The following is a 66361-nucleotide window of genomic DNA, read 5'->3' as shown; positions in this document are numbered from 1 at the left end:
CCTGCGGTTGACGCTGCTGCTCATCTCGCTCCATCTGTACCCCGCTCTTGCTGGTGTAGCTGCGTCGATATAAACGCATCTGCTGATGTTTCTGCTTCTAGGGAAGCTCGTGCTGACGTCTGCATTTTCCGGTGCTTGTTTATTAATACACTCATCTTTATAAACATATTTTGTCGTTCCAACAACAGATTCATATATATATATATATATATATATATATATATATATATATATATATATATATGCCAGCATTCTCTTAGGTCTTAGCACGAGTAGACTATTTCAAACACATATATGTATAGCTCACATACGTGTGTGCATTCCTTGTGAAATACTGCTGTGCCCCTCCCCTCTTCGCTATTTGCTGCAGCTACAGACGCTAAAAGAACTATGCATGCACGCATGTACCTGTACGACGTATGCGGAGGTATGTGGACATGCGTAGGCCCTTCAGGGCGACGAACGCGCGTGCCTCTCCCTCTCTTTCTTTCTGTATCTGTCTTTTCATCTTTCTTTTCCTTTCGTTACTTTCTTTCCTTCTTTCTCTCTCTCTCCGAGTCTCTAGTCCTTCTATCTTTCGCCGCCTTTCTACAAACTCGGTTCCTAATCCTTGTGTATATTTTGTGTATGTCTCTCGGTCTCTGTCACTGACTGCCTGTGTATCTCTCTCTCTTCCTCTCTCTCTCTCTCTTCTGTGCTCTCCTCTCTTTCTTGTATACGTGTAGTCGTGTGTGCAGGCAGAACAGCTCTCCACCCCTTTCACTCTCTCTACCTCTCTCTCTCTCACTCAATATATTTACGTGCGTACATATGATGTTGGGGTCCTACTAGTACATTCGACAATCGCAGCAGCAGCGCACCAACACAGAGAGCATTAGCTCCTTGTATATTATTAGCATCACCAAAACATAACAAAGACATACGGCATACACACACAAAAAGGAACAGCAAAAGCAGCGATTGACATATATGTATATATATGTATATATGTACATATATATACATATACACATATATACATATATATATATATATGTAACCAATTAGATATACGACCGATAGAGAATTATATCTACTGTAGCAGCAATAGCAGTATGCGTGTTTGTGGCATGTAGTTGATTCATAGAGAAGTGGTGTACTGCAGCAGCAGAATGAGTGTATGTATGCGACTAATACAGTAAACGTTCATAGAGAGGTCTACTGCAGCAGCAAAAGCAGTGGATGTATGTGACTGATAATTCATTTCGTTAAAATTTATACTGCACCAGCAGTAGCAGTGTAGGTGTGTTGCAGTACTATTTGTATGACAGGTATATACAGCAGCAGCAGCAATACCAGTAATAATATCAGGAATAATGTCTGCGTGAAGTAATATACAGCAGCAGCAATACCAGTAATACTATCAGGAATAATGTCTGCGTGAAGTAATATTTAGCAGCAGCAATAACAGTAATAGTATTAGGAATAATGTGCGCGTGCAGAAATATACAACAGCAGCAAAAACAGTAATGATACTAGGAATGTCTGCGTAGTAGTATTCAAGGTTAGAGGGCGACGTGTACACTGCAGTAGCAATAGTAGTGCCCCCACGTTACTTATACAGGACGTATGTTAGCAGATAGACTGCGACAACAGTAGTCGTGGTTATACGTCAATATCACGAAGTCCTAAATATTGACCGTTGCAACAGTAGTAGTAGTAGGAGTGATTTGTCAATATTGACAAGCTTCGCAGAAGTACACTACTGCGCAACAATATTAGTGTCTATATATGTCGATTTCAATACGTTCTAGATATATGCTACTGCGCTACAGTATTAGTGTCTATATACGTCGATTTCAATACGTTCTAGATATATGCTACTGCGCTACAGTATTAGTGTTCTATTAGTATCAATACGTTTTAGATATATATTACTGCTTAGTGTCTATACGTTGGTTTCAATACGTTTTAGAAATATATTGCTGCGCTACAGTATTAGTGTGTATATTTCAATGTTAATAAGTCTGATAGATATATACTGTTACAACAGTAGTAGGCTCTATATGCCAGTATGGGTAAGTCTTACGCTTGAACTACATATATTGAATATATATACATATATGTGTATATATATATGTATATATATATATATATATATGAATATATATATCATATATATATCATATATATATGTATATGTATATATTTATATATATATATATATGCGCAACAGTATTACTGTGTATATGTCTATATGAATAGGTGCTACATATATACTATTGCAACAGTAGTCGTATCTCTGTGGGTTACTCATAATACGTTTAGAAGAGCTGTACTGCAAGTGTTTAACAGTAATGTCTGTAGACTACCCATAACCAATTCCATAGAAATATACTGTGCAGCAATAAAACTATCTGTGCACTACATATGAGAGTTTCTCTAAACATATAATAAACCAAAATCAGCAATACATATATATATATATATACATAGATATGTATATACATGTATATACATATATATACATACACAGAGAGTATTATATATATATATATTCATGTATGTGTGCTAAACATTATCGTGCAGGGGGGCAAGGCAAAGAGAACATGGGGAATAGGTACGTAGTAGTACTGTTGCATTAGAGACATATACATACCTGGAAGATTTTTTTGGAGAAAGAAGTGGCTCTACATCAGATGAGTTACCCCCACCATCTGTTCCTGTGTCGAGGTAAGACGCACTGTGATCCGTGAAATACGGGTGTGAGTGCTGTTGTTGCTGCTTTTCTCTCTTTTTCACTGCGCTTGTTAGTTCACAAAATACGCTGCATGCAATAATCACCAGCATTAGCATTAGCAGCAGCAGCACTAACAACGATAACAAGGAGCAGAGCACTGTCAGAAACAGCAGAATCATTAGGGGGGGCACAAAAATATCAGCAAAAGCAAAAATAGTGGCTGAGCTTATAGTAGTAGTTTCAATATGAGTATCAGCAGCACAGAAAAAAAACGACCAGCAGAGTCAATAGCAGCTGCACAAACATCAGGACAACAACACAAATATCAGCAGCGGCACCAGCAGCGGCAGAAAAATAAAAGCAGAAGCGCATACATCAGCAGCAGCAGCAGCAGAAACAGGACCAGCAAATGAAGCAGTAATAATAATAGCAGCAGCAGAGACATTAAAAGTAGATCTCATAGTATTAGCAGAAGGCGAAATAATAATAGTAGCAGCAGCAGAGATATAACTAGTAACTCTTGTGGTAGTATTAGCAGCAGGCGAGATAATAACAATAATATTAGGAGCAGCAAAGACATCACTAGTAGCTCTCATAATGGTAGTAGCAGCAGGCGAGATAATAACAATAATAATAGCAGCAGCAGGTATAGTAATAACGATACCCGCAGCGGCAGATATAATAGCAGCAGCAGATGTAAGAGCAGCACTAGGAACAAAAATAGCAGCAGCACAGATAATACCAATAATAGCAGCAGCAGCACAGATGGTAACGATGTTAATAATAATGGTAATAATTGCAGCTGAAATAATATTAGTAATAGCAGGAGCAAATATAGTAATAATAATACCACCAGCTGCAACAGAAATAACAGCAGCAGCAGAAATAACAGCAGCAGCAGAAATAGCAGCAGCGGCAGAAATAACAGCAGCAGCAGAAATAGCAGCAGCGGCAGAAATAACAGCAGCAGCAGAAATAGCAGCAGCAGCAGATATACTAGCAGCGCCAGAAACAGTAATAGCTGCAGCACAGATAATCATAACAATCGTAATAATAGAAATAGCGCCAGCGCAAATTGTATTACATAGAATAATAGCAGCAGAAGTAGTAATATCCATAATAACAGGAGCAGCTATAATAATGGTAACTCCAGCATAGCAGACACAATAGCAGCAGCAAATAAATTTGCAGACCAGAACGAGAATAGCAGCAGCACAGATACTAATAATAAAGACGATAAGAAACAGGAGCAGCACAAATAATACTAGTTATAACAGCAGTGGTATATATAAATGTAATAGCAGCAACAGAAATGATAGTGTTAATGACTAGCAGCCGGCGCAATATTGATAGCAGCGGGAGATATATCAATAGAGCAAAACAATTTAGCCGCAGCAAACTACATCAGCAGTAGCAGCTATAGTACTGTCACCAGCAGCAACAATATTACCAGCAGCATATACTTAACGGCTGCTAACGCAAATATACGTATATGTATAGGCATAGAAACAGGTATATATGTAGATAGATAATTAACATATATGTACATATACATATATATATACATATCTATCTATATATAGAGAGAGATTGGTAAGTTTATCTGTAAATATATAGATATATACATATATATTGACAGATAGATATATATAGAGAAAGAGAGAAATAGGGAGAGAGAGAGAGAGAGAGAAAAGATACGTATGCATCGAGTATGTTGATTGCTGTCTTCAGTAGAGCTTTTCTATACATTCGTTCTAAACAACAAAAGAAATATCAGCATCACACACGTACGTGCTGCTATATATATATATATATATATAGGCATAAACACGTATATATATATATATATATAGCTATGTACATAAATAGCTAGATGTTTATATCTATCCCTGTATGTATATAAAAATAAGTATATGTATATATAGAAAGAGAGAGAGGGGGAAGAAATAAGAGATACAAGTACAGATATATCTACACAGATATATCCATCTATATATACAGAGAGAGAGATCTATATATGTATATACAAAAAAAAAGAACTACTACTTATTGACTCTGCTGCTTGTTGTCTCGAATAGAGCTGGTTTCTGCAATCTCTTTCCACGTACGTTCGAATGATATGATGGAGTAGCTCCGGTGACGGGGAGAGAGGCAGTGCGGGGAGTTGTATGTACGCATGTTTAACGCGTGCTATTTGTGTGTCCTCGTTTTCGCATCGTGAAGACGACATGGCATAATTTGTCCCATCAGCATTCAAGGAATGAGGGAGAAAAAATAAAAGTTTCTTTGCACCGTAGGGTCTCTCTGAGACTTCATTGAGAGTACATGAGCTCGACTCGTACTGCTCCTGCTGCTCCTGCTGGTTCCCGCTCTCTGAGTCTCCTGCAGCTTTTCTTGCTGCTTGTCGTTTTCGCTGCTGTTGCAGTAACACCTGTAAGCGATCTATATAGGGGTTTAATTCTGATAATGCGGCAGCATTACACCGTCTTGCTTCCTCAGGAAAATTCTGAGTCAGGTCTATCAAAAAAAAACAGTCGCACATACAATAAAACCACCCCCACAGCATCATCATCACCACCACCACTTGCTGCAGCAGCATCAGCAGCACAAGCAATGTCAGCAGTATATATAGCAGCAACACAAGTGCTAGCCGTAGTAGTAGTAATACTTATTGTAGTGGTAGTTGCTGTAGTAGTAGTAGTAGTATTAGTAGTAGTAGGAAGCCTGAGAGAGGCTGCATCAACACATATAGCAGCAGCAGCTCTACCAGCAGCAGCAACTCTAGCATTTCTAGCAGGACTATCAGCAGCATCAAGAACAGCAGCGGTAGCAGAAGTAGTAGGAGTACCCGAGGCAAGGTGTGAGCTAAATCTGTTACACTATCAGCAACATCACCACAGATAGCAGCAACACTACACATATATATATATATATATATATATACATTGATTAGTATACATAGCAGTATATAAATATGTATATATACATACCTTTATCAATATACATATATATATACATATATTTATATATATTTACATAGATTTAGAGCATATATACGTATGTGTGTATACGTACATATATATATATATATATGTATATGTACGGATTGTAGACCTCGCTGCATGAACAGAGAATGTAGCTCAGTATTCATTAACGATAATGGACATATCTACGTGACAGCGACCACAGTGTGAAGGTGGTTTGAGAGGATATTCCGTAGTACGTCTACACTCGAAATAAGAGGCCAGACGTACAATACTCAACGCCCACGTAAAGCTCCCTCGTTGGGGGTCTGCGTATATGTAGTCATACGCGTACAGCACATATGACTTCCTCCAAAATCTGCATACGAAATCCCCTCTCGTATACTTCACATACCTGGATGTACACGAAGAAAAAACGAGCGCAGCGCTCTACGCAAGGACAATGAAGACACATTGCTGCTGTTGCTGCTGTTGTTGCTGCTGGTGCTCCAGCCACTAGTGCATCTCTGTCTGGTGTTGCTGTTGGTACTACTGTTCGTGCTGCTGTTGCTGCTATTGCTGTTACTGCTGTTGCTGCTGCTACGATTACTGCTACTACGGCTGCTGCTGCTGCTATCGCTGCTGTGGCTGCTGCTGCGGCTGCTGTGGCTGCTGCTGTTGCTGACGGAGTCACTGTTGCTACTGCTCTTGCGGTGCTCGCTACCACAAGCGGGCTGGCTTGCAGCGTCAAGAGCAACAGCACGAGAGCGAGTGGAGTACGCAGAAGAGAGTGAGAGTTTTAAAAACAGAAGAGAAGAAGTCGAAGGCCACGAGTACATATAAGGGAGATTCACAATAATAGTATTCAGTATACAGAGCTTCGTAGTGAGCTGCACGCGCCCTTGCTGTCCAGGGGTTACTGCTGCATCTCGTGCAGCCTCACGTATTGACACTCTGGAGCTGCATCTCTCTCTCAGTACAATGCCTCCCATGCATCTCTCTGCAGCTTTTCTTTGAGAACGGGCTGGTGTGCTACCACCTACAGTAACACGAGTGGCGACACATGTACCGTAAGCTTCCTCCTTTACAACAGCAGTGGTAATAGAAGCAACAGTATATGCGACTGTCGCAGTAGCTAGATGATTTGCAGCAACACTACGAAACGAAGGAGATGGACAAGAAGAAGAGCGAGAAGGAGAAGGACGAAGACGGAAAGGAGAGGTAGTGGCAGTTGCAGATGCAGTAGTAAATTCCTTTGGCATTCCCATGTGCATATCAAAACAACCAGAAGTATGTGAAGTATGTGCAGCAGCAAATGGAGCAACGGCAGCAGCAGCACACGCAGAAGCGGAAGCAACAGCCCCCCGTGCTACTGCTGCTGCTCCAGCATGTCTGATCATGAGAGCAGCAACTACTACTACAGCAGCAACAGTAGTCACAGCAGCAGCAATGGCAAGAGGAGCAGTTGCAAATAGTATTATCTGTAGCTAGTCAAGAATAAAGGCAAGAAATATAGGCTCTTCGTTTTTTGAAAAGTATCACCATACATCGGAGTACAGCAGCAACAATGAAAATAGCAATTCACGTTATGAAGTCTCACACAGGAGCAGAAGCAAATTAGTTATTAATATCCCACAGCTACTTCGCTTGCCGCGTGAGTCACTCAGCAAGTCATAACCATCAATTACACGACTGTATGCACTGTTGAGCAGCAGCACGAGCAGCAGCAGCACGAGCAGCAGCAGCACGAGCAGCAGCAGCAGAGTAAGAGGAACCAGTGATATATATTTTTCAGATGATGATTAAAACCAGCAGCATCTCACTACTAACACCGGCCCTGTGGTGAGCTTTTCCCTCCCTATGCACCTGAGAGCAGCACTCGTAAACGGCACGCACCGTGAAACGACATGAGCAGCGGCAGCAACAGCAGCGTAGGTGACTCTGCGGCTGCGTGTGCTGTGACATACATTTACCAGAGAGGCAGCAGATTTAGACTGCTGTAAGAAAGGCAGCAGCAGGTAATTAATACTTATACCGCCAGCAGCAGCATTTGCTTAACATTCTTGTACAAAGAGCAGCAGCATGTTAGTAGCAATTCTACTAAATGCAACACCATAAGGTTATATATAATATCATATATGTGGAGACTGATTACAGCACCACAATGTTGTCGGGTTCGTATGTGCCTTTTGGGTATACTTAAGATGATAGTCGTCCTTACAATTTATTGTCGTGTATCTGTTTTCCCTTATATGAACAAGCGTTTCCCACCAGCCTATACACATGCATATGTATAACGCTTAATGTCGCGTATTCACGCTTTTGTATGTAGAAGAGGGGTCTCCACTTAACGCTCCATAAACCATCATCAACTATGTGTGCGTGTACAACGTAGGCAACATATATATATTACATATGTATGACTGCAGCCATACATATATATGTATATATATGACAGCGGTATCGAATAATGAGCCCAATGCCTTCGTATACATACCTACATACATACATACAACCTACAAAACTGTCGGGCATGTGCTTTTGTATATAAGATAGAGGTTCATATAATGTTAAACAAGGTTGTTGGGTATGTACTATGGTATGCATAAGACAGCATCACACAGGTCAACACCCTAGTGTCGGTAACCCGTACGTCTGTAATTACTTTCTCATAAGGGTGTATACATATGTAGCCGAGAGAGAGAGTTAATATGCACTTAAAGAAGTTAGAGTGACCTGGAGTAGCGGAAAAAAGAGGGCGACGAGACGATGAAATGGGAGGTGGCGGAGTAAAGGGAATGAAGAAACCATCGAGGGAGAACAGAATGCGTATAGAGAGGTAGAAAAAGTGTGAGAAAACGATGTACTGCAGGAGTGCACCGGTAACACTTGGAAGACAATAAACACATACCACACACACAAACGCAGACACACATACACACAGAGCTACATCCAAGTATATACACAGACACAGTCATTAGCACCGACACGGACATACACACACACACACGCACATACAAACATACACATACATAGAGACAAACACATACATAAACACACGTACAAATAGATACATACACTTACATACAGACAGATACACACATACATGTATACATATATATATATGTATATATATATATATACGTACACAGTAAGTTGTACATACATGGATAGGCACACACATACACGCAATAAGAGAAAATATGTACAGTTTGACTGAGTAGAGGTGGGAGATATATGTTAGATAGTAGATATCGATGATCAGAAAAGTGGCAAAGGGATACGTAAATTATCCGTCCAAGCTACTATTCCAAGACATGCGGCAGGGTGTTTGTTTCCATACGAGGCTGCAGATGGAGGAATGGAATGAGTTACGGCAGAATCTCAGGAGGAGGCGTAGTAGAAATACCATTTATGTGGAAGAAGGAGAAAGAGAAGAGTAAAACCAAAATCGATTCGTGACAGCCCAAGTCAAAGTTGAATATGAAGCATATATCACAGTCGAAGATTCCCCCGGCCCCCCACGCATGTAGCGCAGCGTGTTCTACACGCGTTCGTTCTCAACTGCCTTTCAAAAGAGAAGATGTCGTCTCGGCACACACACCAACAAGACACACACAACTGACGATGAAACAAACACCAGTGAGTCGCCCCCGTATACGCCAAACATCCTAATTGTACTTTTGTTTTCTTCGTTGGAAACGATTAGGAGTCGCAAACATACACACTTACCGTTTTTATTTCTAGGTATGGTGGACGGTAGATACGCAATCGTATGCACACGCTACTACTACTACTAGTACCGCGAGACGCGTCAGTGGACATACTAGCAGACGAGACAGCCACAGTAGGACTCCCCATCGAACCTTGTAGGCGGCATGGTAGTATGTTAGATTTCGTGTTAAAATTTCGGGCAGCCGCAGCAGATGTGAAACTTGTAGCGTCTGTAAGCAGCAATAGCAGTACCTCCAGCTCTTGCAGTATACATGAGAATACGTTGCTTACGTGCCATCGAGCACCATAAGCAGTGTATCAACCAGGGTAGCATACCAGTACCGGCTATAACGACAGTCGCTCCAGCAGTAGCGGCACTTCTGTCAATTCTTCCTTTCTTTCGAGAATTATGAGCAATTACAGCAGCGGCAGTAGCGCTAGCACCGTGTATTGAGCAGTAGCGATGAATCTAGAGACAAGGAGGAGAAAGCGCTGGGTAGGGACTGAGGGCAGGCTACACATCCTCGGTCATACGAGAGGACCAGAACTCGAAGAAAAATATAGAGGATCAAAGGAGTGTCTAGTTTCAAAATATCTACATGCAACTTCTCGCTTTCAACTTTTCGCCATTCCGAAATTGACTACTCTTCTTCTCTGTTTCTCTCAATCTAGCCCGTGTGCGTGCATCGACCTGGAGCCACCGTGTCTGAGTGTAGGAGAGTAAGAGAGAAGTGATAGAGACTTCGAAGAAGTGTAGGATTCATTACATCTCCATGCAACTCTTCACTCTCTTCTTCTCTTTTTCCTCAGTAATTCACCTTCTGCCTCCTCTCTTCTCTAAATAACGCCGTGTGTGCACGGTTGTGGAGCCCCGCGAGTGTGCAAATAGAACAGGGAAGTGGTAAAGAACTCTAGACGTGTCTAGTGTCGAAATACGCCCACCCGACTCGCCGTTTTCTTCGTTCCTCTCTTCCGCGATCACTCACCTCTCCTTTTCCCCTTTCTGTGTTTTATCGCCGTCTGTGTGTCTGTGTGAGCATGGACGCGTAGCCCCCGTGTTCGAGTGTATGTACACTCTGGCGTCGCACGGCGAAAATTACGCGAGTGGTCTGCGCATTGCTATACACAAAAAGGCTGCCCTCCCGCCGAAAAGCCACTGAACTTCATTTCGGCTGCCCCTTTTTCATATTTCGAGCCCTTTTCTCCGTCTGTCTTATAGAAACAATACTCTCCAAGTCTTTTCTTCACTTTGGAGACAGTGTCGTACACTATGCCTGTCGGGTCGAAGAGACCAGACACGTACTGGACACCTTATCGACACAACAAAGGGAGCCAGACATCTGACCGTGAGTGTAGGTGTGCGAGCACGAACCCGCGCTGCGGTCATAGATAAACTCCTACAAACTACGTGTTCGTATCCGCATGTATATATCACACGTACATGTACACATGGATGAATGTCAGTTATTATGTATGTTTGCATGTTTGTGGGTCTGCCAGACACAGTAGTGCCGTTATAAATCTGCTTTGGCTTACGCGTATATGTGTGTCTGTACGTATATATACAAATTCATCAGAACGCCGGACGACACGGCCAGCCAAGTCTTTGTCTGTGCGGGTGTACGAGTGCATTCGCTGGTGTACGAGAGCGCTACACTGGCGCAAGCAGAAATGCAAGCATGTGTGTGTGATTGTGTGTATGTTCACTGTGTGTGCGTGTGTGTGTACCTTCTCTGTATGTGTGTGTGTGTGTGTATTTGTTCACGTGTGTATACTCTGTGTGTGTTTGTGTGTACGTATGTGTACTCTGTGTGTGTGCGTCTGTGATTGTGTGAGCTTGTCCAGTACAGAAAGAATATTGGGGCGTACTTCTGAGGAACAAGTGTCTCCCCTCTCTAAATACGGTCGCTATGATCAAAGCGATGCTTGTTCCTCTCCTCTTGCAATGAACGACACTACTACTACTACTACCAGTACTGCTGTCGCTGCTGCTTTTATTGCAATGTAGGGGTTTTTTCCCAGAAAGAGAGAAGTGATGGTTCGTAAAAAAGAAAAGCGGAAGAAAAAAACCTTTAATTCTATAGCACTATAGTCTCATCCTAAGCAATAAAAAACAAACTATGTGAGTTTCATGGAGCAGGAATGGAAGGAAAAAAGCGAGGGATTAGGCAAATTTCTGAATGCATGTGATGCAAATGGCTGACTCATACTTCTACTCCAAAAATCTCTATCCGTCTGACGCTCTTTGCCACGAATTTGATGCGTGATAGGAAAATGCAGAGGTTGTTAGTAACACCACATCTTCCCACCCGCAAAATTAGCTGTGTGCATTTGACGCGAAAGTGCCGCAGCAGGAAAAGTTTTCTTTTCACTATGTGGTTTTTTTGGGTGTATATACACACAATATAGCAGTACAGTAGCTAGCGCTTGTTTCTGGGTTTGTGTCCTTCTGCCTATACAATTACCACGATCGTACGTAGCTAGTTGAAACCTTTCTTCTCAGCTTGTGCTCACATTGCTCCAGCAGCTGAAGCACACTGACTTTGTGTTTCGTATGGCTGCTTCTATTGCTACAGTTGCTTGAGCTTTCCCTTCAGTATGTGCTTGTCTGCTTATATATAGCTGCAGTAGTTATAGCTTTTCTTTCAGTAGTGATAGCAACCTTAGCAGCACAGGAGTCGGTGTACGTGTTGTTCCCGTGCATCTGTAGTAATGGTAGGATGGCTAACAACAACAGTTTCGTAAATACATGACGATGTTGTTGTTTCTTCCGGTGTATGTACAGCAGGTGTGGGTGCCTGCGCTGGTAGATTGTGGAGCAGAAGCGACCGTTATGTCTTCTTGGCTAGTGGAATATTTGAATCTTCCAGTGAACACAAAGATAAAGGCCACAGCACGCACTATCAATAACCTTCTTTCACCACCGTGTAGCGATGTCGTATGCTTGAAGAGCTCACGGAATGGCCGTATTTCCAGTCATTCTGCTCCTCTTCCTCCGTCTTCACGCACGTCTCCAAGTCCAATTTCTGCTGCTAGCGGCACACTGCACAGTAGTCGCCTTGCTTCCACTACTAATACTACTACTACTCCTCCCTACAGAAATTCTGCTTCAAATAAGTGCTGCGCACATAGCAAGACAGCCTCAGTAGTGGTGAACTCTTCTCAAAACTACGGCACATTCCCACCAGCAACTGCAGCAGAAGTCTTGCCAGCTGCTGTTGCAGAACCGGAAGCTGCAATGACTTCAGTGACATCAGCAACACACACAATACGGCATGAAGCAACAGCAACAGAGGCGGTACAAAGGGCCGCAACAACAACTGCACCAGCAACAACTGCACCAGCAACGATAAGTGCGATGGCAACAGCGAGTGCGACAGAAACAAGTGCAACAACAGCAACAACAACAACAACAACAATAGCAGGAGGCCCAGCAGGGTCCCCTCTTCTGCCTGCTTCTTCTTCTTCTTCTGCAGCAGCAGCAATAGGTCGGGTACAGGTAGCGACAACAACAGAAACAAAGGAGGAACTGCCAACACCAGCGCCAACACAAGCAGCGGGAGCAGACACAATACTACAGACACCATCAATAGCTACAGCAATAGCAAGAAGTGGACAGGATGTGCTGTCTACGTCGACAGCTGTGACTGCTTCCCTAGATACAGTGTATACGGCAGAAGCAGCAGCTGTTGTAGCAGCTAGAGAATCACTCAGTGACAATGTTCTAGCAAAGAAAATAACACCATCTCTTACAGCGTGTTCGTCCTCCCCTACACTGTGGACAGGTGATAATATAGAAGGTACGTCGAATATAGCAAAGGACACTAATACTGTATTAACAACAACGAGACAAGAAGAAGCAACCGTAGAAAGTCAAGCGGGAGGAGCAAAACAAACAGCAGAAACAACAGAAGCAGCAGAAGAAACAACAACGACAGACGAGGAAACATACTGTAGAGCTCTAGAGAAGAGGGCAACTAGTGCACTTCAAATAATTGGATGTGTCGACAACTTGAAGCTGCAAATTCCTGTGCTGTCAACACAATCACGTAATACCCAATACCTGCCTAAATGCACGCACATACAGAAGAAGCTGCAAGAGCAACAGCAACATAAGCTGCAGCAACAGAAGCCGCAGCAACAGAAGCTGCTGCAGCAGCAACACCACCAGCCACCTCAGCAACAACAGATTAAAGGTGCCTCAACATGCCAGCAGGTGTGGCGGTCGCTGCAAAAACATTCAAAAACGGAAGTCCAGCAGGAAGGGCAGCTGTTGATATACGTAACAGAGCAACAACAGCGTTATCAACAGCAGCAGCCTCAACAGAAACAGCCTGAGCACCTGCAGCAGCAGCAGGAGGCAGAGGAGGAGAAGACGCTATGCCGAACATATACACCATATCATCATGAGCAGCAGGATACGTATGCTAAACAGCAGCACAACCACTTGCGAGCTTTACATCGACAATGTGGCTGCTTGATGCATCTAGCGCAAATTCGTGAAGGGCAGCACCAGAAGCGGGAGCACCAGCAGCAGCAGGAGGAGGAGGGGCAGATGTTGCACCAGCGGCGTCAGATAAATGTACCTGAGAGAGAGGAAGTGCCTGCAACACTGGGTGGGACAGACGAAGATGAAAAAAGCAGTCGCAGCTTCTGTAGCACAGCAGTAGCAGCAGCAATGGCAACACCTACTGCCCCTTCTGACTCACGCGCACAATCAGACGACAGCAGCTCTTACTCCTACTTCACGGTTGTTTGCGATGTCCTGGTGCTAAATGCTGCAGCTCCTTCCTCCACTACTACTAGTAGTAGTACTAGTACCACTAATACTACTACGACTCCAGGGGATGATTTTACAACTGCTGCTGGTGCTCCCCCTGCAGACGCTCATTCGCGTACTGCTCCTCCTTCTCCGTCTTGGAGTACATCTGGTGCTACTGCTCCTTTAGACTTCGCTGCTACTACAAACTCACCTGCTGACAATGCTGGGGCTCCCACCACAGCCAAGGCTTCTGTGAGTGCTAGCGCTCGTGCTGCTGCAACTTCCCTGAAGATACCAGCCTTGCACCATCAGCATGCATACATTGGCGCTGCTCACACCACCACTTTTGACTTCTTCAGTTCGCAACAAGAAGAGCAGCAGCAACATGGGATGACTCTCCCTAATGCAGGTCTTTCTTCCAAAGTAGAGGGTGCAAAGCAGCAGCAACAGCAACTGCCTCAGAACGAAAAGAGATACGAGTGCTGTTCGGCTGCTTATACTCGCACACACCCCACGACTGATCACTACTGTGTCGAATCGCACAAGGAGCAAAAGAGAAGCATTATCTCCCACGCTACTGCCAGTCGCATACACCCTGCTTTAGTATCTCTGTGTCCGAAAGAGAGAGAAAGCACTTCCCCTGTCGGTATTACTACTAGTCGCGTACACCCTTCTGTAGTACCGCTGTGTCCTCCTCCAATGCCACCGCAGCACCCTCTCTTTGTAATTGGGCTCGACTGGTTACGATGCATGCATGCAACGATCGATTTCTATAATAAAGTAATGTATCTCGCAGATGGTACTGTGGCTGCTCCTTTATTACTCTGGCAAATTGAAAGCTCGTTTTGCGGGAAGAGAACACCACCACTGGTTCTTCAGCAGCCTCAGCAATGGCAGCAGTCTAAAAGCTATTATAATGACAGCCTTGCCTGCGTTATTGAATCACACCATCACCATATGTACAAGCAGCAACAGCAGCAGCACAGCCACAGCCACAGCAGCACAGCCACAGCAGCACAGCAACAGCAAAAACAGCAACAGCAAGAACAGCAACAGCAACAGCAGGAACAGCAGCAGCGGCAACAGCAACACCAACAGCAACGAAAATACCTGTATCTCTAGGAGCGTAGCATCATCTTAAGAATGATAGCTCCACAGGCAGCACATACAATAGCAGTACAGCAGCTACATCACCGCCACAAGTGTGTCTGAAGAACATAGCGTATGATGGTGTTGGAAAGCTATACATACATGTCTTTTCCGGTATATGTCTGTAGGGCGGGCATATTTATCCAAGTGAAATACTTATTTACATCCCAAATAACGTGATCTGCACTTCTTTTCTTTGAGTGCTTGTGTGTGTGTATGCGGTGAAGTTGTATACGGTACATAGTTAATTAGCGTTTGGTGCAACACCACTATCAGAACAGTCGATATATATATTAAAGTGCAGTAACACACAGACACACACACTCTGTATGTTCTAGGCATTCCAACAGGGAGGAAGGCGAGTAAGAGATCGCTACTGCGGCCCCAGCAGCACATGCGCCAGTTATACTAATACTGACACAAGCTTCTCTTACCATCAAAATTATCAGAATTAACAGCACCACAAGCAACAACTCCGCTTAAAAGGACGTTTAGTGCTTCGGCGAGTCTCTATTCATCTATTTCTGCCCTCCAAGTTCCATAGAAATAAACATACATACCCATTCCTACACACACAAACAAATCCACATGCATACCCACATACACACATACGTACATATATACATACATACATACACGTAAGTACATACATATATATACACACATGTTCATAAGTAGATGTAGGTTCATACATTCTCTGATCAGTATGTCCATCTCTCTCAATATGCCTATCTGTCTGTGCATGCAGATATATGGTCGTGCACAGTGGCAGATTAGTGTCATGCAGACACAATCGTGTATACGACGACTCGCTTTGAAGTGGGAGGAGGAGAAGGAAGGGTGGAAAGACGAGAGGGAAGCGCTGTGAAGAGGGCAACAGTAGCATCACAGCGCCAAAGTAGGGCGTGGTGCTTTTGCTACGTGTAGGTGCTGCTATATATATATATATATATATATATATATATACATATATATGCACATATGTCTGGACAGCTTAGAAAAGAGACTATGGCTCGTCACGTAGAAGTAGTAGTGCGTGTTGTGGTTACTTTGTAGCGCAGCAGCTGGTTAATGGCACACAGGTAGTAGGATAGAACGAGAGGATCAGCTAGCTCTTGGAAAAAGAGAAGTAGTAGCAAGGGAGTGCAACAGCAGGGGTGCAGTAGCTGCTGGCGGTGCTACTTCAGTTTGTGTGCTGTACTACGGAAGGCACAAGATGATGCGTTGACGATACTACGGTAATAGCAGTAGCAGTAACGATGAAGATGATATCGATGATGACGTAGCGCAGGAGAATGTAGAGAAGAAAGGCATGAAGCTGCCGCAGACAGGGATGCTTTACACGAAGCACAAGCACGAAGGGGAATGAAATTTACATACACACAGATCAGACAGAGGTCGCTGCGTCCACAGAAGCGACGATAGCGCAGGCAAATGCATTGGTAACAGCTCGTGAAAGACACATTCCATAGAATAAAATAGTAGGCACCATGAGTGCTGATGCGCTGCATGACACGCCTGCTCTGCATAGACTGAGGCCTAAGTAGCTCGAATGGTACGCTACATTGGACATCAGGAACAAAAAATTAACCGACCCCTTTCCCTGCGCTGCTGCTAGAGGCGTCTTCAAAACAAAAGTGCGTGTCACGCTTTCTTCAGAAAGATCTCCATCTTTTTCAGGTGGAAGTAGACGTCCCTTCAACTCGACGCTCGACACCTCTTCGGCGCTTCATGTGTTGCTACCGGCATACTAGAGAAAACACATACAACATACTTCTGTGGAGATTCGATTGCTTTACCGTTTGCTTTGTCACTCAATCGCATACGTATACAGCTTCGCAGAAAATTTCTTGTCGCGTAGCAGTTGTGTATATACCCAGGCAGCCTCCTCTCGCGCACGCCTACCTAGCGCTCTACTGTCATTCACTCGTTGCATAATAGTTGTCTATGTACTCAGGGAGCCTCCTGTCGCGCAGGCGTACGTAGCGCTCTGCAGTTCTCCAATCGTTGCATAGTAATTGTGTGTACAATCAGGAAACCTCCAGTCGCGAACACTTACATGGAGTCCTGCAGTGATTGCTTCGTTATATAGCCGTCTTATCTATTCTCAAGCAACCCCGAGCGGCGCGTGCATTTACAAACAGATTTGAATGTCATAATCAAAGAAAATGACCCTTTCTACACCTAGCTACTTCGCTAAATGCGCACTTTAGGGACAGATTCTGCGGCTACCCCCGACTGCGAATTGAGACGGAGTTTGTGTGATGCGGGAAAATAGTGCTAAGGGCACATAAGCACTCTACTTCTGTGGCACGGACGCACGCCTCCCTTTAATTTTCAGTATGCTGTGACTCCCATTCTCTGGCGAAGTCACGTGCATACTCAACCTTGTGTGGCGGGGCAGCTACACGTCGTGTATTGTGTACATGAATGTGCCGAGAAGGAAAGTTAACAAAACAGCACACGAACGCCTCGCCTTTATTTCTCATAGGATGCATCATATAGCTCTTCCTCTCTTATAAAGGTCGTCGCATCGGTGGGATCTAAAGGCTGTTCAGTCACAGACAGTTGATAGTCGTGCGAGGTGGCATTCACATAAGAAACCCGTTATCACAGCAGCAACTGTCTGTAATTCTTTACGAGACGTAATGTATTATCAAATGTTCGCTAGAAATATTACTACTTGACATATGGCTAATCACACACTCTCCACTATGACATATGTCCGTGACAATGAGTAGTACTGCACGCCTGGACGACAAGGTACACTTATATCCAAATCTCCAGCTCGGCGGTTACCCGCTAGCCGGTTTAAATGTGCATAGTAGCCTGGTTCTTCATATTATAGCATGGTCGACGGTCTTGTACACGCGTTTCAGTATGCAGGTGGCAGAGAGAGAGTGGGTAAATCGTTCGCACGCACAGAGCTGGTCGTTGCGCAGACACAACGCAACATCGAGGAGATACTGACTTAAAATAGTGATAAATGAGGCTGACCGGTGAACGCAACTCTGATTACGTCTCCCGAGGTGTATCGATAATACGTACAACAATCTACGAACACGCAGTATTTCACTGACTACATACGCACGTGTGATAGTCTCTTCGTGTGTATAAAGGACGTCCGTTGATCTTTCCTATATATATTTCCTCGCTAACTCCGTGAGGAGTTTGCACGTCGAGGCGAATTGCTTTCTTATTTATGCAGTAATTTATGCACTCACCACATCTGTATACTTCTGGCGGTCTGTTCTCAGATATAAGGACGTGTAGGTGCCTGGAATTGTATGCTTCTGGGTACATCGTGTACAAGAGCGATTGAATGCACCATCTAAAACAGTATGAGAATTTTGTTTCCTCAAAAAAAAGGCTCGTGTCCATGACGATGGCTGAGTCATCGTCTCATATTGAAAGATGATGAAGGGCCTGCATGTGTGCACACCGTGTTTGCCAGAGGTCCTTGAAAACATCCTGGAAAGAACATACACTCACGCCCCACGTGCTGATGGTCCACCGCGCAATCATGTCTCCACCTCTCTCCGCAGCTTTTTAGCAGTTCGCACAAATCATTCGAGACGCCACATGCGACAATCAAATACACGTATCGATTACAAACATCCTTCAGAAGATGAATTTGTTTATGTATGTACGTATATGTGCACAGGCTCGGAACGTGCTGCACCGCAGCGTGCCTACACATAGACGCATGTATACATGTATACATATATTTACGACGTTGCATATTTTTTGTTTTGGAAGTTGGTATGCCTACGAGCGTTTGTCAGCTTTCTGTAGATACATGACATCAAGGTTTTTGCGGACACTTCAATACATTCTCTCGAAGCAGACGTTGCAGCAGTAGGCAGCTGCGGTAGTTTACGGTGTCTGCTAGTGGAGAACCGAGTACTATCACCGATACGCTTTCCCCTCACACCCCCTCCACCCACCTCTCCCGCGCTCTTGCATGCATGCATGTAGACGCAACGACAGCACATTGAAGGATGTTGTCACTTGTACAGGGTGCTACTGCTGTTCCTCGGGTAATACATTTATGTTTATGCATGTATATACATATGTACATGATACATACGTATACATTTACGTATAGATATGTATATATATGTGTATATACAGCACACTGCACGTCTTGACAGATGTAGAAACATAAGAATTATGCATTATTCCAAGCCTGATTTGTCACGGTTGCTTTCATGCCTCATTATTGTAGAGTACGTCAGATGGATCGCTTCTTTGCTTGTCGCCGTGAACCGCTTCTCTCCGACTACAACCGCTGACAACTTCCTGCTTTTCACCCCAAGCACGCCAAATTGGAATATATCAAGATGTGACTTTTATCGTCAGTATCTTGATATCCTGCTTCGGCTTGTCTTCTACGGTTGTAGGCACCTATAGCATCAATAATAGAGAAGCATGTTCACGTATACTGCCGCGCACTTTTCAAAGCCTTTCCCCAGCAAATATACGGGCTACGGTATTAGATATGTCAGCAGTAACGGTGCGCTTCCAATGGAAGCTGCCAGCAGCGCACATGTATCGGTGCTCTCGGACTTACATATGAACGAGCATCACCACACATCATCAGCAGGCGCACGCGCACTTACTCAAATAGCAACAATGGCACGACACATACACACATACATACACACAGCAATGGCTGTGCTGATATCACATACTTGCCTTCCCACATGTGAATAGTAGCCGCAAGAGTGTATCATAATGCACAGGATCTGAGAAAAACATCGTTCTAAGAGCAAAAACAATGAGTAGAGCCTGCAACTGACACTCGGATATTAAGCAGCACTAGCCAGTATAATGTTCTTCACACCTATTAACAGTACACGTTGTACCACTAGGTGCTGGAGCGCCTACCGGCCCACAGCGGAAAGCCACAGGAGCCTTAATAGAAAGGAATTGATTTTCAAACCGCAGCATCCGCATGCAATTGCATTCAGCACTGGAGTCTAGGCGTGTAACAACCCGCAGCACTCACACGTATATCAGCATAAGTGGATACAAATTGTACCCATGTACTTGTATACGCTTTTGAGCTTGTACGCATATAGATACATAGTTCGTAATAAGGTAGCAATGAACGGTTACTAGGAACGAACACACACGCATGCGTGTGCGCGCATATATTTGAAGACTCCCTCCCCTTCAGTCTTCGGGAGCGGACTCGCACAGAGTGATGTTGTTTTACTTTTTGGTTGTGTATCTGCGCATGGTTACATGTATATCCGTCTTCTACGGTACCAGGCCTACATGCATATGTGTGTACACGTATGAGTGCATGCATGTTCGTTTGATGACCTCTCTCGAATACTGAAAGGAAAGGAAGATTTTTCCTGCATGCACTCTTCATAGCGAATGACGCGTACGAACACGTGCTGATATGCAGGCTTGCGATTACGTAAAACACACATATTCACGCCTTAATAGAGATACTCTTAGAGATGTATGTGCAAGCATGCTCTTCGTGTATTTATTTCAAAGAAATATAATTGTATGTACGTTCGTACGTCTCTAAATCTTCTGGCTGTCAAAACCACCTTCATTAGTTCTTGCGATTGCATACTTCGACGAAATACTTACAAAAAGAGTTCTGAAGATAATAGGCTGTTTGTACCACTACTCAACAAACAAAACAGCGGGCACGCATTTCAAACCCCAGCCAGGAAAAAGTGAACCGATACGCAAACATGGTGTTCATACATTTTTCACACAGAAAGTTATGGGTAAATGCTTTCTACAAAACACTCTCAAAGAAAGTTGTGACGACAATAGGCTATTCGCACCAAAAAAGTTTACTGACTAAGATAATGATACATTCTATCCATACACTATCCACGAACAAGTAGAGACAGAAGCGTCTTTTCAGTAGTACCAGCAAAGAGTGTAGATATGCTGCTCACACCCATACACTGGCTCACACTATAGTACCAGTAGAGAAGTATATGTAAGCACAGTGTCATTGTAATATAATTTCATAGAGCTACAGCAGCCATTATTTTCTTCGTACAGCAGCATACGAATATGAAAAGAAGCTCCTCATACACAGTTAATCTCTTAGAAATCTGAAGCCACGCTGCTATATCCATATGTGTCCATACGGCAGCAATCCACTTGTGTATGCACCTACGGCAGCAGTCCACTTGCGTTCTCACACACAACAGCACTTCACTTGTGTATACACGTATGGCAGCAATTTACTGGTGTATACACGTATGGCAGCAATTTATTGGTGTGTACACATACGGCAGCAGTTCACTTGTAGACCTCTACGATAGCGGTTCAGCATGTGTGTGTGTGTGTGTGTCGGGCGGTAGGTAGGTAGGTGTTTGTGTGTGTGTGTATATATATATATATATATAAATATATACGGCAGCAATAAAGATGTGCGTATACGGGTCAATGATTGTTTCTGACAGCTTTAAGTGTATGCATCTGAAGCATATGATATTTTCTATAAACTTACACATTCAATTTTCGTGACGACGTCCATACCCTGCACCACTCTGCCAAACACTGTATGCTTATTATCGAGCCAGCTACACGGAACAGTAGTAATGAAAAATTGAGAGCCATTTGTATTGGGGCCAGCGTTTGCCATGGAAACAGTAAAAGGACGGTCGTGCTTCAAAGCGCGATGAAACTCGTCTTCGAAGTCGCCCCCCCAAATAGACTCGCCTGCAACAGCAGCAGCATCCGCGCAGCAGCACAGCAACAGAAGCAACAGCAGCAGCAGTAGTACATGCACGTAGAAACTGCAGCAGCAGAAGCAGCAGCAGTAGCACTTGCACGTAGAAGCGCGCCAGCAGCTGTCAGCTCACAATGCTGCACACACACACGTAGACACACTCCTGCACACGTCCACAACCAGACAAAATCACCCACACACTCGTACAACCCTCACAACCCCACAAGCATGTACACACCCCGCACCACACATACACATACACGTCCATAATACGCGCACCCGCACTCACACACACACAAACTCACACATAAAGAGATGCATACACAAACGCAAATACACCCACACATATATATATACTTATAGTACACTAGCTCGTAACGTATGTGTGATAGAGAAGGCACCCATGAGTATGCGCTTGAGCTATACGTACGACTACTTTGAATCTTTTCTGTGTCGAAAGCAAGAGATACAGCGGCGCATACACAACGAGAACGGCGGCGAGTGCGCCCGCATACCGCAGTATGGAGGAGGAAAAAGACGTATGTGTAAGCGGATGCAGAACGCTTGTACACAGGGAAATAATGAAGGTGTGTGCAGTCTATTAGACGCTCTACACACGCAGAAGAAACGCACAGAAGCATACACACACTAATATATATATATATATATATATAAAGCATGTTCACCCTGCCACGTGAGACGGACATATAAAAAGGCTGTATACGTTGTTATTGACAGCAGGACAGATATGCCGATGAAGTCAAAGTGACACAGAGCAGGGGCATATATCACATATATATATATATATATAGAGAGAGAGAGAGAGAGAGAGATATATATATATAGTATATAAGTAGGGACACCTGTGTATGGTTTAGCATATACAGAGGGGATGTATAAGTAGGAGTCATGAACGTATGTACATACGTAGGTCTATGTACATACGTATATCTATATATATGTGTTGGCAGATATAATCCAGGCCTCTCACTCATACAGAGATATATATATATATATACTATGTAGGGCTACGTCTAAATGGTTCAGCATACACACAGGGATGCACAATATATGGGCTTTTTATAGATATGTGTGTGTATATATATATATAGGGGCGTATATGCGCTTTTATGGTTATGTGTATACGTAGGGGTATATGTACGGTTTTTTACGTGTATATATAGCGGTAAATATACAGGTTTGTGGTTGTGTGTAGATATATGGGTGTGTTGTCTGGGAGCGTATGATTGTGTGTGTACGTACGAGCGTATATGCGGTTTTATGGTTTTGTCTGTGTACGGATGTATATGTGGTTGTGCGTGTATATATAGGGGCAAATAGACGGTTTTACGGTTGTGTCTATATAGAAGCTTATATATACGGTTGTACGATTGTGTATATCTAGGAGCGTATATTATGATTGTGTGTGTGTGTGTATGTACGGGAGTCTAGACTGTATGCATGTACGGGTGTATATACGGTTTCATGCTTGTGTGTATATATAGGGGCGCATATACGGTTTCACGATTAAGTATACGTAACAGCATATATATGCTTTTGTGGTTGTGAGTATACATAGGGGTGTATATACGGTTTATAGTTGTGTATGTGTAGGAGTGTATATACAGGTTGGTAACTGTTTGTACACAAGAGTGCGTGTATACGGTTTTAAGGTTGTATACATATATATATAGGGGTGTGTGTAAAGGGTTATAGCTGTGTATACAGAGCACATGTATATACGGTCTCGGCAACACTACTGTGCCCAGTAGATACGCAACTCGAGCTAGTGAAACATCGGCCATAATGCAGGTAAATGATAGACAGGCACGATGGGCGAGAGGAGTTAAAAGTAGTAGAGAACATTAGGAGAGGGGGGGGGGGACTGAGAGAGCTCGGAAGAACGCCGCACATCTCTCTGGCAAACATGCCATCGCCGTACACATACGCGGCTACGTGGCTGACAAAGAGAGAGAGATACACGCTTGAACCTAGAGCAGGTTACACAACTGTAACAGCGACGTTCGTGAACCAAGCCGCACGCGAGAATGAGTACTAAACGCACAGTTGACAACCACATTCACAAATATGCATACGCACACACACACACACACACACACACACACACATATGACTGATATACGTACGTATACATATACGTATATATATGTATATATAAATATACATATATATATATATGTATACATATACGTATGTATATGAGCATATACTGTTGATGGGTAGTGATACGCGTGCGTAAGTTGCAATAGACAGAGATTTTCTTCGAGAGAAAGAGGAAGAGAGAGAGAAGGGAAGAGGCGGCAGACTACCACTGCTGCTACATTATTACCTCCGGTGCCGTCTCCATTGGGATCTCCTGTCTGGATCATGAAACCTTTGATAACACGGTGAAAAATGCAGCGATCATAATAGGCCATTTCGTGCATGAGTACAGAAATTCTCGACAGTCTTTGGACATTCTCGCGGAAAACAAACGGAGAAAAAATATCTCCTGCAGTTGTAAAAATAGTCGCCGTCTTCCCCAGACGCGCTGCTGGGGGACAGCGCAGATGCTGCAGCCGCCGATGCTGCAACATAACACCGCCATATTATAGACACCCAAAACACATACAGATCAAATACAGATACATATATACGTATATATATATATATATGTGTACATATACATGTATACAAATACACATATACATATATATATATATATACATGCACACACATGTGTATACATACGTACAAACATACATGCGTACACGCACTTAGACAACCATTACGCACACCACGCACATACACACATGTATACATACACGCACACACAGGCATACGGACACAACCTCACAAGCACACACTTACACACCCATACACACACACACCCATATACCTACATACATGCGTACATATACATACATATAGTAGCATAACGACAGACCCGCACACAGCACACACACACACTTACACTTACACTTACCCACACTTACACACACTTACACACACTTACACACTTGCACACCCACGTGGAGAAACATGCGCATAAGTGCGAACACACTCGCATGCACACATATACATTCACACCTCCCCCAAAACACACACAAACATACATATTCAGAAAGAAACATGCACTCACTCATTGATACACAAACGCACACACTTCTACATGCGCACGCAAATACGCACATACAGACACTCAACCACAGACATACAGACATCCACAAATATACATACATGCACATGCATATGCCTGTATGACAGTAGTAGCTACACGCCGCCACCAGACACAGAGCGAGGTGTCGTGGTTGCCCACCAAACCAAAGACAGGCTGCGAGTACCTACGATAAGTGTGTCCCACGTATATATAGATATTCATGATATAAGCAAACATACACATACACACACACATACACGAAGGCCTCTCAATATCTGTGAAGAGGGAGGGGAAGATGAAGGGGTTGGTGCGTCCGTGGGTGGGTGGGTGTCTGTGTGTGGCGCGTGTGTGGGTGTCTGTGTGTGGCGCGTGTGTGGGTGTGGGGGGTGGGTGTGTGTGACTTACGGGCAAGTGCCTCCTGTTCTTCTTTTGAAGGCTTCTCATTGAAAATATCTCGCACATCGAGTATAGCTTCTGCTGGGGCTTCTGGTGTGAAGAAGTAGACTCTGTTATATAAAGGAGAAGCAGCACGAGAAGACATACATGACAGCCGGAGAATTAAGGAGTACGTCGGATTCATCGCATGCACCGCAGCAGCAGCAGCACAGGCACTGCAGCAAACCACAAGTCTTGCGAAACTGCTGCAATTGGCATTTGTACAGACAGACGTCAAGAGGAACCCGCAAGAATAACGTAGATTCACTTTAAATCGTGCTCCCTGTCACATATGTCTACAAGGAGCGTTTGCCATGCTTATGACGTATATATACATATTTATACATATATGCTATAAGATTTTCTAGACGCACATAGATAGAGATATACATATATATATATAGAGAGAGAGAGAGAGCGACAATGACAGAGATATATACAAATATATGCTCACAGAGGTGATGTATAAGCATATGCAGAGATATACCGAGAGAGATATATACATGTATATATGCTATATGTGATGATATACACATATAGAGAGAGAGAGAGACACATACACACACACACAGTGAGAGAGAGACAGCCTCATCACGCCTATTGTTTATGAACTACTTTCGGTTGTGAAGCCGACGCGACGAAGACCATTATATATATATATATATATATATACTTATACACATATGCTTTATAAAGTGATGTATACACATACATATATGTATATATAAATAAACATATATATATAGCAAGAGAGAGAGAAGGAAGAGCGTATTTACGCCTCGTGTTTAAAGGGGTCAATGCTGTTGTGAAGGAAACACGAAAGAGGACCGTCATAGATACTTACACACACATGCTGTGATGTATACACATACGTATATACATATATATATATCACATATGCTGTGATGTATACACATACGTATATATAATATATATATATATATTTATATATATATATATTGAGAGAGAGAGAGACAGACAGACAGAAAGACAGCGTATTCACGCCTCTGGTTTGAGGAAGTAGATTCTGTTGGTAGACTAATACAAGAGAAAACATCAACTGCAATAGAAACATCACCAAGGGATATCGTTTCGGAGCAGCAGTCTCACAAAAACACGCATAAATGGCGGTAACACAGGGATGAAGAAGTAGCAGCAGCGGCAAACCATACAAAGTGTCTCGACCGCTGCAACAGTAATTTTTGAGACGTCCACCAGAAAACTCCAGGGTTCAAAATCTCTGCCGCATACGTTTGCATGTTTTTATATATAGACCGGTAGTCACAATGATACAGTATATATATATATATATTATATAAGAGACTATACAGAGAGAGGAGATACGTAAATGTATGTATATGTGATCGGTGTATATATGATATAAGAGTCTACACGTATATATATGATATAGAAGACTATATATAGAAAGAGAGATATATAAGATATAAGATATTACTTCATTAAATAGAGATATATATATAAAAATATATATACAGACCAATATATAGAGAGGGATAGATACGTACAGATGATTTACTAGACTGAAAACACATGTGTATATATATATATACACATACCGAATGCAAGAGTTAAAGGAAGGAAGAAAGAGATAAGAAAATATATGTACATATGCATATATTTAATATATATATATATATATATGTTGGTGTGAGTTGCCACTAGCCCGCGAAATATAGAGATATTCTGGATACTCTACCACCGCTACATAATCAGCAACAGTGGTGTATGTACACCATCACATATATTTGCAACCAGACAGCATCAACCCAAATCAAGCGTTATCATATGAACAAATAGAAAACTTCTAGGTTCTTGTATATGTGGCGTACGTGCATAACGCACATATACGTGTTCATTATCTGTATACGTACACACCCGCATATATATATATATGTGGGAATGGTATTCTTGAACACGGGTGACACTTGCCTTACAAATTGTGAGCAAACTCACATGTGATGCCCTCTTAATTTGAGTTCAATTTTTCCACATTGAATTATAGCCTGTGAAAAGTGCACTATATACATATATATATATATATACATACTATTATACATATAATTAGACTGTATACATATATATACTATATGCATATATATATATATACTATATACTGTATACTTCTATATACTATATGCATATATGTATACTGTATAAACAGAGATATATATATACATATAGATGTATACATATGTATGTACATGTGTATGTATAGACATAATGAAAACGTACACACTTACAGATGTCTTGATCATATACATACGTATATCTGCGCAGACATATATATATATATATACCTACGGATATATATGAAGTGAAATATATATATATATATATCTATGTGTACGTATATGTGTGTGTGTGTGTAATATTGTAGCTTTGTAACACGTGCACTGTTCGCCTTCGACGTTGTGGGGATGCTCATATGTGATGCACTCGTCTTTCGAGTCAACTTTTCTTCTTTTCCGGAGCTGCTCACATCATTCCTCAAGATGTAAACAATAATAATGATGATAATAATGATAATAATTAAAAGTACTAATACTAACACTACTAGTCCTACCACTACTACTACTACTACTACTACTACCACTGGTACTACACTGATACTACTGTTCCTACTACTACTGCTACCAGTAGTACTATAGTATTAGCAGTACCTACCTCAGTTTGTGTGTGTGTGTGTGTGTGTGCCGTCCTAGAAGATATATACACGTATGTATATATATTTCATATATACTTATACGGATTAGTAGCGCGTGCTTTCATTATTATTATTACTGTGAAGAAGGGAGTATGAGTGTTATGTGTTATATGTCACGTACCTATTTTTTTTGAAGGCAGAGGCAACAACGACGGCGTCAACGCGGGTGTTCTTGTTCTCACTTTCCTTCTTTACTTCCCCGAAAAAGAAAGGCTTGTTCTGCACCGGACGTTTTTTTCAACAGCATGCAATCCATACACAAAAACAAAGAAGCCACGGCCACTACTACTAGTAGTAGAAGTAGCGATAGTAGTCGCAGTAGTAATTAGTAGTACCCGTAGTAATAGGAGTAGCACTAGCAGTGGTAATAGTTGTAGTAGTAGTAGTAGTAGTAACACTAGTCCAGTAGTAGTTGTGGTAGTAGCAGTAGTAGGAGCAGTAGTAGTGGTGGCAGTTGCCCTGGTAGTAGTAGTAGTAGTAGGAGTATTAGGAGGAGGAGTACCAGTAGCACCAGTCGTAGCAGTAGTACTAGTAGTAGCAGTAGTTGTAGTAGTTGTTGTTGCTGTAGCAGTCGTAGTAGTAGTAGCAGTAGCAGTGGTAGTAGTAGTAGTAGTAGCTGTGGTTGTAGTAGTAGTTTCACTAGTAGTGGTAATAATAGCAGTAGTTGTAGCAGGAGCAGTGGAGGTTACAGGTGTAGTACTAGAAGTAGGAGTAGCACTAGTAGCACTAGTAGTAGTAGTAGTAATAATAGTTGCAGTAGCAGTGATGGTAGTAGTCGCAGCACTAGCACTGGAGCTGATAGCTGTGGTATCAGTAGTAGTAGTAGTGGCAGTAGTAGTAGTAGTATAATGAAAAGAAAGGGAAAGTACTGCAAACACAAAATATAAATGTAGTCGTGACTATCACATTGAGAGACGAGTAGTGTACGTCACTATTACTGCACATTCTCGCAGAGCGGATGCAGCAAAGTAGAGTAGTAATCAGAGAGCCATTGATGAAGAAGGTCAGGAACAAGAAAGCGAGAGCATTAGCATCAACAAAAAAGCAGTCAACTACGTCTGCATATTGTGAAAACTAGAAGTAAACACATTCTTATACATGTTACATATAGAGAGAGAAAGCGAAAGAAAGTGAAAAAGAGTGAGAGGAGGAGAGAAATAAAGAGAGAAAGAAGGAAAGAATGACAAACGATAAGAGTAAAGAGAGAGAAATACAGTGACGAACAGCGAGAGAGAGAAGGAGAAAGTGATGTAGTTAGTAAATGATGAAAATAGAAAGGGAATAAGAGAAGAGAGGAAAGAAGAATGTGCGCAGCGTATAGTAAACAGCGTCAGTATAAGAAAGAGAGAAAGGAAGAAAGAGAGAAAGGAAGAAAGAGAGCTGCTGTAATTGCTGTGGGTGTTGCTACTGCTAGTGATACTGCCGCCCACATCGCGCACTAAAAATAAACGGAATTTCTGTACTATAGCAGCAGGTTACGGCTGTACAAGTACACATGCAGAGATACTAACGACTAGTAGCTTAGTTGAGTATTGACTACTAGTCCGTCAAGATACTAAAGTTTTCTTTTCTTCAGTGATTAGGTAGTAGACTAGTGGCCCATGGAGTAAGTAAAGCTTTCTCTTTTCTATTATTCAGTCGAACCACTGAAGTTTTCTCTTTCTTCAGTGATTAGGTAGTAGACTAATGGCCCATGGAGTAAGTAAAGCTTTCTCTTTTCTATTACTCAGACGGACTCTTCTGTAAAAAAAAAAAGTCATTTCAGAACCTGTGCTCACCCTCTGCATTTGAGCTTGATATAGAGCAACAGCAAGAAAACGGAGGCTATGCTCAGGGCGCCCTATGATGCGGCAGAGCTGCCATCAGCACCCACAGACAGACACATGCATACACACACACACATATATTTACACACACATACACACACCCACACACACCCCACACACACACACACATACTCACATACACAGACATACACACACACCCACACACACATACACACACACATACACAAGCACACACACATACACACACACACACACACACACATACACACACCCACACACACACCCACACACACACACATACTCACATACACAGACATACACACACACCCACACACACCCACACACATACTCACATACACAGACATACACACACACAGACATACACACACACACCCACACACACACACACATACTCACATACCCACCCCTGTGCGCCGATACATACACATACACATAGACACATATACATATAACGACACATATATTATTGGAATGTGATGGTTTCTTCCGTTCTGCTCGAGGCGTTCGTCTATGTGGTTGCAACGCATACATGCATGCACACATACACATACACACACATATATTTTTCAGTGCAGAACACTGTTCTTTCTCTGTGTCCTTGCTATTTCGGCTACCAAAATTCCTGATGTATCTCTCGGTTTGTAGCACATGCACACACATACCGTACACATACGGGTGCGCTATAACTAGGCAAGAGTATATGAGCAATAGTGTGTACTATCACTAGTGTATTAGTATACTAGTGCGCATACTATTGCTGTAGTGTACTAACATTATTAGTGTACTCCCACCACTAAAGTAGCAGTAGTGTTTGGCGTTAGTATAGTAGCAATCGTATGATAGCATTAGTGAAGTAGCAATAGTATAGTAGCATTAGTGTAGTAGCAATACTATCGTAGCATTAGTGTAGTAGCAATAGTATAGTAGCATAAGTGAGGTAGCAATAGTATAGAAGTATAAGTGAAGTAGCAGTAGCATACTGGCACTACTGTATTTTTAAAACTGAACTAGCAATAGTGTACGAGCATTCGAATGATAGCATTAGTATACTACCAGCATTACTGCGGTAGCAATAGTGCATTAGAATTAGTGTAGTAGTGTAGTACACTAGCATTACTGTAGTAGCAATCCTATAGTAGCACTAGTGTACTACCAATACTGTACTAGCATTAGTATACTAGCGTAAGTATAATGGCATTAGTATACTACTAGCATTAGTGTAGTAGCAATACCACCGCAGCGTTAGTGTGGTAGTGTAGTATACTAGCGTTACTGTAGTAGCTGTGGTGCAGTAGATTTGGTGTAGTCGCAATAGTATACCAGCATCAGTGTACTGACTGCAGTATACTAGCATTGGTGTACCAGCAAGAGTATACTATAGCGCATATACTATACAATAGTATAGGAGCATTACTGTAGCAGCAACAGTACACTAGCATTAGTGTAGTTGTGGGGTATACCAGCATTACTACACTAGCATCACTGTACTAGCAATGGGGTATACTAGTAGCAATACTATAGTAGCAGTATTATATCAGCATTAGTATAGTAGTGACTGTGTACCAAGAGTAGTGTCTCCTGGCGGTACAGAGGGCGCACTACTTCATTTGCGTTCTTCCTGCTGAAGATGCCACAGGCTACGTTTCTCTCAGTCTGTCTCTGCAGCGCGCATGCTGCACACGCATACATATTTATGACAACGCAGAGAAAACCTTTTCTCGCTGCTTTGTTTCCAGTGGGGATCAGACGCATTCCCGCCCTCACGTCGGTGCGATGTCTCTCCTGGTGTATATAAGGTCAATCTCTCTACTGCTATCAATTGATTATACTATTTGAATGCGGCGGCTACAGCAGGCTGTTGTTACGACATTGTGTGCAGAGGAGCTACATTATTATCGCTTTGCATGCGATTCGAAGCAAGCTGCAACCAAAACGAGCTTCTCTTGTAGATATATGAAGTCTGTATTCTCCTCTCTTCCACGCATGCAGAGAACCAAAAACAACAAAAACGCTTCAATCTGTATACATATACATGTAGTGCATCACGTGTATTGCCATTTCTCTCACGTACACACAACGAAAAAGCAGAAACGTTCAACGTGCATATATATGAATATATATAGTATCAATTATGTTGCCTCCTCTCTTTTACAAAGACACAACAAAGAAATAAAACCCTTCCTGTATGTGTACAAACACATATACATATATATATGATATATTACTTGTATTGCCTTCTCCTCCTATCAATTTAGCTTGTATTGCCTTCTCTCTTTCAATATAGCGTGTATTGCCTTCTCTCTTCTGATACTGCCTCTATTGCCTTACCTCTTACACAGGCACCCAAAAAAAAACGTGAAACCTTTCTATGTGTGCAAAATCATACATATACATATATATATATATTATAAACTACATGTAATGCCTCCTCTCTCCCAGTAGTGCTTATATTGCCTTCTCTCTTTCAAGATGGCTTGTATTGCCTTCACCTCCCTCATACTAGCTTGTATTACTTTCTCTCTTTCACATACACCCAATGAAGAAGTTAAACCTTCTATTGTATATGTATCAATATGCACATATATATATATATATATATATATATATATATGTGGATACACCTACCGCAATAGGCGTCTCAGTAATGCGTTGCAAGGTGTTGCTGACTCGAGCTTGCTTTTCTTCTTTTTCATGCATGCGCAGCAAGAGTAATAACATTCATAGACGACGAGACGCCTATTTTATGTGTGGGTATGCAAGACAGCAGCTCCAAGCGTAGTGGGAAAAGTTAACAGAATATCAACCACAGGCTTTTTTTTCTCTCCATAAGTGGAGACCGGTGGAAGTCTCTCGCCAGTGGCGTTCTCTTCCTGCCGCTGCTGCTGCTGCCTCCATTGCTACAGAACTCCCCGCTAACGGGCGCTCTCACGACGGGCGTGCTCCTCCTCCTGTTGCCTCTGCTGCCGCCGCTTCTGCTGCCAATGCTACTGCTTGTGCTGCTGCTAATGCTGTTACCAATGCTACTGCCAGTGCTACTACCAGTGCCACTCCCAGTGCTATTACTGCTGCTGCCAACGCTCCTGCAACTGCTGCCAACGCTGCTAGGGCTGCTGCTGCCTCTACCAGTGCCACAGTGAATGCCACTGCCAATGCTACTGTCAATGTTACTGTCAATGCTACTACTGCTGCTGTCAATAGTGCTGCTGTTGCAGCTGCCCAGGCTGCTGGGGCTGCGACCAACGCTGCTGGGGCTGCTGCTGTCAATAGCGCTGCTGCTAGTGCTTACGCTCGTGCTGCTTCTCGTCCCCGTCAGAGGCCTTCGCACTAACAACACTCGGGTGTCTCTGCTGTTGCAGTGGCGCCTTACATTTGTACGCTTCTCCTCTCACGTCATCACTTCGCTCCATTTGACTATGGCATACCAGGTATATATGTATAGGGTTCTAGCATATAAATTCTTTCTAATACTGTACACGTCTACTCAAAAGGCAGCTATATCTAGAGCTGTAGGAAATATATATATATATATGTATATATACATATGTACTTGTTACATCTGCTGGTATCTGACTATGGCATACCAGGTATATATGTATAGGGTTCTAGCATCTAATTTCTTTCTAATACTGTACACGTCTACGCAAAAGGCAGCTACATCTAGAGCTGTAGGAAATATATATATACATGTATATATACATATGTACGTGTTACATCCGCTGATATATTGATATATATATATGTATATGTATCTACGCGTATATAATGTAGGCCTGTGGATATATTGCTGTGATAAGCAGCTATATCTGCATATACAAATGTATTTGCCTGCCTTCATATATAATATGGACGTATATGTATGTAGGCCTGTGGATATATTGCTGTGATAAGCAGCTATATCTGCATACATAAATGTATTTGCCTGCCTTCATATATAATATGGACGTATATGTGTGTAGGCCTGTGGATATATTGCTGTGATAAGCAGCTATATCTGCATATATAAATGTATTTGCCTGCCTTCATATATAATATGGACGTATATGTATGTATATATATAGGCCCATCTGTGTATATATTGTTGCAGCATGTAGCGGTGACCGTATGTAAATATGTGTCTCTACGCCTCTCTAAGCAGGTATATATGGAGAGGGGCCTTTGGAGATATTGTTTTGATAAGCAGCTATATCTTTATCTACCTATACCTATATATATAGATATATATATATATATGTGAGATATCTAGTGTTATACATATATATATATATATATATATATATATATATATGTGTCCTTCCTAATATACTGCTGCATATGGTGTAGTCGGGCTCTCGTGCAAGTGTAGCGTTACTTACATGTATATGTGAATTCATGTGAATATACTGTGGCTTCTATTTTACTCGAGCTCCCACATAACTCTCTGTGTTTCTCCCTCTCTCTTTTTTATAGATATATATATATATATGTATAGTGAGAGCGATTGCAGCAGTGGCATATCTCGTAGAAGAGAACAGGTGCGGCGGAAGGTCCTGGACGAATATCCACAGAGGAGAGAGTATAGGACACATACTGAAGAGCAGGAAAAGAAATAGCTGTTTTCTCTTTCAGTAATAGTAGATATATGTGATGCTGGAGATATGTGGGCAAGAGTACATGAAGAGAATGTGAGTGTATAGGATACGAGAGAAACGTCTCTCTTACCTTGTTTGTACGAACACTGACAACTTTGATACCAAGTAGAGAAGGATAGATCAAAAATGAGGAGGATTCATCAAAACACAGCGTTTGCCAGTTTTTCGACCGAGACTTATTCAACTCCTTTTCTGCTGCAACGCGAAATTCGAAGTCAAGAGCATCCGCATGCAACACCGCCTGCCGTGGGTCATGTTGGGCCATCTGATGCATCTGCAACAGCAACAAAAACAACGACGACGTTACACGAAGAGAAAACGAAAAAGAGAGAATGATAAACAAGAAACAAATTGTTGTCGCAAACATATTCCACATATGCATATATATATATATATATATGCGTGCAGTCACCTACACACCCTTCTATTTATATACATAGGTATATGTGCAGTCACTTACCCCACCATTTATATACATATGTATATGAGCAGTCAACTACACACGATACTTTATATATATATATATATATATATGTGTGCAGTCACCTACACACCCCCACTTTATATATACATATATATATATATGTATATATATGGGGAGTCCACTACAACTCCCACTGTATACATATTTTGATGTGCACGCACCTACACAACCCCGCTACATGTATACCTATGTACATGGGCATCACCTACACATCTTGCTATGTATATATATATATATGTGCAGTCACCTACACAGCCCCCCATATGTGTATGTGTGCAACGACTTACACACCCCGGCCTACCACGTAGGTACATAGTCACGACCCATACACACACACAGAGAGAGAGAGACAATCTCACGGCAAAGACAAGCTTGTAATAAACACAAGCAAAAACCAGACACGCACGCACAAACATATATACATGTATATATAGATGATACTGACACGTGGAAGACACCACATATATATATATATATATATGTAAATGCAACCACATACACACCACCGACTATCACAGACGCACAACACAGAGATACCTACACGCATCCCCACGAAGAGAGAGACAGAGAGATTGAAACAGAAGACACGAATAAGACACGGAAAGATCCGCGGCGTTGGTGACGTGGAGAGAAGGGGCGGAAAGCCACGACAAGAAAAGGAGAAAAAACGCGAAAGGAGATAAAAAAAGGGCAGACATGCAGAAACAGAGGGCCAGAAAGAGTATGGAAAGCGAGAGAGAGTGTGAGAGAGAGAGACAGACACAGAGAGGGAGCCACGGAGAAAGAGACAGAAAAAAGAGAAACAGAGCCACACATCAGAACGAAACCGAAGAAGAACACTACACCCTCAAAGAAACTGCAGGCATAAAAGAAATCTACGTGTTTACGAGAATATATAGACGGTTTTCACTGTGCGTGTAGTGGCATACTGATACTACTTCGTCGTACTATCTCTAACAGACGCTAATAGTAACTGTAGTGGCTGTACTATACTCCCTTGTATTACTAGAAAACGCTCATAAGAAGAGTAGAGACTCCTTTATACCGCTGTGTCTTGTAGCGAGCATAGTATGAAGGAGTGGCACATACTGCGGCTTCTCACTAGAGACGGTGTGTACATTTATATATATATACGTATATATATATATACAATGGTGTGACTTACTTATTCTGTGCGCTATTGGTAGAGCAGCCATTAGTATGTGCAATGAGCTACTAGTATGTGCAGTGAGCTAGTCATATGTGGAAAGAGCTACTTGTATGTGCATTGAGCTAGCTGTATGTAAAGAGAGCTACTAGTATGTGCAGCGAGCTACTAGTATGTGCAGTGACTTACTTGTATGAAAATTGGCTCATCTTACTGGAGAAGCTGATAGTAAGAGGAGTGATTTACGGAAACTGTGCGTTAATATTAGAGAAGGTCCGAATAGCAAGTGTAGTAGTGACTTAGTGATTTGTGCGTTTGTATTAGAGAAATTCATAATAGCAAGTGTAGTAGTGACTTACTGATATTGTGCGATACTATTAGGAAAGCTAGTAACAAGTGTAGCGATTTACTGCGTTCCATTATTGGAGAGGTTTACAGTATAAGAGTTGACTGTACTGTTACTGTGCGGGGTTCATATTAATACAGGAAGCCAGTAGTGGTGTAGTGTGACTTACTCTTACTGCTTCGTCTTATTAGCGAATTCAGCAGCGAAAGCAAATAACAGCTTACCTCGACGGTGTCCATGTAAACTTTCGCGAGTTTACCGGTGGAAATACGAAACAGACGAATGTGCGCGTCGTCACAGAGGATCGCCAGTAACTGTCCGTCGGGGCTTACGGCCAACCCAATTGCATGTGTTTTGTTCTGCAGCATGTGAGAGAAATACACGTAGCCCATGAGATCATCACTGCATGCATATACATTACAACTGCATGAGCTACATTCCAAACGGACGACATCGTACACTTAAGTCGGCTTGCCACCACACAGTATAACTACACATATACAAACATATATATTTATATATTTACTATACATATATATACATATATATACATATATATGTACATATATATGTATATGTACTGCAACTGGATGGTGTCGTTCTGTAGGGGCAGTTCGCAGTGGAGGTTGCTAGCCCACAGCAGAACTACACACGGCTCTATCGCATCTGCATGCGTTCTATTTGGTAGGGGACACACACAGCGCTAGCGAGACACAATATGAGTTCCCATACATATCTCACCTTTTGCATGATTGTTATATGTAGGGGCAGGACGCAACGGAGGTAGCTAGCCACAACAGAAAATGCACACGTACATGGAGAAACTTTGAATGCGCTTGAGTTCTCTGTAGCAGCACACACTACAGAGATAGCTAGCCACAATAGGACTACACGTAAATGTCTTCCCAGTTTGCATGCACTTGAAATAGGAGGAGCAACAATGCAGAAAAAACGGTTGTCCCTACTCCTCATTACAATTCCCTAGAAACATGTATATACACATGTACATCTGTCTATTATATACTTCGAAGTATACATGTATACATATATAACTGCGACGGCATTAGGTATTGTAGGGACAGGCCTTCCTAAAGAGTCAGCCAGAATATGACTACAAACATGTGTGTGTCATCGCAGTTGTCTGCGTGATATTCTAGAGCGGCAACACAGACGATACATATAGCTACTTTCAATATTACTATACAAATATATATATACATATCTCGGAATGGCATGCGTTTTATTATCTAGGAGCAACAGCACTAGATCTAGAAAAAGTCAGTCACAATGGGGCTACCCGCCTATACATATTACGATACCATAAAGTTTATATCGTCGAGTCAAATGGAGAGAGAGAGAGCCAGCCCTCCTGTGGCTACAGAGACGTATGCGCTCATTACGCGTTTGCTTCTACACGAGTCACCTCTACATGGAAAGCTTCGACTGATTTGATGAAGATCAGCCTCTCTGCGCGGCACAGGCTGGTAGAAGTATTATTTACACAGTAATGTATCTTATTAGACACTCTTTCCAGCAAGAGGCTTCCTGATAGAAGTATGCATTCCCTTTACTACTGCTTATATAGGGAGAGCCCTTATATACTACTATCCACTACATTACCATATACATTCCTTTGCACTCTTAGCCTACTTCACTAGTACGGTCTCTCATCGTCCAAAAAATACATTACCATATATACTTTCACATCAATAGCATTTCTCTAGTCTAGTCGATAACCCCACAGAACACTAACTACTAATACAGCAAGAGCCTTCATACGTATACTTGTACATATACACATATCGGATGTTTATACTTCTCGTATAGTACGGTCTATTATTATCTCACAATACATATTAGTATTAAAAACACTAACTGTTTACGTAAGTAGTTAGTACACTCAATAATGCAACAAGAACCTTCAAACATACACTTACACACATATACATATATATATATGTAAATACCTATACAATACATATGCAATCTATACCTACCTTACGTATATAAGACTCGTATAGTACGGTCTAATATCTTACAGAAAGCTCATATGAGTACAGGAAGAGCTTCTCAGCATATACTTACATATATATATATATTATACATGTATATATACTTATCTTAGGTATGTACTTTTCGTATAGTACTGTTTTTATATCTTACAGAAGGCGTGTGAATTTAGAAGAAAAGAAGAGCTTTTCCATAGTAAAATTTACGTAGCAAAACACTCAGCATGAGCTCCTTTATATGAGAGTCTCTCTCATTATATGTAATATATGTAAGCAAATATATATAATACATATATATATATATATACGTAAATATAACATCTCAACAAAAGGTTCTTTGTGGTAATATCTATCTTTCTAAGTATGCATATATGGTTAGTATGGAGAAGCTCGTGTTCTTATATATTAACATATTCATATACGTGAGAGCACAAACTCCTCCATACTTTTCCCTATCTAACTATATATATATATATATCAAAGCAAATTCCTTCATCATATTGTCTATCTTACTGCACGTACATATATATATAATATATATATATATATATATATATACTAGAGCAAGAGCTTCTTCATAGTACTGTCTATCTTGCTAGATATATATATATAATATACGTAAACACATATGTATAATACACGCTAAAGCAAGAGCTTCTTTACAGTATTGTCTATCTTACTGAATATACACACATATAACCTATCTTACCACATATATACATATATACCATATGTATAGACATATGTAAAATATAATTTATCATAGTGAATATTTATATAATAATATATGTATACACATGTAAACATATATGATACAGCACCAGCTCCTTTACAGTATTTGTCTATGTTACTATACATATATATATATTATTCGTATAGAGAAATATATATATGTTGTAGCAAGAGCTTCGTTATAATAGTGTCTATCTAACTATGCACTTAAGAAGATCTTCTCCAGTATTAGCTGGTCCCTTATATATGGGATGCCTCATTGCGGTATTCTCTACCGCATATTTCATATGCAATATGTATATATATGTAGGTATTATATATATATATATAATTACAAGTAGCGCTTCCTTGTAGTATTGTATCTATCTAGGTAAACACTCAGCAAGAGCCTTCGTGTTGAAGCATTAGATATATCGACTCGTCCCTACAGTGCCAGCTTCCGTGTGCAACCATCACTATTGTCGACTCGTCTCTACAGTGAAAGTCTTCGGGTAGTAGTAGTAGTAGTATTAGTAGTAGTAGTAGTTTGTTGTTGTTGTTGTACTAGTATCCAGCAGCCCCACACCATCTTCTTACAGTTGACGCTTCTCTATGTAGACCTCACGGTCTTTCTTCAAAGGCCATTCTAACAGAAGTACGAGCTTTCGTGTAATACGGTCTATAGTACTGAGTAGTTTTGATTAGTCCTCTCCAGCCAAAGAGCCTTATATGATGGTATGATTTACTACCATATTAATATACAGAATCTTACAGCAAGGGCTTCTTCTATATAATACTGGCTACCTATCTACGAAGACAATGCTAACAGCAGCACGAGTTTCCGTACATATTACGGTCTGTAATATTGACTAGTTATAAAGCTCCTACAATGTAAGCAATTTTATACTATATAACGTAGGCCAATTATAAACAGTATGTACAAGAAGAGCTTCTATGTAACCATATCTTAAACAGTATGTACAAGAAGAGCTTCTATGTAACCATATCTTACATAATTAAGAGGCTTCATTTACAACGAGCCTCTATATGATACTTGTCCATAGTACTGGTGTCTCCTATTATACATACAAACTCTTACAATTATGAGACCTTCCAGAGCAATTCGTATCTATATACCAAGAGCCTCCAGAGCACTATATACATATATATATAGAGAGAGAGAGATATAGAGAGAGAGAGAGAGAGAGAGATTTACATATATATATATACTTACGTTTATGAAAACAGTCCACTTACTACACCTCAAGAAGGTCTGTAAGATATAATGTATCTGCCAATAGGCGGCAGAAAGTTTTCTCTCTTCATATGGGAGTAGCTCCTATATTCTCGTTCTAAGAAAAATTTACGACGAATTTACTTTCAGCATTCTCGCTCTCATTCTCTCTCCCCTTCTCCCTGCCTCTCTCTCTCTGTCCCACACATGTCTACTGTACAATCATTACCAGAGCAAAAGCCTTCTAATTGTCTAGTCCTCTCTCTCTTCCTCATACACAGTTACTGAACCACCATTACTGTAGCACTCTCTTCGTATCTCCCTTATTCTCTTTCTCTCTTCCTCTCTCTATTTCTCATATTCACTAACTGCACAGCATTACTATAGCGAGAGCCTCTTAATTGTCTTGTATTCTCTCTCTTTCTCTCTCCCTGTCTCTCTTTCTCATGCAGACTTACTGAACATTCATTACTATAGCAACATCGTCTAAATTGTCTTGTTCCCTTTTTCTCTCTCTCTCTGTCTCTGTCTCTCTCTCTTCTTACATACACGCTCTTAGTAGTTCTTGCCATAGAGAGAGCCTCCTCCCTCTGTTTTCGTACGCCTCGTTAGTGAGCCCTTGAGGAGCTCCAGTAGTGACGGACGAGGACACCTGTATTGTAATGATTGTGTCCTGAGCCGGAGACACTTTTGCGTGTGGTAATGATAATTCTTACTTTGGCTAGTTCATAGAAATCCGTTTCGCTCTTCAGAGTGAAAGAAACTCGCGGATCTGTGTCCCGTGTGAGGCGCTCGCAGGTGTCTGTACACCACAATTCTAAACCTCCCTCTGCATCTGCCGAGACGCATACATGCAGCACGTCGCTATATTTCATTGCATGCACCGCCGCCAAGTGCAGAGAGTACTTTTGAAAAGCTCTGTCTGAAGGGTTGGCTTGAACAGAAAAATCTCCGCCGAGTCCTTAGACGAACTGCAGAAAATACGGCGCATGGCAGCAAAAATGTGTCTGTACATACGACCATACTCTACTCGTATTAGCAGCAGCAACAGCTACAACAACAAGTGCATGCGTAGCTTATATATATACACACATATAGAGAGAGAGAGAAACATTTTGAAATGCATATAGTTATATATGTAAATCTATATATGAATATATGTATATATGGACAGGAACATCATTATTCGCCGCAGCAGGACAAGGAAGAAGCCAGATGGCAGCTGCTGCCGTTGCTGTAGTAGTAGTAGCAGTAGGAGGGGTCGCAGGACTACCACCATTAGGATATGTATTACTCAACATATATATATATATATATATATATATATATATGGCACTGAATTGATATATACATCATTTGCAAAGCAGGGCAAGCGGGGAGGGGGGTGGTGTGAAGCGGCAGACATGCATGTTAACATACTTATCGATACTAGTAGTAGTAGAGAGAAAAGTCCACACCCGTATACGTCTGTGAACATCCATACTACTGTAGAGGAGGAAACACCCCCATGCAGCAGTATATGCATACACTGTAACGCACAGGGAAGCATATCTTCACGTACGTGTAGTGTGTCTCGTTGTGTAGTCGTCGCACCTCCTTCTAGCGCTACTACTCATAGGCAGTACTGTAGACTATATTGCAGTATATACATATATATTCCAATGTGCAGCAGCACGATGGGTATTCTCCTACCAGGTGCTATTATTAGCTAACAGCAGAACCATGGTGATTCTGAACAACGCCATGGCAAGAGAAAAGCGGGAGACAACCGCAACAGCACCAGCAAGAATAGGAAGAGCAGCCGGAGGAGAAGCAGCAGCGGCAGCAGGAGCAGCAGCAGCGGCAGCAGCAGTAGCAGCAGGAGCAGCAGCAGCGGCAGCAGGAGTAGCAGCAGGAGCGGCAGCGGCAGCAGGAGTAGCCAGCAGCAGCGCAGGAGGAGTAGCAGCAGCAGCAGCAGGAGTGGCAGCAGCAGCAGCAGGAGCGGCAACAGCATTAGGGGAGCAAAAACAAGAAGACAAGGAAATACTGATAAGGATATATTAACTACTAACATATATGATAATATAGAGCGAACAGAGATGTGGCGGGAGACAAACAATTAGACTTACATGGCGACGACGGGGGAAGGGCAGTCTCGCGGATGTACAAATTCACCAGCAGGCCGGGGAGAATGAGAGTTTCAAAAGAGAGAGCATATCGAAGCTGACCACTTCAAAGAGACGAAAGGTTTTATCCTCTCCTACCGACCCCACCAAGCTCCCTCCATCCGAAGCCGATATACACAAACAATGCAGAGCACCTGCAGCAGTGCAATACATTCCAGTAACAGGAGAAGGAACAGCAGCAGCAAGGAGTCTAGCCCACAAAAACTACAACGACAACGACAGCATCAGGCACAGCAGTAGTACAGTGGAAGAAGAAGAAGAAGAAGCAGCAAGGAAGTCACTTCCAGCAACAGCAGCAGTACACGAATAGAAGAGCAAAGACTACAACAGCAGCAGCAGCAGCGAAGAGAAGATATGAACAGTAAAGCAGCAGCAGCCACAACAGCGAGGAGGAAACAGTGGCGCCACACACGGCAACCACACAGTAGACACAAGGTCTCCCTCCACACTTACACCAGCAGTCACACTGCAGCACTTACACCACAGCAGCAGCAACAACCGCAGCAGCCACAGTAGTAGTAGTCACAATACCAGCCACAGCAACACTCGCAACAGAAGCCACAGCACCAGTCACACAACAGTAGCCAGCCACACTAGCAGTCAGACCAGCAGCAGTTAGCCACAGCAACACTCCCGACAAGACCCACAGCACCACTCTTACAGCAGTAGCCACCCACACTAGCAGTCAGACCTGCAGCAGCCACTGTAGCAGCAGCAGCAGCCACAGCAACCCTCAGAACCAGACCCACAGCACCAGTTATACAGCAGCAGCCGGAGCAGCAGTCAGAGTAGCACACGCAACAGCACCAGTCATAACAGCAGCAACCACAGCAGCAGCTATGATCGTTGTCTGCAGCCTCAGCAACGCGTAGAGGCGATAATTTGCTGCGACTGCCCAGTGGCAAGGCAGCAGCAGTACAAGCGGGCATGTGATGTACGTAGCTTCACGGTCGCACAGAAAGGATTGGCACTGATACTGTTGATGTGGCTGGACGGTGCAACCGCGGCCGCAGCAGCATCGGCAGTAGGAAGCCCACGTAAGTGCTACACACAGCGATGCGGGTGAGGGCGCGGGTGCCGGGGAGGGGATTTCACCTCAATAAGTAAGGTAGAAGTAACAGTAGCAGCTTCATTACTGTTCAACAGTAGCAAAAGCGCCAACAACTAATCTCAGTGTAGTGCATGCTAACGCTTATAATGATAATAATAATAATATATGTACACATATGTATACAGGCATATATATACACATGTATAAGTATATATAATTGTATGCATGTAGACATATGTATGTATATACATATATATGCGTAACGCCAATGCGCATATGCATAAATGATTTTCATTATGAGTTCAGCTAAACCCGATCATATGTATACATCCTTACAACATAATCGAATGTGAACTATATTTATTTCCGATCTTCATAGAGAGAGATATATAGATATGTATATGTGCATCTATCGGCATGATATCAGCTGAAAACTCTCCTACTCCTAACGGAAAGAGTTCTCCCTTTGTATGACTCTATCTGCGCGCGCTGGCAATTCTCTTGGTGAAGATTTGCTTCGTGTGTGTGTGTGTATGTGTGTCTGCGTAGTTTCAAAGCAAAAGCATTGTTTGTTCTCTTCATTTATTCACCGCCACTGTCACTTGCAGGAGATTGTGCAGGAAGAAGAAGAGTAGGAGGAGTATGTCATGCATGCGCATGATGTGGAGATCGTGAAGACGGGGCTCAACCATAAAAGGCAGATGCACACCGGGCATAGGCATACAACCTGCAGGGACGCACGTGTTGAAATAAGCCGCAAAAACCTAATACATGTCTCTTAGATATATATTTATCGAATCGCGATATATTTTCTGGTGCTCCGATACCTATTATATAAAGGTGCTGACCACCTCTGTGTTTTTACTGTGGCTAGGCGACCATACATTACCATTCCGTGCTGCTGAATGCCTGCTAACACTGCTCTGGGGTAGATCTTTGCATGCAACTGCTCGATGTGCTGCTGTTAGCTTCTTGCTGCTTCTGCTGCGGCGCTACTCATGCTTGTAATGTTGCTGTTAGTCTCTTGCTCTGAAGCTTTTACTATTTCTCCTCATTGTGCAAGTGTAGTATTTGCAGAGTCCCTTAAGCAGCTGACATCTGGCTCCTGCTACTGTTACTGCCGGTGAATGTCTTTTGATGTCAATGCTGCTGATGCTGCCGTGCGTGTGTGTCACCTATTTTCTGCTGCTAGTACTTCTTTCCGCATTCTGCAACGCTCCTGCTACTGCAGCCGCTGCTTCTAAGAGCAAACAACTGCTACTGTTTGCCACATGAATCAACAGCCAGCGCTTCGGCCACTCCTTCATAGACCATGCAAGAGAACTCCTGCTAAAGCTTCTCATATTACGTTCGCTGCTTCTGCTGCCACCGCTGCTACAGCTGCTCCTGCTAGCTTCTTGCTTTTGCTTCTGCTTCTGCAGCTATTGTTACTGCTCAAGGAAGTCTGATACTCATGCTACTGGCGCTTCTGCTGTATTGGCCTGTTAGTAGATCTACCGCTCTCTTCTGCCTGTGGTGCTAGTGGTGTGAGTGTTACTACTGCTCCTGTTGATGGTGTTGCAGTTCGTTGTTGCTGCTGTTGCTGCAGCTCCTGTTGCTGCTGTTGCTGCAGCTCCTGTTGCTGCTGTTGCTGCAGCTCCTGTTGCCGCTGTTGCTGCAGCTCCTGTTGCTGCTGTTGCTGCAGCTCCTGTTGCTGCTGTTGCAGCAGCTCCTGTTGCTGTTGCTGTTGCTGCTGCAGCTGTTGCTGTTCTTTGCTGCAGGCTGTTGCTGTTGTTGCTGCAGGTGTTGCTGTTGCTGCTGCAGCTGTTGCTGTTGTTGCTGCAGTTGATGATGCCTTATTTGTGTGGTCTGGGGTCTCTGTCGTACCAATGTGAGCTCGAAAGTGCTGACAAATTCGATGTCTCCGGCAGTGCGTATCCAAAATTTGACGTGGCCGTCTACACTCCCAGTTATAATGAAGCCACGAAGGGAACTTACTACAACTGCAATACAAGCATCAATAGCAGCACTCGATTAATGAGAAAGCGCATGACGAGTTATTTCTGCACTCCTCACTGACGACAAGGCATTCATAAGGCGATAACAGCGGCCATACACAGTGGATCACTCAGTGGAAGTTTCCATATGACCCACGTCTGCAGCACTACATGGCAATGATTACAAAGCAGTCAATGCAGCATGCTATACACCATACAGACATACGTATGTTTAGCCCTAAATACATATATATATATATAAGTACGGGTGTTGTACGTGCTGTGGAAAGGATGGAGAAAACATGCGTATGTGTGTGCATACAGAGATATATATATACACATGTATAACGTGAAGGAGGATGAGTTCTCTTTGTGAAAAAATCATTTACACAAGAAGGGAGCATTAGTAGCAAAAAAAACAAAAGCAACAACAGAGGCAGGAGCAGCAACAGTAGTACAGCAGTAGGACTACTACCACTGAACACTATGACTAGCAGCACTAACAACCGCCCAACTGTGGCGCTAGACCAAGCGCGTAGTGTCGAGGACGATCACAATCGACATGCACTGGTAGTCCATGTCGCTGGAAAAATACTGCAACAATGCCAAATGCGGCTGCAGTGAACGCGCTGATGTTCTATTCATATAACCATAGCAATACGAACGTCAGCTTTTGAAATTAAGGCAAAAGCGCCTCTCTCCCGCGTATTCCGCTGAATCGCTCATATCCCTCAAGCCGTCTCCTGCCCCTTCTCTGGTCTCCTTCTCTAACTACCTCTCGGTCCTCTTCAGCGGCGTCGGCTGCATGCAGAGCCACTGGGGAGCAGCTGCTGCTGCAATCAAAGAAGTTACCCGTGCTAGAACGTAGTAACACACTGTGACAAAACAGCTTTTTTAATCTTGCTATGAGCCTCCAATGGCAGAAGCCACCTGCGCCGAATGCTGTGGCTCCCTCTCCACCTGCTCCTTCTTCTCCCTCCCGTGTGTTCACGGTCTACCTGTAGTTGCTGCTGCAACTACTGCTTTCTGTGTGCGGCTGCTGTTGCGGTTGCAGTAGGTTAAACGAAACAAGAGAATTCAAAAAGCTGAGCCACAAACAACCCTCGCACTAGCAACAGCAGCAGCATCAAGAAAAGCAGCAGCGTCCGAATTGTGTTTACTACTGCTATCAGCCAAATATCAACACAGCACCTCTGGGAACTGGAGCAACCGTTGCTGACACACACGCCGCAGCAGCTGCAGCAGCAGCCGCCGAGGGCAAGTCAAGACAACCTTTGAAGCCCCGCAGCATAGGGGACACCTATCTCAAGCAGACTCCACAATATCAGAAGAGTAGTAACCACAGACTCCTTCGACAGATTACGGTGCTGCCGGCAGCTGACAGCAGCACACAGACGACAATGGAGGAGCAGCACCACCACCAGCCCCAACATATCACACTGCCTCAGTACCTGACTGCAACACAGCCACAACAGGAGTCGCAACGCCCGCGCATTACGGCCAGCACATCACGGATGTTGGTTTCCACGCTCCACAACACCGCTAACATACTACCCCACTACACCACTAATACCACAGCGGCTGTTACTGCGCTGCTGCTACGGCGCAGTAGCAGCAGGTACCACACCAACATGCCAGCCCCACGAGTGCTGCTGCTGCTGTTGCTGGTGCTAAAGTAGCGGCAGGAGTACCCGCTCCACCGTTAACACTGTGTGTGTGTTTGTATATATGTATGTACGTATGCATGTATGTTATGCATGTATGTATGCATGTATGCACGTATGTATGTATGTATGCATGTATGTATGTATGTATATATATATATATGTACGAAGTAATGACTCAACAAAGACACTCATCATAGACCGACCGCCTCAGAGTAACACAGGTTCCTTCACGCATAGACGAGGAGAGAGACGAAAAGGCAAGCCAATCGTGTTCAGCTGACGGGAAGTTTCATACCAGGCAATTAGGACATTTCTAGAAGATTTCACCGGGCACCATTGATCAAAGTCACGCTCTGTTCAAAAGCAAACGCTGGCGATTGTTACTTGGAGGGCACTCGCTGTTCAACCAAGTGCACCAACAGGAGGAACAGAAGAGCGACTCTGTCTCTCCACCCACATACAGCCAGCTAACGAAACCAGACAACTATGTACTCAATCAGAGGATTCCTCTTTGCTGCGTTATCTATATATATATATATATATATACGTATGTGTGTAGATATCTATGCATGGATATATACCTATGTGAATACGTATGTGTGTATGTATCTATGTATGGATATATACTGTGGACACATATGGATGGCGAGTGGAGTCTGTAGGCTACACTCGTCGCCACATAGTGAACACATACAATATGAAGCCGCTGCAACAAATGTCGATACTTCTCTACGTATGAGGGCACACAGACCGTCTAGAGCTGCTGCAGCAAACGCGGAGTCTCCCTCAGCTAAAGACTCGTGACACGGAGGAGAAGCGCGCTCTAAAACAGCTCTCGTTTTCGATTCAGTTAGAAGAGGTGTCAGCAGTGCGTGGGGACGTACGAGAAAAAGTGCAGCAGGCATCTCTCACTGACATTACGTACTCCTAGCCGCAGCGACTGAGAAAAGAAGAAGAAAGAATCATAAAGGCGGAGACGAAAACGGCGGAAGTGAAGAAAGGGGAAGACGCTGAAGAGAAGTAGAAGAAGGAAAGGACCTATTTATGGCATAGCAATGATGTATCGGAATACACAAGCAGCACTGACAGAGAGAGAAGCAGCAGAAGTCGTTTGTGCTGCATGAATGAACAGCAGCAGACGACAGTTAATTCAGTGCAGTGGCGGAGAGCTGCCGCAGCCAAGCTACAACATCAGTAGCGACAACAGTTAAAGTATAGAAGTACGAATGATGATGCATGAGCAGCCGCAGCAGCCGCAGCAACACAAGTCGTACGCTGAGATCAACTACAGTACTCGTCACAAAGAATATCTCAACATAAGACTAAACAAAGGAGGGAAGAAGCGCTGTAGCGACATACTAAAGCGTGAGCTGCACGGTCATTTAACTAAGTGCTTCAAACGGCAGAGGCTATCATTCCGCACGAAAAAAGAAGGAGCACTAGCGGTACTAGTATAGTAGTAGCAGTAGTAGTAGAGCGGACGAAAACCGGCCAAAGACTGCGCTGCTGCACGACACTCCATGTACGTATTAAGAACGTACCGCCTGCACCTACAGACTCTTCATAAACTAGTTCCTCTCTATACATAACGCGGTGTTACCTGCATGTCTTCTCTTTACGTAAAAACGTGTGCATCCCCCCAACGTCCACATTGGCACGCTAGATGCATCTACTCTCTTTACATGAAGACATGTTATGCTCTTCACAAACGCACTTCCTGTAGCTCCACATCGACATTTACAATGCATCTCCCACATACACATATAAAGACATGTTATGCGCACCTCCTGAATATATATACAGACATATTGCGTACATTCCCCTCATATATATATGAAGACATGTTATGTGCACCATTTCTATAGAAATACTGCCGTATTATGTGTATGTTCTCCCATTTCTATAGAAATACTGCCGTATTATGTGTATGTTCTCCCATTTCTATAGAAATACTGCCGTTTTATGTGTATGTTCTCCCATTTCTATAGAAACACTGCCGTATTATGTGTATGTTCTCCCATTTCTATAGAAACACTGCCGTATTATGTGTATGTTCTCCCATTTCTATAGAAATACTGCCGTATTATGTGTATGTTCTCCCATGTATATGAAGACATGTTATACGCACCTCCTGTATATGATTACTGACGTACCATGTGCATGTTCTCTCATATATATGAAGACATATTATGTGCATTACTAGCATCTATCCAGGGTGAATACAATTTCATTAAGCATTGTGTCTTTGTCTCATAATATACATCTATAGAAACATCCTTACTACTGCGCCAGCCAGAAGCTGGCAGTAGGATGCCCTGACATAATATACATCTCCCCTGTGCATACAAATGTTTCTGAGCAGCAGCTGCTGGTGCAGATATATCATCAAAGCTTTCGTCTCTACTATGCACGAACGACGTGAGCAGCAGCTGCAGCTGTACACTACATCGAGAACACCACACCTGCTGCTGATCCCCCTTACATATATAGCACAATATTGAGGAAAGCGGTAATAGCTCTCTTAATCCCCTGATTACATTTCTACATATATATATATATCTATATACAAGCTTTCCCGATTCGAGACGTAAACCTAACCTCCGCACTAGAAGCAGCTGCTGGCGCAGCAGAGCGCTGCTGTTACCACAGCCTATATGACATTCCTAGAGCTTGAGTGCCTAAACAGCAGCTGCTGCTACTGCAGATTTACCATGAGATATCTCGTCTCTGTGCATGAAGGACTTATGGTAACGCTCGCTACTCGGCACGTTTTGAAGGTATAACTCTTCAAGCCGTTTCTGCTGCGCGAGCGCCGCTGCTTTCTTCGAAGCCGTCAACTGCTGCCCTGCACGCAACCCCCGCTTGTTCTTCTTCAGAGCCTGAGCTGGCATAGGGCCTGCGCCATCACCCTCGATACAATCACACACACACAGCACACCCACACCCACACACACACAAACACACCCATACGCACATACAGAGGCATATACACATACATATATACACACGTGCAGACGCACACATAAACACACACACACACACACACGCAAAAACACATACACACACATACATACATACAGACACACACACACACACGAACCCACACACACACACACACACATACGCACACACACACATAGTTACATGGATACATTGATACACAGATACACCAATACTCACATACACACACACATATACATACATAAATAGATGTATGTGTGCACATACATACACGTATGCATACACGCATAGAAGCAAATACAAGTGCTGACACACTTACACCCTAGCACATACTGACACATATACACCGACAACGTACTAGATGCATCTAACCCAGTATGCAACCCAGCACCGACAGGAGCACACAGAGCGCAGCAACACACGAAACCCAAGGAGCTCAAAAGCAAAAGCAGCCTCCACCACCATCCTTTCCTTACGTGAGAACGCAGGAGGCTCCACTTAGGTAGTGCAGCAGCACGTAACTAAAGCCACTCGAGCGGAAGTAAGGATTACAACATCCCGGCATAAAAATGAAAAGCAGACGCGACAGCATGCCACATGCAAGTTAGCCAGCAATCACATATCTACTTCAAATTATTTTTCCTGGGCGACTCCTGCGCAGAGTTGCTAGTAGGAAGAGAGAGGAAGTATTCCAAGAGAATGATGAAGTCTCTACAATCGTGACAGAAGTCCTCTTCACAGGCTTCAGACGCCACCCATACTTGTCAGGAACTCATGATGCCCAGTGAGAGAGCAGCGGAAGCAGTAAGTGAGTGCAGCAGAAGCAGTAAGTGAGTGCAGCAGAAGCAGTAAGTGAGTGCAGCAGAAGTAGTAAGTGAGTGCAGCAGAAGCAGGAAGTGAGTGCGGCAGCAGCAATAATCAGGAAGTACTAGAAGCAGTAACTGAGTGCAGCAGAAGCGATGACTAAGAAGCAGCAGAAGCAGTAAGAAAGAAGAGCACAAGCAGTAATGAAGGGCAATAAAGGCTCCTGGTTAGTATGTACTGGCACAGCAGCAACAGCGACTATGGGCAGCTGCAAGACGCAGAAACAAATTATGGTAATATTTCACAGCTACGTATAGTAGTCATCTGAACCTCCATGTATAATACTCGTGAGTACAAATACATATAGTATACTGTCAGAGATCAGGCATACTTCCATATAAAACAATTATAAATAGTAAGTTGCAAGCACGGGTATAGTAATGATAATTACATATATAGATATACATATACGAATATATGTATATAGAATAGTGCCAGAAAGTGTTTCATGAATAGCGTTATGAACTCACAATACAAGATAATGTGAGAGGGTGATAGGTTTCATACAGTGGTGACCACACAATCACGTATAGTACACGGAAGATGTTGCAAGACAACTACATATAGTATTGCTGAAAACCTACTACATAATAATGAGTACGATCACACAGGTGTGATCACACACACGACGACATGTTATTAATATACATCCGTGTTCATATAGTATAATGGCAACGTCACCGCTGTTAACCAGTATTCTTACCAAAAGACTCTTCATCGCTACTACTGCTTTCTTCTTCCTTTTGCTTTGCGTTAGCTGGAGAAATCTTTGAGTTGTCCTGGGACTCTTCCCTCTCCTCTCGCCCAGTCCTGTGGCTCTCTCTGCTGTGACTGCTGTTGCTTCTGTGACTACTGCTGCTGTTATCGCTGCTAGGGCTACTGTCAATATCGTGCCGACTCCGTCTGCTGCTATTACCAACAAGAAGCCTTTCAGGACTGAGGATTTTTTGGCGACGTGCACCAGCATGAGCAGCAGCAGCAGCAGTATTCAATGTTGTTGCTTCTGTTCGTTCTTCCTTACCCCTTCTGTGTACGCGTACAGCTGTTCCTGCGGCTGCTGCTGCTGCATCTGCTGCTGATGCTGCTGACGAAGAGTCCCTCGCTTGTGTCAATTCCGTTGCTGTCCCCGTTGCTGCCGATGAGCTCCTCTTCCTTTTGACTCTACTGTGCTTCCCCCTGTGGCGCTCTTCTTCGCTCATATCTTCGAATCGCCCTTCTCTGGGAGAAGGCCCGTCTTCATCCCTACTGCTTGTCTCATGGCATCTGCTGCTACTTCTCTCATTGCTGCTTCTCCTCCTCCTCTCATTGCTGCTGCTTCTCCTACTACTCCTACTGCTGCTTCTATCTGTATCGCTGTCGCTACTACTACGACTTCTGTTGCTTCTGTCACTGATGCTCCTCCTTCTTCTCCCCCTCGCCCTGTTGCCGTCACTGCTACCGCGGCTACTGCTCTGACTCTGACTTCTGCTGCCGCTTGTTTTCCTCTTCTGTCTCCTTTTTGATTGTTTGATGTCGCGCTTGTTGTTGATGGTGGTGGTGGTGCGGGTCCTGCTGCTGCTCCTTTTTCTCTCGACGTGTCTGCCATTACTTTCTTTGGACAACTGAGAGCTCCGTCTACTACGGACGCCATCCGTGGCACCAGCAGCACTGGCAGCATCTGCGTCTTTGACGGCAGAAGAACTCTCCGACGACAGTGAGGAAGACGATTTTTCCGTGCTTCTCGTCGTACTGGGATACTCTTCATGAGTTTCTGTGTGAGCGTCGTCCTCTGCGCGTGCTGTGGCATGTTGTTCTTTGGTGCTGCTCTCTCTCTTGCGACAACTGCCCCCGCTCTTTTCGTGGGAAGACTCCCCTTTATCTGCTGTTGATGGACGCATTGTGTTGCCGCGGTATTAAAGCCAATGCCATTCGATGTTTTTTCCTTCTGCTTCCTCTTTTTCGGGTATATGTGACCTTCCTTACCTACCTACCACGCACAACTTCTCGTTTGTCCAGCGCCTCACACAACTGTCTTACTGGAGTGTAGCGCGCATGGTGGGTGGGCAGCACATTGAGCATGCGAAGTCTCTAAGCGTGGTGGCAGGAAGACGCCAGTGCTTCTGCTTTGTGTGCATGTGCAAGCTGCTTTTTCTACTACCTTTCAACTAGTGTCCTACTCTATTGCGTTACTAGGCTGCTGCTGTCGTGAATATATATGCAGGCTTCTCTATCGTCTCCTACCGCACACCCGTGTCCTGCAATAATCTGCTATTACGGCACTGCTGCCGTGGGGAAATGTTTGCAGGGTGCACTGTTGTCCCGTGATGCACAGGCGTGCTACCATAATTCGCTTTTATTGATCGTTGCTGCTGCTACTGCTCCGTGAGGTGAGGGTATGACGCCGCGGTCGCAGGAAGTAGCGGCAGCTCCACGGTGCTACTACTACTGCTGCTACTACTACTACTGCCAACAAGCGTGATACGCTGATACGAGGCTCTTGCAGCACAGTGCTTCGGTACTTCTCCGAAGTCTGTCAGTCGCTTTAAAGAAGTGCTGCTGCCTAATGACAAAGTATCTCCGCCGGATGCGGTTGGCTCAAAGAGGAAAGCTGGACAGAGAAGCCATGGCTACCGTAAATAGGTCCATTACGCGCTGGCGCTGCTTCTCTGGGCCTCAGAAGCTGTATTACCTACAAAGAGCGAACGATGCTCTTGCCGTGTAACGCTGTTGATATCTTCTGCAGCAGCCATATACACACCCCTTACTGCACAGCGTCTCTCAGGGCTGCTGCTGTTGCTGTTGTACGATGGCGGGTGCTCGCGCTTCCTTACTTCTGCCGCAACACCGCCGTAGATTCACGTAAAGGGTTTGTCATGATGCTCACACTAGGAGACGCTGTGTCACCAGCGATCGGCTCTTTGCTTCGTCACTGTTAGACTGATGGCGTGTTTTCTTGTCTGCAGACTGCTGCCACTGCAGCAACGAGCACGCTTCATGCCTACAGGCACAGCAGCCAATGGCCCTCCTAACAGGTGCTCATACTCTCGCTAATTTACGGTTAAAGGCTGCGGCCACTGTATCGAGTGGCTTGCTTTATGACCGTGCCACTGCCTCTGTTGCTTATCTCTTACCGTGTGACAGCTGGCTTGCCGTAGAAGTGCTCGCATTGCGGCTACTTCGAATGTCGACTGCGTTTCGGGTAGAATATCAGGCGCCTAATGGAGGATGGTCCACTAGCAAATGACTTAGCTGTACGTCCTGCCCTTGTAGCTGCGGACCTTTTTCAGGACTGCTGCCGCTGGCATGTACTCTGCTTTGGTGACGGTGGCGTTGCTAGCACGGGAAGCACGAATTGTTTTTCTCTGCACTTGGCAATGAATGTGGTTCTGACACGCACAAATAAACTGTTTTTCCCCGCACTCTGACAGTCTGTCAAAAACAAGTAGTCGTCTTACTTGTTCACAAGTAAGCGCCGGCATAATGCTGCTGAGTGCGTTGCGGCCAACTCAGCTAAACAGGAGAGTGCTCTTGTGTTCAAAGAAGACCACCAAACCGAGGTAAACCAAAATTACTTCCGCTCTTTTATATTGTGACGCACACACGTACATACACGCACATGTATACAATTGCAAGCCCGTAAGTATGTCTGTGCATACGATATGCTTTTATACAGGTAACTTTCCTAGTAGAGGATCCGATCCTTGATAAAAAGGTATATAAAGGAAACCACGCATTCATTGGCCGCAGGGGCTTCATAGTTATCCTTGGTTTTCCTGCTTTCAGCCCCTCTCGCATGTGCATAAAAACAGGTACCCCAAGATAAAAGCATGCACGACAGCCAGTGTCAATTGCATGCCGGCGCTCCGTACGCCTCGCACGCAGTCGAGACCATTGGATTATATTGAAGAGCAAATGGTTCTCAGTACTAGTCGACAGGGAAAGCATGATGTGGGAGAATGACAAATGGCCGTACACTTCTGTAAACGCACGATGCTTTACCTGAAGTTTCCAAGCGTCCACGCCGGCGAAGATCCCGGCAAGAAGAGGGTACGAGGTGGCGTGGGTTGGCTCCAACACAGTCGTGCAACAAAATCAAGCGTGTAGAAAGGAAACCATACAGCGTACACCCACTCTCGTACAACGGCGAACGTACAGCTCTCCACATATAAGCTGTATCCAGCCAACTGTGTGCGAATATAGAGCCGTCCCTGCGTATGTGTAGGGACAATTGTGGGTCTGGTGCCTCTTCACAGCTGTGCACACAATGAAATCGAGCTGGAAATTGCGCATATGTACGTACACAGTCCGAGGACGTGCAGCTATACACCCAAAAAGCAAATCATGATAATAATACTAGTCCCGCCACATCTGTGAATAAGGAAATGAGGCTTGTAGCCACACATTGTGGTGTCTCGATTTCCTGTAACGCGAATACAATACGATGGTTGATAGAGGTTGCACCGAAAGGCTGCTGAGTTACGCGAAAATAAATGAGTCAACGGAAGGTGGAGCACGGAGACGCACTTATGCTCCTCCCGTGTAGAGATCACGGCATTTCTCACGCGTCTACCTCAAACGAAATTCGGAGCAGGTATAGAGTAGCACACAAAAACATTTTCTGAAGGTGAAGTCGAAGCTCACCGGAGCGTTCTTTTTTTTTCATACATAGGTGAAAGCTGCCTTGAGCTTTATCTACAGGTAGGTAGGTAGGTAAAGTACACAGCCAGTAGAGCTCGCCCTACCGTGCTGGGAGACACTTTAACGCCCTTCGCATTATTTGTATGTGGGTGTGGGTGAATTTATGGGATACTGGATATAAACATAAGAAGAGCAGACCCAGTTTTACCAATGATTGAATTATCCGTCTACCTATCCAGTCACCTGCGCGTAGAACTGTCGGCTCAGTTGCAGTGACAGGCGGACAGCCGCGCACTGAAGGGAAGATCTCGCATCACGTCGTCTCTCCACCAAAGTCAGATAATGTGTGGAGATACCGAACTGCCTTGCAGACATATAATTGTTAGTCCGTTTATATATACCCTTATCGCATTTCCCTCCATCTAAGAGTGAGGAAATGTCCTCTGAGTCTCTGTGTATGTGAATTAAGGCCGGAACGGGCGGGGACTCGTTGCAACCTTGCGCACACGCCTACTCCCGAAAGCGTGACAAGTCCTCTTGTCTCCCATGCGATCGTCTGTATGGGCGAATCTGCGCGCGTGCTGGAGTTCTTCTGCCTATATATGTATAAATATATATATTTATTGATTTATAGGCGTACATGCGTGCACAGAGGTGTCGCTAACCTACCTAGAGATGTACATGACAGCATTATAGATAACGTATGTACGAGCGAGTGATCAGTTTCAAAATTTGGATCCGGTAGGGCTAACACCCGTCGACGTACGGAGGTGGTAGTGCTGCACCTTTTACATGGCATGACGTCCGTGTGCAAGTAAAGCAAAAAATGGGACATGATTTCTCTGTGCAGGCTTATATCGCAGTTAGTAAGCTGCAGAGGTCATCTTGTGATAAAAGGGCATGTGGGTCTTCAAGACAAATAAGATAAAGGACCTCCATCGTCACGGGTGAATGTATATCCCGACAAAGAGACGGGTATGTGCCTGCTGCAGTCTTTGCTTTCCGCTGGGCCACCGCGGGCTCAGGCGGGCCGAGTTTTTTTTATATGCACGCCCAACACTGTAGCATAAGAGACAGTAGGTAAACAGGCTTAATGGTGAGTAGCTCAAATACATTCACATACACGTTAGTCGTAAGGATAGATCCCTGTAATTACCGACAGCCGCTACGCTTGCAGCATCGGTCTCTTTCGCGTCCCTTCGGTGGGGCACAAACGTTTATACTCATGTATACGCAGATGTTCGGAACTCTAATGGGAACAGCATGCGAAAATGCCACAGAGTGTGTTTGAAGTGAAACAAATGAGCGTATAAGATAATGTTTCCAGCGCTTTGGAATGGAAAACGTAACCCTCGTCGGCATCTCGAGCAAAAAGTCGATCTTCATCGGCAAACCTCTTTTTCGACGTGCGTCCTCGCCCTGCGTCTTCGGACTGCAACCGTCCCGCTTTTCCGCATGGGGTGACAACGAAAGAAAGAAAGAGCTATACCGGGAGGAACGATGAGTCGTGCAGACGCCTGTGATTATCTGAGCACGCTCAGGCCTGCATCATTCGTTGGATTCATCTGTCTTCGCTGATTGAAAAGGAAAGTTGCTGATGCTCGTGTGAGTACGGTGTGGGCACTACGGAGTCGTAAGGTGATGTGAGCCGGTACGGCATGGAGACGGTGAGTTCTTGCGTAAGCATATCTTGATCAACAGTGTTCTCGATGAAGGCTGAAGATCTTAGTTCTGTATTGCTGAGGGAGAGAGCTGATAGATCGTCCGAGAGTTCCTCAGCCTTCATTCACGGTCAAAATGCTTTTCAAGTGGATTTCGAACCTTTCTGTAAGATAATAAGGCAAGCTTTTGGCGTCTACCCGTACCTCTCGACGGGCAGGCGCGTCAGATTGTGTACCCTGGAAGGCCAGGATACCCCGTAGCAGTATGTATACACCAGCTCGACGATTGAGCGCTATGAAGCACGTCCCTAGAAACATGCTGGTGGGCGCTGCCGTCATGAACCAGCGTCAGCGTTGCCAGGTGCCGGCAGATATGCAGGACGTGCTATTCCATAGATGTGTGAAGTCATTTGACATTCGGTTTGCTGTTTTACGTACAAATCTTGCAAAATTCTCTGAAGCCTCACTCACACAAGACTCACCAGGCCCTACAGACCGGCAAACGATGGCGTGCCGATGCTTTTCCGTTTTCAATGTACGATACTGTTTCTCTCCACAACTTCTTCGCACACACGTGTGGTGCAATTTTATTCTTATAAAGTGCAGTTGGTAAGCTTCTGGCACTTTTGCAATTGTCGGATTCCAGGAACTCCCCCAGCAGATATTAGCAGTCCTGGCTTGCGAGCGCACCAACTTTGTCGGGTTTAAAGCGTTGCAGTATACCAATGTGTACGCGTCTTCTGCTGTGGAACAAAGAGCTCCTTCGTGGCAACGTACCCACACACATCGCTGCGCTTGGCTTGCACATGTACCAACCTTTTCAGCCACGAATGTATATGTGTCACGGAAGTGATCAGGCGCCCGGGACTGCACAGGAAGGAGGAGATGACGGAGACGCATTCTATAGTCAAAAGTGTATGTATTAGCGCGTTATACCTTAGTCAGTACGCTCCTTCTATAAGTGCGTGCACTGAGTGAAAAACTACATGAAGTGTGAGAGGCTTTCCTAACTCATCTGTCGAGGGCCTGCCACGTTCTCCTTTGTATGGCGCCTGCCAGCCACAACCCCTAGCTGACCACACTGTAGCTGCTTCCTGTCTGCTGGCTCAAATTTTGGAGAGCTCGACATTAATTAACAGACGCTTTACACAGACGAGGCGCGCAAATCTACTCAGCGGCTGATACACCTGAACTACCGGCTAGCTGCACATATGAGTGTACCTCTCTTACTCCTTATTCCATTTTCGAAAGTGCCGCGGGAATGAACGCCGCGTAAATGAGCTTTCTCTCGCTCTCCTCCGTCTTTCCTGGTCTTCGTCTCCCTTCGGCTCAGCCTCTCTACAAGCAGATGTGTGCGATTGTGCTCGCGACCTGGCACTGCGCATAAATATGGTTCTACAGTCTTTTAGCGTTAGATTGGCTCAAACTCATTTCTGGAACTGTCGGGTGTACGCGCGTACGGAGATTCCGATGCTACCAAGCAAATATATTCCCCCACCCCTAAATATTACGTATGAATAATTACTTACTGCTCCTTTTCCGTCGCTGATTAAGCTTTCCTCTCAGTTCTAGCAGTGATGCGTTGTAGAGCTGTGAAGTTACGAGCGCGAAGGTTTCAGAAGTGATACGTGTGCCTCACAGTCCCCTCCGGTACCACTCATGGTACTGTGTCGGTTTGTCAGCGCTAATAGCACTGTAGGCCATTCACCACCTCTGAGTTTAAAGGTACGTTTTGCTGTCAGCACTCTTAACACGACAATGACGGCGGCATCCCAAAAGCAGAAGTCTAACCAGGAATGTAAGTTCTGGGTGTTTGATGTTTACCGGGGACTTCTGATCCTGGCATTTTCAGCAGACACGCATGCATGCAGATACCGCGTACGGTTGCTGCATGTTTTGCTGCATTCTTGTAGATGTCCTATCGACGTCAGCTCTGAGCACTGTGAGAACAGGGAACGTTCTCGAAGGCCAGCAACACGGAGTCTTACACATCGCAGCTGTGTGAACCCACATGCTTGGTCCAGCAGAGACAAAGCGCAGGTGTCTTCCACGTATAGTATCGCGGGACTCTTTCAGATGAGGTCTCATCCCCAGGGACAAACGACTACGTGCGCTACTAAAAGAGTGAAAAGTATATACTTCTGGATTGTCGCTGGTGCATCATATGCCTGCCACTCGTTTCGTCGCATAACAGCAGATGAAATTGCACATAATGGCAAGTTTAACTGAAATTCCCAGTCAGTCAAGTACTTCTGCTGTAACCGCTTCTCATAAGGCTTTTCCTTCAAAATGCACTGGAGCTTTTCACACTAACCTGCTGTCCACGCGGGAGTACGGTGAAAATCACAACAAACCCTCACACTACACTTTGACCGTGTTTGGAGGATGCTGATGAGCGATACTGCAGTCACGCCCGCTCTCGCATTCCGGTTAAGCAGAACTGCAGAGTCACTGACCCGAAATATCAGGAGGCCCGCAAAGGTGCAAACCTACAACTTTACCTTTGTAGATGCCAAGAAAATTTCTTTGGTCACCTTTGGTTAGCGCGTTTTCCAGAGTGCCATCGTAACCTGATGCAGGGCTCTAACAAGCTTGTTCGGATTGGTATACGTGAGAACGAAGTCTTCTGGTTGTGTCTATATTTCAGACAGAACGGTAAAAAGTGGGAACCGTGCGTGACTCCCCGCATATTTGACGTGCATACAAAGGTCTTCACCCCCTATTGCCCTTCATTATCTGCTAGCGTGCCATATTAAAAACTCAAACTCGGTGTAGCCCTACATTTTCTCGTACGTAGCGTACAGGATAGTGACCTCTTAATCATGGTCACCTTCCTCATGTACATCATCACTGTCTACAGGCTAGGGCAGGGCAGCTCGAATGATGTACTTCTCTTCATGTTGCCAACTGCGTTTTACTACACGAAATACAGTTCACGCAGTTTTACGACACGCTCGGCCATGCAGCAGTTTATATTTCAAGCTTCTGCAGTCTCCGCTGACACAGAGACCGTTAAACAATCTCCTAGCGTGTCTCCTGCTTCGTCAGAATATAGCATTCTACAATCTTCTGATGCTTAAGCACGCTTCCAGCGAAACAGTAACTCGTTGGTGTACAGCCCACAAGGTCGTGCGGCAGCCAGTAGCAGACGGGGTACCCCGTTTAGGACAACTTTTCAGCTGGAAAATGCCCTTCCTCTACACGCACACGTGCTACGTTACCTACGAGATCACCCTTCGGTGTTGTATGAGAGGCGAGCTATGGGTCCTCTCACGTAAGCCACTACTGTATGGAATACATCGTGAGTCGTTTCCTCCTTCGAAGGGCATCCGACCTGTATGTGACGCCATAAGAAATAAGGCGCACATCCGCAACCTCCAAGGCGGAAGTTGCCAGATATACATCCAAGCATCTTTTGTGTGGGTGGCAGTGGGTGTCATATTCTTTGCTTTCCACAAACAGCATTCGTTTTTTCAATGAGCACGAACCGTGTATAAAATCGCTCACACCGCCCTTTTGCGCGTAGAGGCGACTCTGCACGTCAGCTTCGCAGCGCCATGTGTAGCAGCTAGAAGCACTACAGTGTCACATTCTCAACGCATCCTCCACTCATTCTAATGTAGTGAACACAAATGCAAAAGCGATCCTGCATGCAAAGTTCCAACCACGTCACACACTCTGATTCTATTCAAACATACAGCATGTACCTTAGTCTCAAAATATAAGCACCCCACTCACGAGCGCCCACAACCTGCCCGTATCATTCCTGGTTTTCTTCTCAGCTCGTCATGCCATTTACTGCTCCATTCGCATCGGAGCCCCCCGAAAGTTGCCACCGCGGGCATTGACCCTGTAACCACGGCCCTGCAAAAATTCAAACATAACAAATGCAAAAAGTTTATTAAGTGCTGGACAAACCCACTCTCTGATTCCTCCTGAAAACGACAGCCATAGGCTCAGCAAACTACAACCGCTGCACACCGGAAGCAAGCGCCAGCCTCTCGCCCTCGCCCCCCTCTCCTCCAACGTGCGTGTGTGTGCGTGGGGGGATATGAAATCCAAGCGGAGCGTAGCCTGCCTTCCCCTCTTAAAACACAGATACGTCTGCTCCTTACATGCAGTACACCGTGTATGTGTGCAGACCTACAACCACTCGACAAGATGAGCCGGCTAATCTTCGTGAGTGTCTTACGCGCACTGCTATTACACCGTCATCCCTGCACAAGCTGGGATGCTCTCTCTCCCCTCTATGAAGCCTTTCACTGCGTTGTAGTCAAGTGCTTTATTGCTGCTGCTGCTCCAAGTAGAAGCTCACCTTCCACGACCCCTTGTGGGATACCCGGTCGCCCCGGTTAGCATTTTGAGGCATGCCACCACCGACGGATTGAATGGCATCAGCAGCACTATCATTGTAAGAAGGGTCTCCATTGCTGCATTCCTGCCCACCAACAGCGTACTGCTCCTCCACATATCCTCCACCCGCCCTCTACCTGCGCTGCGTGCGCGTTTTGAGCCCCCATGCCTGCTTGTCCATGCACTGCTGCTCCTCCGCGTCCCTCCCTGCCCCTTCCACGGAAACCACGGAAACCTCCTCGATATCCTCTGTAGCCGCGCCCACCTCTGTACATGCCATTCCCCCGCATGTACCCACCACGGTAGCCTATTCATAAATACACAAGAACAAAACCATACAATTTTCTATAAAACCCATTACCAACGTGCAGTTCCACTTCTAAGTAAGAAGTCACACGTCTTCCCCCCCGTCAAACACTTTCTCAAAAACTTTTTAACATCATCTTCAACATGCATGAGATGCGCGCAACTACTAGTCCTTTCCTCTTCAGATCAGGCCTCAACGATGTGTTATGGTCGATTTGATCAGGGCCTCTTCTCTACCCAACACTGTCACGGTGTCACTTAACATCTTTAGTAATGCGTGTTTTCTATGAAGACTCAGCTGAAACCCAAAACCACGCACATGTGCTTCAGAAAGAAAAACGTATCAGAGGAACTCAATTTCTTCACCGACGACTTCTATGAAAATTCCATGGAACGACATGTGCTTCAGAAAGAAAAACGTAACACAGGAACTCAGATTCTTCACCGACTATGACTTCTTTGAAAACTTCATGAAATAAAAGAACCCTGGATAAGAGTTCTTTCCCCCATCTCCCCGACGTCATCTCCCCTATCGCCGTCAAACAGTTGTTCCTATAGCTGTTTTGCTGGAGCCTCACCTTTTCCCCATGTCTTCTCATCTATAGCCAGATCAACGTTGTTGTAACTCAATACATCCCACCACACCCGCGATTTTAGTTCGCAGCTACCGTTTCTGCAGTTTTGATTCTCTGAAAGATGAAAACTATTCCCACACCCTCCCACTCTTTGACGCGTCTCGAAAATACCTTTCAAAGCCTTTGATCAGCTCCCTGTATCCTACTATCCCCCCCACGTCTCCTGTAAACACCCCCTATTATGACGGCCATAGCCTGTTCACTATATACATGCATGCTACTCATATATATGATCATTCATCCCCATGCTTGTCGCCTCCAACACACTCACATGTGGAACAGGCCTAATTGCTCGGCGACGGAAACGTCTCGCGTCTGTGACTGTTGTTTCAGTAGTCACACCCCAATATATGCCTACGGGTACTTTGTATATTTTTTGTGGCAGCACTGTATCATCCCTCCCTCCTCTCCCTCAACCTTTCATGTATATATTCTCTCCCAGCTACGAGCATACATACCTCCAGAACGAATGAAATTATCGGGTCGCTTTTCTTTCACGAGACTCTCATCAAGAGGAGCTTGATATCCGGGATCATTGACATCGAGAGGATCTCTTGAAAGAGTGATTTCAAGAAAGGAAACGACGCGTTCTTCAGAAACCTTATCGAGACCCTCTTCCGTGGGCTCGTAGACATCAGTGATGGTTGTACTACCGCACTTGGTAATTTGATGAAGGCCCTTGAAACGTCTTTTAAGGACCTCTGTCATCGTTACTGCACGGGCAATGGCGTTGCCGGTCGCCTTGATGGTAATGCACCGCAAAGGGATCTCTCTTTCATCTCCATTTTAACAAACGTGTGGCATAACCCACGTAGTTCATTACCCGGCCTACGGACGTCACGCGGATTTCGTCCGAATTGATCGGCTCCCGCTCCTTCGGAACTTTCCTGTACTTCTCCATTTTGTTTGAATGAACGAATAGAAACCGGCCCGAAGAGAGCGAGAAAGTAAGACAAAACACTTGAAGCCCGTTGTGCACAAAAACAAGACGCACAACACACACGAACACACGACGAGAACACAAACGTCTGTAATACCCGCCTCTAAAAAGATCAGCAGGTACTCGCGTCGTCGACACTTCCGTTCAGAAGAACGGAAGACAAAAGGTCAGACAAAAATTGGAAAGCCACGGCAGCAATAGCAGCAGCAGCACAGAGCTGTTCAAAATGCACTATGAGAAAAACAAGGGACGAGACACACGCGATAAAGCAGTGGTGTAAAAATCGCCCTGATTAAGGACGAGAAACAAGAGATTACGTTCAAAACAAAATCCGCCAGACGTCGACTATTCAGTGTGTGGCGGCGAGGCAAAGCGCTAACAAAATGATGGGGCGGCACATCAACAACAGACAACGCAAAACAACGAACACATCAACGCACCTAAGCGCACACTGACACAAGAAAACACACTATGGAAAAAACAATGGAGAGCAGCCGGTGCTTCGAAAGCAGCAGCACGCACTCCACACACAACAAAACATACCCGCAGCAACAAGCTGTTTGCTGGTGCGTGTCCGTTGTCCTTCACCCTCAACTATCTCCGCACGAGAACCCTCCTGTGTGTGCGTCTCCACGAGGAGACCGAGAGAAAAACCACTACACACTAAGCGCTGAGAGACCCATGCGCTGACACACACTCCTCTCCTCCTTTTCCTCCTCTCTTCCGCTGCAGCAGCACTGCGCGCGCGCGTTAGCGCAAACCCACGCCAACAAGGCAGCTCTACCCCTAGCACCAATCTCGACTCCATGAACACTCGCGGCGACAATTAAAGCATCCGACCGTAACGGCCTCTGGCAGATCTTTAAAGCGAGCAGCGCCTCACAATATCTCCAGACAACAAGCAGGCACTTCCTCCTTCGTGTATCTGCGAAGACATCATCGCACAGCCACCTGCAATATCCGCTAATTCACAGGAATCAACACAACATCATTGCAGATCTCTTGTTAATTGTGTGTCTTAAATAACACACACACACACAAAGATATACATACCACATACTGACGACCACGAAAAACAAACTAGGTACACTGAGCTGAACATGCTGAGATTATCAACAACGGCTCACCCAGACATGCGCAGCACATACAACCCCGGCAACAGCAGACAGTAGAATACTACTGCTTAATGTAAAGAAACAGAACAAACAAGAAATTCCCTATAGGCCCATCAGATAACTGGTACGCTTCATGTATACAAGAACAGTGTCAATGGCAGGTCACCACATCGTACGTCGTAAATACAGTATGACAAGTATGATAGATCCTGGCATGGCTGCACCGGACGATGTATCAACTAAAGCCACCGTCCTGAGCTTTTCCTTTTGTGTTGAGTATGGACTCGTTTGCTCTAGTATACCACTTTCCTCCCCGCCATCTCGTTCCCCCCCTCTTCCTCAAAGATAACGCAACGGGAGTATTTCCGATGCCACAGAAAATGACGCAGCAAAAAAGCTGAGTAATGGAGAAACCACATATACGCAGAGGGAAGGCACTAGTAGTACACATACGCCCACTGGCAAACGGCAAAATACAACACGCACCTCACAATGCTCTTCACACTCTATCCACCTTATGGCAAAAAAAGCACGCCCCCCGTTGTATAATTCGCTTACTAGTAAGTCACACATACAGAGATACAGCACTGGATACATGGACGCAGCAACAATCGCGACATAGTACAACCGCAGCTATAAACACACTCTTATACGTCTTACCCTCTTTCAGGCACCTCACACAGCAACTCCGTCTGTGTGAACCCCCACATTCTCTCCTAGCCACAGTCGCTGTCCGTGTACGCAGTATATCAAAAGATTGACTGTTCCTACTGACTTAACGTCTCCCTCATTCTAAGCAAGACCTTCAACTACAAAACCTCTACTCTAATTAGAAAGACGAGGACGTTCTCCGTAGTAACGCCACAGGATAACTATTCCACACAGAGGCACGCGGAGACACATCCGTATCTATCATACCTCCACTACATGAAGAGAATAACATGTACATTACATACAGAGGAGAACGCAAGTATTCGTGTAATACGTGTACACATATATATATATATATATATATTGGTGAATGGACTCCTGCGTATGATATCATATTAGTGCCTATATAAAGGGGGGAGACTTCAGTGCAACATGCTTACTAGAGTATATGTGTGAATCTATGTAATGGCACATATCTATATATACATATACATACACAGTGGTACGTAGATGAGTATGTGTGTATATATATTGATAGGGGGGGCGTGTGAGCAGAAAACGAGAACGGCCCAGTGACATGAGATCGCACATAGAACATACTCTTACGATACAGGTGTAGCTCTACCTTCCTAGCACAACACTCCAACGAATACTTCTGAAAAAAGACACCCCTATTAAAGAAAACAA

General features: G+C 44.1%; 2 pseudogenes; both read right to left on the bottom strand.

Moving 5' to 3' along the window:
• Positions 1 to 19645: 19645 nt before the first annotated feature.
• On the bottom strand, positions 19646 to 50462 carry LOC131479145 (uncharacterized; annotated as a pseudogene).
• A 12064-nt stretch (positions 50463 to 62526) lies between these two features.
• Positions 62527 to 63869, bottom strand: LOC131479144 (ribonuclease P protein subunit p25-like protein; annotated as a pseudogene).
• Between the last annotated feature and the right edge of the window lie 2492 nt (positions 63870 to 66361).

Source organism: Ochotona princeps, unplaced genomic scaffold (assembly GCF_030435755.1).
Source record: "Ochotona princeps isolate mOchPri1 unplaced genomic scaffold, mOchPri1.hap1 HAP1_SCAFFOLD_1453, whole genome shotgun sequence".
NCBI lineage: Eukaryota > Metazoa > Chordata > Mammalia > Lagomorpha > Ochotonidae > Ochotona > Ochotona princeps.
The sequence above is the reverse complement of the archived record's forward strand: the minus strand, read 5'-3'. Positions and strand labels throughout refer to the sequence as shown.